At 39.9% G+C, this 70,830-nt stretch overlaps 4 protein-coding genes across 4 annotated transcripts; 1 reads left to right on the forward strand and 3 right to left on the reverse strand.

Moving 5' to 3' along the window:
* Positions 1 to 4,176: 4,176 nt before the first annotated feature.
* Positions 4,177 to 14,217, reverse strand: ZUP1 (zinc finger containing ubiquitin peptidase 1). The gene is made up of 9 exons (XM_076333468.1): positions 13,906 to 14,217; positions 11,682 to 11,798; positions 10,668 to 10,777; positions 9,744 to 9,912; positions 8,084 to 8,272; positions 7,596 to 7,764; positions 6,776 to 6,927; positions 6,212 to 6,432; positions 4,177 to 4,972 (listed from the first exon to the last, which is right to left on the reverse strand). The coding sequence occupies exons 1-9, from the start codon at positions 14,213 to 14,215 to the stop codon at positions 4,925 to 4,927; spliced, it is 1,485 nt and encodes a 494-aa protein (XP_076189583.1). The 5' UTR covers positions 14,216 to 14,217; the 3' UTR covers positions 4,177 to 4,924.
* A 230-nt stretch (positions 14,218 to 14,447) lies between these two features.
* KPNA5 (karyopherin subunit alpha 5) lies at positions 14,448 to 36,081 on the forward strand. The gene is made up of 14 exons (XM_076333469.1): positions 14,448 to 14,521; positions 16,762 to 16,895; positions 19,148 to 19,249; positions 19,337 to 19,436; positions 20,243 to 20,337; positions 21,166 to 21,297; positions 22,216 to 22,304; positions 23,483 to 23,582; positions 25,226 to 25,389; positions 26,490 to 26,568; positions 27,414 to 27,539; positions 28,687 to 28,814; positions 30,484 to 30,662; positions 32,408 to 36,081. The coding sequence occupies exons 1-14, from the start codon at positions 14,518 to 14,520 to the stop codon at positions 32,593 to 32,595; spliced, it is 1,620 nt and encodes a 539-aa protein (XP_076189584.1). The 5' UTR covers positions 14,448 to 14,517; the 3' UTR covers positions 32,596 to 36,081.
* On the reverse strand, positions 36,069 to 41,061 carry FAM162B (family with sequence similarity 162 member B). The gene is made up of 4 exons (XM_076333471.1): positions 40,944 to 41,061; positions 40,361 to 40,472; positions 37,261 to 37,369; positions 36,069 to 37,026 (listed from the first exon to the last, which is right to left on the reverse strand). Exons 1-4 carry the CDS (start codon positions 41,059 to 41,061, stop codon positions 36,928 to 36,930), a joined length of 438 nt encoding a protein of 145 aa, XP_076189586.1. The 3' UTR covers positions 36,069 to 36,927.
* Positions 41,062 to 43,911: 2,850 nt separating this feature from the next.
* Positions 43,912 to 58,629, reverse strand: GPRC6A (G protein-coupled receptor class C group 6 member A). The gene is made up of 6 exons (XM_076333472.1): positions 58,309 to 58,629; positions 55,775 to 56,078; positions 53,072 to 53,899; positions 49,987 to 50,199; positions 48,403 to 48,526; positions 43,912 to 47,024 (listed from the first exon to the last, which is right to left on the reverse strand). Exons 1-6 carry the CDS (start codon positions 58,500 to 58,502, stop codon positions 45,904 to 45,906), a joined length of 2,784 nt encoding a protein of 927 aa, XP_076189587.1. The 5' UTR covers positions 58,503 to 58,629; the 3' UTR covers positions 43,912 to 45,903.
* Between the last annotated feature and the right edge of the window lie 12,201 nt (positions 58,630 to 70,830).

Here is a 70,830-nt window from a genome sequence, read left to right on the forward strand (position 1 = left end):
ATTTCTAGGATTCATTGTCAGTAATGGATGTGCTGCATGAAAAGCAGGAAACGATGTGGGAGTAGTTGCATACTGATGTTTTGTTCCTTCCTCAAGCAAGAGCTTTATGATATTTCCGCTCCTATTTATTTAGGAGAAACTTACTATTTTACACAATAATAACTGCTTTGCTTAAGTGACAGCGGATAAACCCTTATCTTTTCACTCTTCAGGAAATCCTCCAGATTTGATTTCTCTAACCTGACTATGCTTTTGAAGGAATGAATAAAGATGACTAACCTATCCTTAAATTTTCTATAGACATAGATACATAGTCTGCAAGAAAATATTTATTTATTTTTTTTTAAACTCAGGGAAGATATATTACCTCAAAACATTAATTAGATGTGATTTAGAAATAGACACAACTTCTTCATGAGGATGAATCTATCATACAAGATGCTAGAACAGGCAGAGATGAATGCTGACTTTGTGCTGACACTGCAGAATAATGAAACACTGACGTATGACACCCGACAGCTTTTAGGAAATAAATGTTTCCCAACTGGAACATAAGCCCTCTCAGCACTTGCTGCTTAGCAATACATATGGTATGAAGAATACTGTTTTTATAATTAGGGCTCTGTCGTGGTTTAACCTCAGCTGGCAACTGAGCAGCACACAGCTGCTCTCGCTCATTCCCCCCCAGTGGGATGGAGGAGAGAATTGGGAGAGTAAAAGTGAGACAACTTGTGGTTGAGATAAGAACAGTTTAAGAATTGAAATAAAGTAAATTAGTAATAATAATAATAATAATAATAATAGAAGAATATACAAAGCACGTGATGCACGATGCAATCGCTCACCACCCACCAACCGATACTCAGCCAGTCCCCAAGCAGCGGCCCCCCCGGCCAGCTTCCCCCAGTTTATATACTGAGCATGACGTCACACGGTATGGAATGTCCCTTTGGCCAGTTTGGGTCAGCTGTCCTGGCTGCGCCCCCTCCCAGCTTCTTGTGCACCTCCAGCCTTCTCAGTGGGTAGAGCATGGGAAGCTGAAAAGTCCTTGACTAGTGTAAGCACTACTGAGCAACAATTAAAACATCGGTGTGTTATCAACATTATTCTCATGCTAAATCCAAAACACAGCACTGTACCAGCTACTGGGAAGGAAATTAACTCTATCTCAGCCGAAACCAGGACAGGCTCAAATGGGAGTGGTTGCTCATAGTAATGCCCTTCTCTAAACTCTTCATCTCTAGAATCTGACTGCCATTAAAAAAACATAAAAAACCTTTATTTGCTGTGCTTGCATGGAAAACGCAGTGTAATCCATGCAGTGTTGTCTGAACATTCTCTGCATCTCTCTCTCTTTCTAATATGAAAACTGTTATGAAATAACCATGAGATGGAATTAAAACTTATCACATCTCTCCACGCTACAGATGCTTCCTGCCTGACCCCCTACAGGCCACCTGTAGAAAGGAGAGGAACAGCGCTGAAATAACATGCTAGAAAACACCCTGTACAGGTGAGCTCTTGTCTGCACAGAGGAAATCATCACTTTCAGGGCTGGAGGGTGCAATGGAATTCACTGCCATATAGCCCAAGAGAATAATTAGAATGTGTTAAAATTGTTTCTGTGAGAAAAACCTAAGGGTCACCAAAATCCACATTTTTCACTGGAACCTTCAATTAGGAACATTTAATCTAAAAATGCCTATCTATAAAGCAATGTGTATTAGAATTAAATACTAGAATTACTAGAATATTACTAGCATACTAGAATTAGATAACTTCATTTTTTGCTTCAAAATAATGTTCACATTAAAGTCTCTATAAGTTCTTAATATTGTAGTATATAAAAAAGTACTTGGACAAGTCATATATAAGATAAATTGAATATAAATAGACAAAAAAGAATGAAACATTTTGCCCCCAAAATTTTGAATTTATGGAGTTTTGACATTGTTCCCAAGGAGAAATGAACACATTTTTAAAGTCATGGTAAAACAGTTACAGCTTCTGACGAACCCAAGTGGCAATTTTCACGATAATCACCTGAAGCTTTTCTGAGAGTTAGTTTACTCCATGTAAAGAATAAACTGCTTCAGCACTCGATGTATAGCAGACTCAGGAGGCCTTTCGGTAATCAGCTTGTGCTCTGTCTGGTGCAGGTTCACACACTCCTTTGCTGCTTTTTTCAGAAAATACAGTTTGCAGCTGAACACGAGCGGCTAGGACCCCCAGCAATGACAAGTCTCTGTGATTTACTTCTGATTACAAACGTGTACTACTCCTTCCGTTGCCCTGCCGCCTGGGAAGAGAAAAGCGGATCAAAGCCCTTCTTGGAATTTCAGGAACACACCGTCAGTTTCTTCACCCAAGCGGTTAACCAAATATTCAGGGTCTTGTGAACAGATCCAAACAGGATCCTCTTGTTTCTCTGAGACAACTATTTGCAAAGAAGATAAACAGTTCAGCTTCTGTGAACCCAGGGGAGTCTAACGATAAGAGGCAACATCCCTTAAGCAGTTATGTTAGTCAGCATTGAGCCCAAAAGCACTCATTCCCTCTCTCAGGGCAAACTTCTGGTAGCAATTCAGGCTATCGTCCTGGGTCTCATTAGGGTTATTTTAACGTTTTGTTACCCCACTGCTTTCTTTCCAGAGGTGCCCAGCTAATGTTTGAAAGTTACCCCATTACCCTGCCCCAGCTGCAATTCCCTGAAAAGACTATTATTTGTCATACTGTGATTACCTTGGTTGGTCGGACCTTTGCATGGCATTCCCGGAGTCAAGCTGAAACAAATGAGACACCAGGAACTTGACCTTAATAAATCTGTAATTAGGCTTGTGTTGCTCTGACGCTCCCATAGTGCTTGTTAAAAAACCCCCAAAAAACCCCAACAAAACAAAGACAACAAAATTTATTGGGATCTTGGCATAAGGCCATGCTTACACAGGGAATCAAGTATCTGAAGTGGCTGGTCGCTGTCCAGGTGGTGCCAGGAATCGCCATTGCAAGGGCCCTTGCAGAGGCATCTTCAGCTGGATCAAGTGAGACTCCCACTGTTCTGCTCACTTACTATCTAGCCGCCCCATGGTGACTACATAGGAATCAAACAGCACATACAAGCCAGTACAAAGAGATATTTCAAATTTGGCACGTTACAGCATTTCACTGAAACACCAGCTTAGTCCCAATGGCAGTTTGAACACATTAGTGAAGAGCCGGGCCTGAGCTGCAATTCCTGCTTCTTAGACTTACACATCTGGGCACAGTGTTCACACTGGTAAAGAACATACTCGGTCTGGAATTAGTAGAGCCTTAGCGAGGTACAGACTCGGCCCAAGTCACCGGGGAGGTGAGGGAACAGTGCAGAAAAGATTGAAGTGTATCCGTGAGAGGTTAAATGATGGCATGACTGCAAAACCTCACGTGGTGTAAGAACATGTGCCACACAGACCAGGGATAATATGGGAGCTGGTGGTCCCCCAATTCCCAGGAACTCTGTCCCTAGTCTCAGCCCCTCCAGTGTCCTAAATTTTTAACCCTTCCACAGGCTATAGGTCACTTCTACATACCTACTGGAATTAACGTGTTTTCGTAATTAAAATTTTTACTTTTGTGCATGTTTCAGAAAAATTATTGATTCATGGGTTGCAATATTTTTACATGTTCACGCATTTCACTACTTCTAAAGATTACTAGTTCTTATTGCCAGACCTTATTAAACATGAGAGAAACAGACTAATGGTAAAACTCCTATACCTACATCTAGGCGTCAACATGTAAGAGTCTAAATGAAAGGGAAGTATCTAAACTCTAGTTACAGTAAATGGATGCCATGGCACGATTCAGTTGCTTAAAAAGAGGCACCTAGTGCTATTTGCAACACACTTGACCATCCCTCACAGCCTCAAGCTGCCCTGCTGGAGAGGCATGACTCTTACATTCAGCCAGAGCAGCATGTCTTAAGAGACAGTAGGGTGCCTCAAACACCCAAGATACTTCTCTCAGTAGATAGCTCCAGTGTCTTAAATGGCACTAACCCTGCACAATGGAGCCCCTAGTCAACAGTCAGTTCAAATGTGCTTTTGAGATGCCTCCGAAGCCTCGGGGCTATACATTATAAAACATACACAAAAAATAGAAATAAAAAAAAGGATGAAATAAAGATGAAATAAACACTTTATTCATTTTTTTGTTTTCTTTTATTTATTCATGGTACAAAAGAAGTATTTTCTTCCTCTACCCCAATTGCGTAGCCCTTAGAGCACACGCACCCCACTTTGGACACCACTATCTTAGACCTCACAGCCAATGCTAATACTGATCCACTTCATAAGCACACATGGTCACGTTTACAAGTGATACATTGAGAGAAGCCGGCTAACTGAAAAGAAGTTCAGTAGTAAACTAATCCCTAGTGGAACAGACTGTATCACGTGAAATCACTGAACTGTCTCTGTACTTTGCGAATAGTTGCAGGAGAATTTGCTGAGGTGTGATAGATATTTGTTGATCAAATCTGGTAAGAAATAGAGCACTGGCCAGAGTCAGCATAAATGTATTTACAGAGGCACTCCAGTAAACTAGTTCCACAGTATCTCTATCTACTGCTTACTGACGGTTAACTATGCTGCATAGTTTGCTACGGGATGGTAGGTGTTGCTTTGTGATTTAAGCAACTAAGAAAATAGCAAATTTTCTAGTAAAACAAGAACTGTGATACCTCAGAGTTACAGATTCATCAGGAGGGTAGAGTTCTGACTGAAGACCAAAACTGCAGGCTTACTCTAGTATTGTGCTTCTCCAGAGCCCCCAAACATTTATAGAGACATAGTTTTAAGTCTAGAAATTGTTGAGTTAGGGTCACAGTCCAGAAGTTTACTGTTTTGCATCCAGCAGATTCCAAAAGAGGTAATAAAGGCATCCTTTAAGGAATCTTCTCTGATGTTAAGACCTGAGAAGCATGGCAGCAAGCCTAAAAAAAGGTGGGGAGAGGGGAAAGAGAATAGTTTAATGAACGAAAATACCACTTTAAAGAGCATTTTCCAAATTAGTAGTTTAGTAAGCTTAACGAGTATAAGGGGTTATATTTCATCTCAATTAAATGGGAGCTTTCAAGACAAAATTCTAAATAATTGATATTTTTAAATATGAATCAAATCTTTGAAAAGAGGGAAAAAAACCAAAACCAAAGAAAGCACCCCACACAAATCCCATAGAACATTCTTCCTTTTACTATGTCCTGCATTGTAAAGCTTTTGCCAGTAGGAGGAAGAGAGGATGGCTGTGTTTCATTGCTATTTCTGACGTGTTCAGGGCCAGAAAACACTTAAGACAATACTTCATTTCAATATATAGTTGTAAAATACAGTTGAGCAGGTGACTCAGTCACCAGTTATTTCATAGTTTAAATAAAAGTCTGTCCTGATGCTTGAACGTGCTGAACAGTGCTGATAAGACACCGCAGAATCGGAACATGGTTCCTCAGAATCAATTTGTTAGTGTAGGAAAGAGAAAGCTTAAGAAACAAAAAACACATATGACATTCAGCTGAAAACTTCTAAGGTCTTAAAAAGTTACAATGCCCAAAGTGAAACATGTGGATAGGATTTATAAAAATGCCGACAGCTCAAACATGTAAGTTGCTCAGAGCTGTGTTTTGAATATATGAAGTTCTAAGTACTTTCAGAAAGCAGAACGCACTAGTTCTAGTGTCCAAGCTGAGGAGACATTGGATGGTTAGGCCTCAGTATCTGTGCTCCTTGTTCTTCAGCTATCAAAGGCTGATAGACGCCACACAGCTTTACAAAGTCGCAAAAAAAACCCCTGAACATAATTTTGGACTATGAATGCTTTGTAAGTACTTTATAGGCCACAGTAAGTGACTTAGGAAGCTTGCAGCCGTTTGCACACGTAAATTAAGCTTCCCCCCCCCCCCCCCCTTCATTTTCTTACAATATTTTCTCCTAAAAGACTCGGAAGTTGTCAGTTACATCAAGGTAGCATGCATTTACATGCAAAACCTTTTTGGTATTGATATCCTGTGATAATTCAGAGAGTAAGCAGAAAGTAGCAGAGAAGAACAACAAGGAAAGTGAAGAAATGGAAAAAAAAAAAATCGTCAAGCAACCATATATGCATATGCATTTGAGTATTAAAGAAGAGATGCAGATTCTCTTAAATTTTCTTAGAAACTATTTTCCAAAATACTTACAGCTTTTTCTTCCAATGAGAGTACACCGTCTACAGCCACGATCTGGTATTGCTTTTCTTTTAAGCTACCCACAAATTTCCGAAGTAGTTTGAGACTAGTACCATCACTGTTTTGTTTTAGCAGTTTCTGCATTTCTTGGGCAGGACATCCCGGGTCAAACAGTAGCAAACATAAGGTTTTATTCTTCTTCTCTTCTATTCCAACAACAGTACGACTATGACCTAATTTCAAAATAGATTTTCAGTATTTTAAAACCACAGAAATCCCATTTACTTCTTTGTAGCATACTACTTATTTTCAGATCAAGGAAGGTATTTCTTGAAATTTAATAAGGTAATTATAAGTAAAGAGCAGATCAAAAAGTTGAGATCCCAGTCACACCCAGCTCGTCCATCCAATAAAAACACAAACTGTTAACGTTGCTCTTACTACATTAAAAAAGTAACAGGAAATAAAGCCACGCCTTCAATTAAATGAAGAAGGAATGTAAAATGCTGCTCTGAATTGCAGCACGTACAAAGAAAGATAGAGAATAGAAAGAAACCAGCATATTGTGATACTGACCTTGATGTTGCAAGTAGATAGGTGGTTTGGAAGTACACGCTACCTTTGCACCACCTTCATTATCTGTAGAATAGTAACGCAAAACCCACTCAAATAAACGAGGGTGTGTACCCATAGGGCCAGTTGGTTTGTGAAAGTCAATGATTTGACACCTACAGAACATTTAGAATGAAAACAACAATAAAATTTCAAGCAGGTTGTTTGTTAAAAACAACTTTTTCACCTCTCAGTCCCTTCCTCCTGCACCAAGAACATTTTGTAAACACAGCAATTCCAGGCATCAAGTGGCTGTTACCACTTTTTTTTTTTTAAATATGAGAGTAGGGGACACATAATTACAAAGCAATGCAATACATACTGTTCAAAACTGGAAGATTTATTCTGTAACAAAGAAACACTCTACTCTGTTCAGTCTAACAAGAACTTGTGAAGCTTGCAAAAATTAAAATGTTTGATTTTTTGTATGTGATACACTTACACTAGAGAATCCAATTAGCATCTTTCAGAATTACACAAGTGAATAGCTGAAATTCAGATTTTTCTTAAGAAACTTCTAGAGAAATTAAGTTTTTAATCAATGTTTGATTTTATGCTTATGTGGCATAATTCTTCACCAAGCCTCAATGATCTAAGTAGTTACTCAATTTATGTACCTGCATAAGTAGTTACATACCTTTATGCTGCGCTGAATCAGATCTGTTTATAGGTTGATTAAATTTAAAGCCACTAAGGTGGCTTTGTCATCGCACCGTTGGCAATTCTGACCTTTAAAGGTACAGCACTTAAAAATAACAACAACATAAAAAAAAGCAATATTTACTTTATCCTGAGACTGGTTAACAGCGAATAAATTTCACATGCTCCTATCCATGCTTTGGAACCGTGTAATCTGTTGTTGAAGTGAGATGCCCCATGAGGATCAAAGCCTTCTCTCCAGGCATCTTCAATCATGGACTGAATCTTTGGTATACTAGGAATTAGCGTAGTATCTGGAACAGAAAAGCTTTTGAATTGTGGTTACAGTTACTGAAATAGTCCACTAATTAAAAATATTCAGCTTCTTTTATAAGAGGCAGTTAATGTTACAAAGATGCACCAAAAAACCTGAAGCTAAAACTTCAACCACATCATGCCTTGCCAGTATTCACCCCTCTGATTCTTTCCACAGTAAGTTGCAGTGGTGTAACAGGCATTTAATAGGTATCATTGACCTAGTAAGCCTTGCTGTGTAAATGAAAAAGTAAGACATCAGTCAGCAGGTTGTCATCCAAGGTACGTGAAACAAATAGGCAGCGTTTTGTCTAATACCTCTCAAGCAGTCATTATACAAGCTGTTTTGCAACAGTGAGGAAAGGAGCATTTGGAAATTCCTGTAACCGCAACCCCAGCCTCGGTCGCCCAAAGATGAGTGGAAGTGATCTACTCCTGTTGAAAGCCATACATGCCTCACGTCTTTGTTTTCGTCCTGATAGTACTTGCACAATGCTTCAATGACTCCTAAAAGAAGACCAAATATGAAGTTTATCTGTAAAATGAACTATAAAATTTGACAGAAAAAGGTTCTTTCCCCAGCTTGGAACAGACACAGGTTAAGTCAATTTATTTTAAAACTTCTAAGTGATCCTATGTTACATCTAGAACCCAAATCACAAAACCAGTGGACGTTGCACCTATTTCATTTCGATGGTCTTTACTTTGATGAATTTATATACTACAAAGCTTTCAGAATTCAAGCTGTTTTTTCACTGCTGCTACACAATTAATATTTTAAACTAAACAGCTTGGACTACATTATAAACTGTGATATGCACAGGGACTATTACAATGAAACAGGAAAAGTTATGTCACCAATAGAGCATTTCTATGCCACTGCCACCTCCAGTACAACATCCCCTTAAAAACATCGAAATACTTACACATACTATGTAATCCTTTTACTCCCCCCAAATTATTTTTCCTGGAGAAACTAAGACAAGAAAAGGAATGGTACAGAATCTGGGAATTACTGTAAATATTTTAAAAACATCCACTTGCAGGATATTCCAAATCCTCCTTTGTTACATGAAAGAACATGCTTGGGAATGCTCTCTCCAATTTGTATACACACATTCTCAAGGCCCTTTATTGCCACGCTATTGTGAAGACAATCATTCCACAGCCATCACAGCTTATTTTCTGAATTCCTCTCTGAAGTCTAAATCATTAGCAAGAATGAAAACTTTAAATGTATTATTTCCACTCAATACATTTTATAGAAGAGATTTTATTTTATCTGTCAAGAACCAAATGGATATTTTGTAAGCTAGAACCACTAGCAATAAGCTAAAAGACCTTTGAACTGTGGTCTTGGCAAGTAAAGACCAGAAAGCCTTTTGAAAGGGACACAGAAATGCATTGGCACTGTATGCTTGTACCAATTATAAAACATTTCAAAAAAGATGTATCAAGTTGATGTCTACTCCTCCCAGGCCTCTTTTTGGAGTTTGTAATCAGATGAACACTGTGCTTACCTGGGACCAGCTTACATGATACAACTAACTGAAACACAAGATAAAAGGCTACTGTAAATTTTAACAGCTACACTAGGTTAGGAACCAATAAGTGCTAAGTAGTAAACAAGCATACGCTCAAGGACAACCAACTTGTAATAAGACATTTGCATCTTTTGATACATATTGTATTTGGGCCCTTAACCAGACAACTTGGTTCCAAGGTTCCACACAAAAAAAGAAAAAAAAAAAGAAGAAAAAAGTCTTCAGGTTAGAATAAAGATTAGACATATACCAAGCTTTCATTTCCTTATTAGTTTAGGGGTAAAATGGTATAGATTGATCTAGAAAATAAGGATTAGAATTAGGATGTAACCAATATTAAACATCCAATTATATGCTTTGTTAAAGACAGGTTTGGTCACTACAACCTAGGTCTAAAAAGTACAGTCTTAGTTATATAATTTCAGCATTTTTACCTGAGGTCTTCGTTTTCCCATCATCTATACCGAAAGCCAAACATTCCATCATGTCAGCTTTTCTCTTGTGATAGTCAAAAGGCTGCATCCTTCCTCTATCAACTTCCCTTTCCATATTCTTTAGGAATTGCTGCTTGTAGCCTCCAGAATTATCCAAGCCATACTGTCTCTGTTAGGGATGGAATGTGCATGATTTAAATCACATTTTTTAAATTCACCTTTAGTGATTTTCGAGAAGCTGCATGCACAATCAGTAACTTTGAAAAATAGTAAACAGTGACACATAAAAACTTCAGATTTATGATATTTTAGAGCTGAAGGCCAAGCTTCACTCTTGCATAGGAATGTGGGACTAGGAAAGCCACATCTGAAGAGCAGGCAGCCATCGGCACAGAGGCAGTCAATGGCCAGGAGGTAGCGAGAGCGGGAAATGAGCTATCAGGAGGGAGGGAGAGGGAAGCAGGACCTAGCAGGGGAGCGGTCACTGGAGCAGGTGATGGTGTCCAGGAAGAGGATAGCCAGGATGCTCAGGGCCTCAGGCACTCTGCCAGTTAATACGCTCCAGGCTGCGCTGCAAGGCAGAGCACTAGGGCTGGGTGGAGCACAGTATGAGGCAGCAGGCGCGCCAGGGCCCCCAGTGAGGGCAGTACGTCATGCACAGGGAGCACCTGGCCCCATCCTGAGCCAGCACCACTCAAAGCAGTAAAGCCAAGTAGCTCGAGGCAGGCATGCCCAACACCTGTGCCAGGTTGCCAAGAGCTTGTGTTTGCCTGCAACCCACTCCTGCACCACTACCTCAACACAGCCTGTCTGACTGCACAGGTCTGACCTGGTATGTCCATTCCAGGCCATTACAGTTCCAAGATACTCAGCTCCCAATGGCACAACTGTTCAAAATTTTACGATATAGAAATATTACTGTACTTGCAGCTTTTTAAATTCTTCCCTCTCTCGCTTCTCTTCTTCTGATCTCTGCCATTTATCTTCTTCAGTTTGGAGTCGCTGAGCCAGTTCTAGATCTCTTATGTTTCCACCTACCCAGGAATAACATTCCAAAGAAAGAGGACTTGATCAGGAGGTTAACAATGCTTTGATGGATCTAGGCATTAATTTTAGAGGATGCATCCCACACTATTTTGAGCTATTAGCAATGAACACTAAACAGGACTGACTGCATTCAGTCTACCAAGACTCAGACTCTTGACTTGGACAAAGTTTATGCAGAGTTACAGGAGCGAGTACTTGGCAAATAATGCATGTACCTCTACTACTAAGAAAACAGCTTTTGTTTACTATGTTTCACTTCATTGTTAGCAAGAAGTCCCAGTTTCTTGAATACCACACACTTAGTCGCTTCTAGGATCACTGCCAGCAGTCTCATAACAAAGTGAGAAAAACAAATTTAGGATCAGAGAACTGGATAGGGAATCTCTAGGACTTTATTAGCCATGCTAATAAATAAAATTAATTTTGATTCCTTTACTTTATCGCTATGACTAATGAATCCGCACAAGCATTTAGAGAAAAGAATTGAGAAAAAAAATTTAAGTTTTCGTAAGCTATAGATTTTCAGCTCATCACACTGGAATGTGCCACTCTAAATTCCATGTTTGTAAACCTTCTATAGAGCTAGGAAAAAAAAAAATGGCTGTCTTTTAAACATTTTTTGCTCTAAGTTTTAGTTTTGGCTAACATACAGTGCATTTACTTAACGAGCATGCATAGACAAATATTTCTTTTAGCATGTGTAATTAAGTAGGGAACTTGGGCAAGTGATAGGACTTGCTATTAACTATGTTAACTTCATTACACACGTGTCCAGTTCTCTTTTTAAATAAGGAAATACTTAGTTTAAATTTTGTCTGGGATTCTATACTGCAACATGCAAATACTTGTAAATATTTTCAAGTATTATAAAGCCTGTGTCCTTTCATGTACCTTCCGAAAAGTTTTGTTCCTCTAAGTGTAAATCCACATGATCTTCAAGAATCTGAATGTTTGTACAGGTAAGACTGCACATTGGACATTCATATAGCTGTTCACCATTTCCTGTGTCTGAAAAAGAAATGCAGTTTCTTGATTAATGCAATTCCTGTTTTTTGTGGAAATCACCCCCCTAATTGATATAAAGTCTAAGATAAATGCACAGTAGTGAATTTTGTGTTGCCATTGAAATTCCCCAGTGAAAGGCAGCAAATTCTAAACAGCTGTTACTCTCTTAACCAATTAAGAATTTGTATCTAAATACCTGACAATTTTAAGACACATATTCCTTCTTTCTAGTAATCAAGTTTTGCCCCATTTAACTCATAGATCACAATTTGCTGTGATAATATTTGTATTAAGAAATGCTTAGTTTGAAATATCAAACCGTTAATGAAAAGATCTGTCCTGCTAACAGAAGAATACTTGCTTACAAAATTTTTACATTCATGTGATAACACAGCAGCTAGTGGGCAGAAAGAATAAAGTAAAACGTGCTGTCATTCTTACTTTGTTGGTCTTCCTGCATCTCCTCAAATAAATGTTCTTTCTGCAGTTTTAGTATTATTATTGAAGAGTACCATATAGAATAGCTAAAGTTCAAAAGGACTTCCGGAGATCATCTAGTCCCTCAAAGCAGGGTCAAATTAAACAGGTTAAGTTACGTAGGGCCTTTTCCAGTCAGTTTTCGAATAACTTCAAGGATAGACACTGCACAAGCTCCCCAGACAACTTATTCCAGTGTTTGACCACTCTCACAGTGTAAAAAAAAAAAAAAAAAAAAAAAAAAAAAAAAAAAAAAAAAAAAAAAAGAAAAAAGGTGTTCTTGGTGGCACTTCCCGTATTTCAACTTGTGTCCACTGCCTGTTGTCCTCTCACTGGACACCACAGAGAAGAGCCTGACTCCATCTTTACTGCCCTCCTTTTGAATCCCTAGATTTGTACCTTCCTAGGTTCACAAAACACAGGAATTAATATGCTATGTTAGCTGTTTCTGGAAAGCATTTCCCCAAGCTAGAAGCTCATGACTGGCTGGAGGGAAACTTGATGGTATAATAATCTAAATTCACCAGCAACAGTTTGCGTAACACTGCAAACATATAGTTTCCTGAAACACACGATGTGCATACAAAACGAAGACACCCTTAATGCAACTATTTTTAAAATAGAAACTGGCATGCAAGTAAGGTATTTATTCAAGCTCTGCATTATTTGCACCCATAGAAGTAAAGTATTGTTCAATGCTAAGATCTGGATTTTTAAGAAAAACCTAGTTTTAATCACAGAATATGCAGTGTGGTTGATTATACTGCCACATTCTCCAACCTCATCACCATTTGTTTTTCTTGTCAATATACATAGCTTGTTACATCCAGAATGCTAGTATTCTACGAGAATTACCCACTAGCAGAGATGCCATTACTAAGTTTCTGAAATAGCTACCAGCAACTTTGAACAGTTAGAATAAAATTCTGACCACACTTAAAATAAAACACACTATTCAAATAAATAACTGTTTTCCTTACTCCAACTTTATCCCCCAAAATATCCTCGTGGTCTCCAAATCAACGTTTAGTACTTCAGAATCCTTCAGTGCTGGATCTTTCCTGTCTCTACTTCAATCTGAAAACTACCTTTCCCTAACGAGTACTGCAACTGCTCTACAGGATCCTGTCAAAGATGAGACTTCAAGAGGCACGGTCAAACCTTTGTGACCAAACATATGCCAAATAGGTAAAAACCACCTCCCTATCACGCAAAAGCTTTACGATTTGCTTTCACCGATACGGACGGTGTATTTTGGGCATACAAAACACTGCAGGTTCGCCTGTATTAGTGTTTTTAGTTCTGCTCTGGAGCAGGTTTTTCAAGCGACACCCCCATCGCCTTCACTCGCTGCCCCTTTCCAAGTGACTTCCCTCTACCGCCTTCAGCCACCGCCCCGTTTGCGCCCACGAGCGGTCCCGGAGCTCTCCAGCTGCAGGCGCCGGGATGAAAACACAGCGGAAGAGGCACTCCCGCAGCGCCCCCAACACGGCGCAGTCACCCCCGGGCCGTCAGTCCCTGGCACCGGCGGCCGGGCGCCGCAGCGCGGTTCTCCGCTCCCCGCCCGGGCGGCCGCGGCCAGCCCCAACCTCCGCGGGGTCCAGGCGCGACGCCCCCCGCCGCCGCCGCTCACCTGTGCCCGGGGCGCCCAGGAAGTGCCCGTGCCGCGCCCTGACGTGCGCCTCCAGCTCCCGCCCCGCCGCCTCCCCGCAGAAGGGGCACTCGGGCAGCCCCGCGGCGAGATCAGGGCGGCGGGCGCCCGGCGGCCCCGGCTCCGGCTCCGGGTGGGCCGCCTCGATGTGCCGGCGAAGCTCGTCGTAGCCCGGGGCGGCGGCGCCGCAGAGCGGGCAAAGGGGCTGGCGGTCCAGGTGCGTGCGTCGCAGATGCCGCCGCACCGCCGCCTCCGAGGACAGCGCCTGCCCGCAGACGTCGCACACCAGCATGGCGCCGCCAACGACCGCCTCCCCCGGGAAACGAAACTGCCGCCCAACGGCCGCCCCGCGCCGGCAGTCGCTCGTCACGTCCGGCCCGCTGCCGCTGCCTGCTGGGAAGCGTCGTTCCTTTGCCCGGGGCGGGTGCCTGCGCGCGCGGAGCCTGCTGGGAACGGAGGGGCCCGCCCCCCGGCCAGTGCGACGCGCGGCGGGGCGGCGTCCGCCATCTTGGATTGCGATCCGCTGCCCGTGCCGCGCTCCGGAGCGGCGTTTTCTCGCTTGGAGGGCGGCGGGCGCCGTGCGTCTCCGCTTCGATGGGTAAGGGCGGAAGAGCGCTAAGAGCCGGCGGGTAGGGGCAGGAGCAGGAGCAGGAGCAGGAGGGGCTGTGCCCCCCTCCGGGGCGGGGTGCGGTGCGGTGCCCCTTGCTGTAAGGCTGCCCGGCGCGGGCCGGTCTCCTGCGTGCTCGGGGGCGGTTGCAGCAGCGGGCGTTGCCGCGCACGGCAGCTCGGTCCCCGCCAGGCGGGGCGGTCGGTGCTGGGACGGGGTCTTCCCGCGCTGTTCTCCGCTGCTTCCTCAGTCAGAGGGCTGCCTTCCTCCCGCTTCCCTGCCCTGCTGCTGGAGGGGACTTTTACACCCCTTCTTCAAGAGACGCGGGTGAAGAGCCTCGCTAGTCGCTCTTTGTGGCCGGGGTAGGTGTCCTCTCGGCTGGGCAGCCGGCAAGGGGACTTGCGGTGTGACCCGGTCCTGCGCCAGGGTTTTGGCCGGTGCGAAGCCTGCGGGCAGCGTCTGGAAGCCCGTGCGGCCTCCCCTGGCGCTGCCAGTCGGGGAGGGGGCGGTGGTGCAGCAAGGCGCGGTATTTAGGGAGCCTTATGTAGGCAGGGAGGAAAAAAAAGCCTATTACTAGGGTAGGTCTCAGTCTAGGCACAACAAGTGGGTGAGATGCAGGATGTGGTGGGTAGAGGGATTTAGTGTTAAAACGAGCGTAGTTTTGCAGAGCAGAAGCGCAGACTTCCTTGGATCTAGATGGAGAAGTCGTGAAGCCTGAATAGATCAGGGACTGCCAGTCTTTTTGCCCTTATGATGTCTATACCAAAACCCTCGGGGGAATGAAGCTATAAATTTATAAGGTTTTCTTCTTGAAAACAGTTTTGATGAGAGCTTCCTCTCAGTTGTGCTTCTGTAACTCTTTATTGAGCTAGTGGCCTAAACTGGGTTACTCTAATGCATGCTTCTCTTGTTTGGTTCATTGCTTGGCCTGACAGTTTTATTGGTGCAACTAAATTAGCAAGGCATGAGTGATGAAGGAAGTGATGATGTTCTAGGGCTAGTTAAGCCAGTAGTGTTGTTGGGAAAATGATCTTCTTAAATTGTATCTCAAACGTTACATGATGATTACTAGAAAATTGCACACTTAGCACCGTGGTCCAGAGATGGCAGGAGTTTACTGACGCCCTTGTGAAGCAAATGTGTTTGGGTGAAACAGGCTGCTGAGTCCTCGGAGTGTCTTGTTGATGTCAGCCTACGTCTGTGGACTGTTTTCCTCTCATAGCTTGTGTTTATTGCTCAGCAGTCCTTGGGACTTTATGCTGATATAAAAAAAATAAAGTCCCAGCATGGAAGTCGATCGAGAACTGCGTGCAGCTCAAGAGTTGGAGTTCAGATATTCTTATGTATGTTTTCTTGTTGTAGAAGAATTTCAGACAAGTGAGAGTTCGTGTAGAGTCTTAAATCATATTTTTGACAGTTATTTCTCAGATGAAGGCTACAGTTTTAGCTTTAAAAACTAGCACCATGCTATTAACAACCTTTTTCAGTCAGTTTGATCATTTCAGTGACAGAATCATGTTTTATCACTTTTATCTTTTCACAACTGATGTGCCTGAAATGACAGACAGATTCTAATCCTTTAACATCAAAAGAGCTGTTAATTAGAATGGGTCAATCATTTTGTTAGTTTAAAATGGAAAAGAGTATGCCTATCTGGGTGCTACTGACCCTTACTTTGTTTTTCTGCAGAGTTTTTTCTCCATACAGTTTAGAAGGAAATGCAGCATAACCTTTAGATCCTGCGTTATGTTTGCGAGACAGGCATCTTTTTAAAAAAAAAAAAAGAAAAGAAACAATGCAGTAAGATATTAAATGAAGCAGTAATTACTGCAGGTTTTCTTCTTGGATTTGTCCTTATTTTTTAATACATTTAATGTCTCCTTTATGAGAGGAGGAAGCAAATTCCTTTACTTGCTGACAGAATCAAAATTTTGCTTTTTGTTTCTCAGTTTGCTCATAAGACCTATAACTTCTTTTTACAGTAGCTTATGCCCTGTAATGAATTATCTCGTCGCTGAGATGATCTGTAGTTTAATCTGCAGTTTAGAAATGCCTATCTAGGCAAAGATTTTTCTCTGATTTCTACCTTAGAGATTGTTGTTAATGAACTGGGTATTGCAAGCAGCTATAGGAATATATAGCTGCTGCTGCAGATACTTTTGTAGTACAAGAGATGGCATGTTTGCCTCACAAGGTTTGGCCTTTTGGAGTAACTTTTCTTTTTTTAATAGACAACATGGCAAGCCCAGGTAAAGATAACTTCAGAATGAAAAGCTACAAGAATAACGCACTTAATCCCCAAGAAATGCGCAGACGAAGAGAGGAAGAAGGAATCCAGCTTCGGAAACAGAAGAGGGAAGAACAGGTAAGTATCTTGGTGAGCTGTTAACTGTTAAATGCTTGTGAAGCTAAATTCAGGTATGTGAAAGGACTTGAGCAGACTCCTCCTGTGGAGCAGAATCCAGAGCGCCAGGTTGAATGTCTGTTTTCTGTGCAATCTTGGGGAGCACCAGGCACTTCTCAACAGGATCATAAAACAAAAAAGTGAACAGAAGCCCTCTTAAGTCACTAGGGCACGCAGAGGAGAGACCTGTGTTTTAAGTTTAATCCTTAGTTTTACTGTTAGAAGGGAGAGGATTATTTTCATCTTTGAAGCCATACTTCAAATTGCCCAAGAGTTTTTCTACAGCAATTTGGTAAAGTGGCTACCAATTAGTGATCCCTGAACTATTACATATAACATTTGCAGTTGTCCTAATTGAATTTTTAGTGATCAGAGTACATGGAGCGTTGTATAATTTAATGGTTTGTAGTAGTTCCTTTTTCCAAAATGTTTAATAGTTTCTTGCCAGGAAAGTAAGGAATGTAGTTTGTTTTTCTGCTTGGTCTAAAGTGACTGAATTTGTCTCCCACAACCTAGACAGTGTCCCAGGCACTGATCTACAGTCTTCTCTGAGGTGGGAATGCTTACCATTCTCCTGGGGAAGTGGTGCTACTGCATGGAAAAAGAATTTAAATTAGTTGGGCCAGAGAGGTAAGAGTAAGAAGTAGTATGATACTGGAGCATTTACCTGTGAATGGGTAACTCTGTTGCAGTTCCTGCTGAAAGTTTTGGTTTTGTCTTTTGTAGTAAATACTCCCTAGATAAATTATGAAAATACTGGGTGTTTCCTCTCCCATGCTGACTGTCGTAATAATGAGAATACAGTTATGTTCTCCTTGATCTTAATTTGTTGGACTGGTGCTTCTCAGTTCTTCCTGAAGCGGGGAGAACAAGTTTATGCAGGGAGATGAGACTGCTTTTGCTCCAAAAGAAATTATAACTGGTAGATAGACCGTGATCCTAAACAAAAACAGTTTATACATTTCAACCAAATGCTTCTGTGTCCTTGTTGAATGCTAGAAAGAATGGCTGGTCTTCCAAAAGAAGAATGTTTCTTCTTCCTTTGTGGGTTTAAATGGAGTTAAACTTTGCTTATGTCCATGGTTCTGCAGTTGTTTCGTGTCCAGGATTGTGCCCAGTACAGAAGTGTGTTGAACAAGGGAGAGAATGCTTTGTTTTAGGTTCCTGTTTGAAATATGGGTAGATGTAAACATGGAATTGCTTCTGCAGTTTGGGGCATGTACAATAGCAGAAGTCTAGGTGTCTATAGACACCTCTAGGTCCTAGAGGACAAAAACTTTCAGGATTTAGTGGGAGGTTTCATTATTATGCTTACAGGTGAAATCTTACTCAATGGACTGAGATTCTAACATTTATTTTTAAAGATACCAACATAATATTCTTAGAATTGTTAATTACAGTAGTTGTAAGTGTAGCACAGGATTAAAGATAAAAATTTAGGTTTGGTTTCTAGAAGAAAACAGGCTAATGCAAATGTTTTGCTTGTATGCCAGAAAATGAAGAGGCATTCATTAAGCACTACGGTGCAGGTATGTATTTTGAGTGTAGGCAGTGCATGCAGCCAATGTTAAAGCGATTTTTGGACGTAGAGAATGTTTAATGTTACATAATTTGAAAGTTCACCTTGAAGCTACACCATTTTTTCTCCAACTATATTAAAATAATGTTTCTGTTTTAATCTTTCTGCAACTGTATATTAAATATAGATGCTGTTTAATTGGCATGCAAAGAAAGTACATAGATCTTTAGACCTTCTGCTGAAGGGAGGTACGGGATGTGCTGAAACACAAACATTGACTCTGTGCTGATGACTTTAGCCTATAAACGAAAAAAGTCGAAAGTAGCTTGTAGACTACTGTTTCCTGCTTAAAAATAAATGCTAATTATGAGTGGTGAGAGTAAAAAAAGATCTGTATCTTCTTTTTCTTACATGTGGAAAAATTTACGGATCTTTGCTAATTAAAAAGAACTTCAGTTTTTAAATGTCTGTCTCAAGTGTTGCGTGGAGCTTATCAAGATACAGATATAGTAGTGTTTTTCTCCTTTATGTTCTTTAAACTTTCATGTAGAATTCCATTTGCATGGGTGAGTAGGAAGGTGAGTAGTTGAAATACTTTGATTAGTATTGGTGAAAGCATTTCTTCAAGTGTATGTCATCAATACCCACTCGATGGTAAGCTCTAATGTCTCCCAAAAATTTCTTCTTCGTTTAGCTGTTTAAACGCCGAAACGTTTCTCTCCCAGGAAATGAAGAATCTATGGTAGAAAGTCCAATTCAGGATCCTGATGTGAGCTCTACTGTACCTATTCCAGAGGTAATTACTTTAGAGTGTGTTTAGAATGTTATCTGTTAATGTGCATGGTACGTTCTTAGACGTAAGAAATCCTCCTTTCATTTTTAGGAAGAAGTTATTACAGTAGATATGGTGCAGATGATTTTCTCGGATGATCCTGATCAGCAACTCACAGCAACGCAGAAGTTCAGAAAATTGCTATCTAAAGGTACGTAAACGTTGCCTGACTTTTTTTTTTTGTTGTTCCTTCTGTGGTGGTGTTACGAATTTTTGTCATAGAGAGTCAGTTAACCTTTAGTTTTGTTTTACTTTAAAATAGAGCTTGCTGAAACTTCTAGTTCTGTTTATAGAGAAACTGTGCCAAATCTATTCCGACCTAATGGCTAAATACAGAAAGCTTCATTATTCTAATGTTAAGTCTTTCAGACAAAGTAACAAAAGCAAGGATATTTTGATTGAAGTGTCCAGGGCAGTAACTAACTGCACACTACCATTACTTACAGTACTTGTTGCAGTGATTCAATTTCTGATTCTCGTTCTGTATTTGAGGGGAGAAAAATTATATGGCTGCCAAAGAACAGTTGTAACTTTTTTCTGTTGAGACTGTAAGACATGCAGTCTTAAATTAATGCTGGTATTTGTATAGCATGATAGGTGAAGGTATGCTTGGTCATTTAAAATAGTATCCAATAATAATTGCTCTTCCACTGACCTGAGCTACTGATTGAGGGAACAGTGTTTTGTGATGAGTTACTAACATGCCAGTGAATATTAGTATGTGTTACTATTACTATACATAATAGGGTGTTTGCTAAATTATAGCACTTTATGGAGATGATCCTGCAGTCTTCTAAAGTCAAAAGTTTAGCTCCTTCATTTGAGATTAAAATGATTGAATGCTAAAAATTATGATAAGAACTGAGAATCATATTCATGTTTTGTGTCATACTGAAAAAGTAATTTATTTGGTCTTTTTGTTAGACTTACACAAATACGTTTGTTTTTATTCCCTAGAGCCTAATCCACCGATAGATGAAGTCATACAAAAACCAGGAGTAGTACAGAGATTTGTGAAATTTCTAGAGAGGAATGAGAATTACACTCTGCAAGTGAGTTTGGCTGGTGCTGATTTGGGGTTTGGAATGGGATTAGAAACTCCCCCCAACACAGCTTTGGAAAGCATGTGATTATTATTTTTTTTTTTTTAATAACCAAATTTAATTATTTTTAATCACTGAAACTGTAAATTTTAGTTGTCTAAAATGTCAGTTATTGCCACTGAAACTGTGACTTGATTCTTGTGAATTTCATAGTAGTCTTTAGGGTTGTGTATTCAGCTGGTCACATACATGGGTGTTGAAAGCAGAATGTGTTCAAGAGAGTTTCCAGAGTAGTACGTTAAGATCATCAACGTTGAAGTGCGAGCAGAATGTGTTTTGTTTGTATTGAGTATATTGTAGTACTTTTCAGTTGAAATCTTAGAAAAGAAGAAAAAATTCAGGAAACTGAAAGGCTTGTAGAAAAATCTTTGAAAAATATATAACTAACAGTAGGAGTAACTAGTTCTGTCTACTTGTGGTAGCCCATGGAATGGCACTTAGGCCTTGTGTACCTTCATACTAGAAGAATTAACTTAATATAGAGTAAACAGAAGGGATTTGTATGGGTTAATAGAGATTTGAAATTTCCTTACAGTTAGTGCTGCAAGCCAAAACCTAAAAATAATTTAGACACTGAAGGTGCTTATTAAGTAGAGATTTTGTCAATGCCAATTATTTTATTGTATAGAAAGTACAATAATAGTAATAATTGCATTTCAGTAGAAAGGAAAAAAGTTGGAAAATTAACCTCTGCAACTCTCATGTCAAACTGTTTTTCATTAATCTAAGTTTTACTGCTGAGGGGTTTAACGTGGTCTTCTTTGTGCTCCTCAACAGTTTGAAGCGGCATGGGCTTTGACAAACATAGCATCTGGAACTTTTCTACACACCAAAGTTGTAATTGAAACTGGAGCTGTTCCAATTTTTATTAAGTTGCTTAGTTCAGAACATGAAGATGTACAGGAGCAGGTAACTGTTTTCTTAGGGTATTTTATAACTACTAAAAATTCATTTATGAATGTCTTTTTTGGGTTGTGTGTGGTTAGAGAGGTCTTGAGCCCCATTTGCCTACTAGCCCATTGATCTGGCTCCAGGAAGATAAGGATTTACCTTCAGTGTATTTTTTCCCTCATGTTTTTTTCCTCTGATTCTTTCATGTTTCTTTGAACCTGTTTTTTATTTCACGTCACTGAGTAATTGGAAGAAAGCACCTGATTTCTATTGTGGAATTTACAGGTGGACAGGATCTAAAACACCATAATAGAAAGAATATAGTAGAAAACAACGTGGATTTTTTTTCCTAAGTTATCTTGCAGCTTTATTTTTTATATACTTCTGCTCTTCTATCTTATTATGTTACAGTCTTCATTAATATTTTCCTGAACTTCGGTTTTGTGGGTTTGGTTTTTTTGTTGTTGTTATTTTGGTTTGGTGGGGGTTTTTTGTTTTGTTTAAGAGAGTCTGTAATTTACTGGCTTTTATTTAGCATGTTTGAAAGTTTGTATAGTGAAAGTTCATGATTTAACTTTTTTATTCCTCATACATTGTTTGCAACTTTGAGCCAGTTTTATTGAATCTATTACACATAGTGAGCAAATGTAACTATTGAAAAGAGTGTGTGTATCCTTTTTATTGAAAAGCACATGAATCAACATATTTTCATAACAGAAGACTTTCCTTGAAAGAATGACTTCAAGGGTAGGTAATTGACTTTGTGTGAGTTCACAAAAAACGGAATATAGAAACCGGTAGTCTTCTGAAATTTTATATTTGGAATGATACTGCTTTTTTGCTTCTATAATATTTGCTGTAAAAAAATACATAGATGATCTGTGAAAGTTGATTTGCAAGCATGTATAAATTCACTTGGATGCTTTGCTTTTTAAGGCAGTGTGGGCTCTTGGTAACATTGCTGGTGATAATGCAGAATGCAGAGACTTTGTTTTAAACTGTGGAATATTACCACCTCTCTTGGAGTAAGTATTGTAGATTAATACTACTACTGTAGTGTACAGGTATAGATAACTGTAAACTTCAACTTAAAATTTATTTGAAAAGAATGTAAGCTTTTTGCTAAATTGAGAATGTTTCTTTTTTATTATACTGCTATGACCCTAATGTTTTGGATTGCCTGAGCTTCATGCATATTTTTAATTAGTCCATCACTGGAAGCTTTCCAGTCTTTGCAAAAGGAGAGAAGTATAATTTCACAGGTATGAAATTTCTGTGTTGTGCAGAACTCTGTGCTGCCAGAGTTCTGGGTATATAGGGTGGGAGAGATGATTTAATTCACACTTGCATTTCTGTGACTACAATTGGCTGGGCAATAGGCTAGTTTCACCACCTTTGTTGAGTAGCTCCAAGCTCCGGTCTTGCTATCTGTCCATTTGCTTGTTGAGATGAGCTGGCAGAGTAGTTGTTACGTGACCTGTGTTCCACCAGAAGATTTCTCTTCACTAGGAATATCATTTCAGCATTTACTGTATGCTTACAATAGGATGTAAGGTAGCTTCATCACAGGGAAAAAATGTATACGACACAAATGTTGTTCAATTTATTACTGCTTAAAATAATAAAATGCTTTGAAACATTTGTAAAATAGCTTAAAATAATAGAGGAGAATGTGATTACCTTCCTCGAGGATTTAAAGATTAACAGTTTTAGACATTTTGGTATGTATCTGAAAGTGAACCTGACTTTTCAGGTGTTGAATCTTTCGCATTCTATTCAGCAAAAACAGTAAAGTGTTAATTTTTTTAGAAGATCTGTTAAGTTCTAACTTTTTATGGAACTATTTTTATTATTATTAATTGCATTCTGTGAATGAAAACATCGAAGTTAATTCAAGGGAGGGTTGCATCTGCTAGCCCCAGAAAAGATTAGTTGAATGATTTTTCATATGAGCAGTGGTTTACTTTATATGCATATACTTGATTTGGGAATGAGATGTCCATGCAAAATAATCTACAGATTCAGTTGATTGTAAGAAAATATTTGCAGCATGTAAGCTATGAAGAGAAAGAAATTGAAACTAGTGCCCAATAATAGGATTTCTTTTCCTGATTTGAGGTACTGTTGTTAATAATAGACATAAAAAGACTTAACTTTTCAATAAGAAACGATTTTTATTATTGTTGTTGTCTCTCTTTGACAGACTGTTAACAAATTCAAATCGTCTTACAACAACTAGAAATGCGGTCTGGGCTCTCTCAAATCTCTGTAGAGGAAAGAACCCTCCTCCAGACTTCAGTAAGGTATAATAAAGTATTCATTTTGAGAAGTCAGAAAGCTGAAGAAGACTTACGTTTGTAATATGTTATAACACGCAGAATCTTTGAATCTGGAGATAGACTCAGTTTTATCTTTTTAATGTAATCACACAGTCTTGTCCATCTGTTGTATCTACAAAAAATCCTCTACTTTGACGCCTATCCCCAATAAAATTAAATTACTTAAAAACTTGAGATTGTAGTTAGTCAGATGCAAATAGTCATTCACTGGTATGAAATGATGGACAAATAATACATTCAGCACTAAACCCCTTGGGGCTGTATTTTCTCCAGATCTGTTTTAGAGGATGTGAGATACGATTGACGTTTTTTAAATTTTTTTTATTTATTTTTTTATTTTATGATTGTGAGTGCATACTGCAGGAATAAAATTTTGAGTTTTCTGCTCTGTCAGATGCAGTTAAATCAGACTATGATGACAGAGGTGATTTGCCTGTATGCTCTCCCCATCGCTTCCTCCTCTCTCCAGTATGTGGTTATAAAGACAGTAAGGCTGTAGAGGCTAGTAGGAGTATTAGCTCCTTATTTTCAGTATGAAATTAATTTCTGGTAAGGTTAATGACATTAAAAGATTAGAAGAATGGAACATTGGATCTTCTGGTAGAAGAGACTGAGGTTAAATGATCATTAAAGATAACCTGGAGAGAATTTACATGTCTTGAAGCTTACCTCATGAGGTAGTAATTACTGTCAATTGCTACTTAATAATTCTTGGAGAGATACTAACAAAAAGGGGGGATTTCTGACGTTAATTGACGACCTCACAATTGCTCTGCCCAAGTTATATCCTTCAGTAGTGTTTTGTTCTGGTAGTAAAAAGGCAGGAAGATTTCTTGCTGCTTAAACACAACTTCAGTGGAAAAGGATGCACTGTAGGCAGCTGCTAATAGGAATAGCTCTTTTGCTTTTTGCCCTTTGCAGTAGCACCAGTTGGACACATAAAGGAGGCTTAATTGCGTAACTGATGTAAGATAAAGAATTAAGTTCTACAAAGAATATGAGATTCCCAAGCTGTACAGCTGAAACCTGTCAGGTTCCAAGTGGTGTTAAGATGGTCTAGTTCATTTGGCTCTGTCTGTGTGGAACTTGTAGGAGATCAAGGCCGGAGACTACAGTTGCAGTGAGAACTGAAGTCAGCCATTGCTCGTTTGGTTCAGTGAATGTTGAGTCCTCTGTGAATTACTCTGAGTTTCTTTGTGGTAAAGCAATTGTAAATTGGTTATTACGAACAACCTCCAGTACTCCTACAAAGACAGCAATGTCAAAAAATGTTACTGCTTTGAAATTCTGTTCCCTGGGTGATTCAAAAAAGCATCAGTAATTCCTGGTTACCTGTAAAAGCAGATGGTTTTTGTTTAAGCTGAACAATTATATACCTAATATAGTATCTCTAATTAAATAGGCTGTGAATCAGAATTTATCAAATTTGCCAGTTTGAATTGGATATCTAGTTTAATCAGGAAGTATTCCACCTAGGTCCTGACTCATTAAGGAGCTCGTGTGCTTTGGCAGTAAATAGTTTTGCACCTTAATGCCTTTGCAGAATGTCTCTGAAACTTGAAAAATATGAAACACCTAATTTTATGTAATATTTTTCTTTAACCTAGGTTGCTCCTTGCTTAAATGTTTTATCAAGACTGTTGTTTAGCAGTGACCCGGATGTATTAGCAGATGCTTGCTGGGCCCTCTCTTACCTTTCAGATGGTCCCAATGATAAAATTCAAGCTGTTATTGATTCTGGAGTGTGTCGAAGATTGGTAGAGTTGCTTATGTAAGTCTTCTCTTCACCAAGTAAATGTCTTGCAGTACTGTTAATATTAATGAATTCAAATTGAGTTGTTTTTTCTCACCTCAAGTCTGAATTTATTTTGTGAGAAGTGACGAACATGAATTCAATCTGAAACCTTAAGTTGCTTGCTAGGTTGCTTGGCTCCTGGGATTTTTCCTGAGATCGACAGTGAAAAAAAGTTTTCTCGGAAGTATTCCTTTATATTCTTTAAAATTTCATGCAGGATTTGATTTACATGGAGGAATAGAAAGGTGAAGACTGAAGACCAAGCTTGAATTGTAAATTAATTTCTCAGCTTATGTTTTTTTAATTTCACTCTTATATTTTGTTTTCTTACCTTTATAGGAGATGTAGGTTCAATACAGACAGTTCTTGGACTCACGAAGTCCAGAGGCAGGCTTGTGCCACTTCTGAACTGTTCCAGTATATTTGGTTTATGGTTCATTATTTTCCTAGAAAGGGAGACTAAATCCCTGTGTTCACGTGGGGACTGCAGAGTAGGTCAGGGTTAGTAGTTCCCAGCACTGACAGCTCAGCACAGTTCCCTGTGAAAAGCTCATTTGTATAGCTGTCGGGAGAGGGTGAGGTTGCTTTCTCTTCTGTAGAAGCTTTAGGACAACTGAGTAGATTTCCTTCCCCTACACCTCAGACAGTTGAATATGGGCTTCATGTACTGGCTTTTAGGGTTATTGACTTACAAAAGGGGGAAGTTCCCTTACAAAGGAGGGCTGTTAAGTTTTAGTATACAGCTAATAACAACACCCCTTTTGTTTCTGTGGTTATTGAATGATGCAGGTTCCAGCGTTGTATTCAATGATACTTGAGCTGGGTGAAATGAATCTGCTGGACAGATAGATTGCTCTAAGTTGTGTTGTTCCATAGAGGTGCCCTTTCCTTGAATCAGCAATTCAGTTGTGGGCTTGCAGTTGTCAAATTTGGCTAAATAGGGGGAAAGTGTAAGAAGTAATGCAATGTTTTCTATAGCTAAAAATTTAGCACCTGAAGTAAACCACTGTTCACTGAAAATGCAAAATTATACTTTAACACTTGGTAATATCAAGCAATTTAATATTTGTCTCCAGGCATAATGACTACAAGGTGGTATCCCCTGCATTAAGAGCAGTTGGAAATATTGTTACTGGGGATGATATCCAAACACAGGTAAGACTAGTTGATTTAAGAAAAATGAATTGGCAGGACAGAATTTTGCAAAAATTGTGACAAAATACATGTCTAGTACAAGTATCTGCGTATGTCAGTGAAAGAGGCTTTGTACAAATCTATATTGTTAATTTCACAGTTTAGGCTGCTATTTTAAACATTAGATTACTGCAAGAATGAACATGTTCTTAGAGCACTGTATGTAGTGGATTGCTTCATTCCTGTATGGTACTTTTGGCTGTTGCTTCCCATTCACAATGAAAGTAACTCCTCCCCCCCCCCCCCTTTATTCTCCTTAGTGGGGGTTCAGTTATTTATTATTGTTCCCTTTTTTAAGTCTTCAAATGCAGTCACTTGTAAGCAACAGTCATACTTGATTTGTCCTGAACTAGTGTAAAGGGAAAATAAGGAAATAAGTTATTACATAATTTGTTGTGAGCTCTATAGGAGAGGATTTTGCTAAGGTATTAAATAGAAAACATCTGTCTCTCAAAAAACAAATGAACAAATAACGATACGAATTAGATTTACACTTCTCAGTTATTCATATTCTAGCCTTAAGCAGCCTTATTTAGTCTTGCTGTTGTCAGTCTTCTGGTCTGAACTTAACTGAGGGCAGATTCTTTCAAATTGCTGGATCATCTATTCACCCACTACAGCATTGAACACTTTAATTTTGCAGGATGTTATCTATGATACTTTGTATAATATAACTGTGTTGCAAAATGTTCTTTTGAAGTCATCTGTAAAGTGCTTTTATGTATATGTATGTTTACTGCACAAGCCAATATATATGCCAATATGTATATTGTACAACCCAGTTTTCAATTCTCAAATTATTTTAGGTGATTCTAAACTGCTCTGCATTACCCTGTCTCTTGCACTTGCTCAGTAGTCCCAAGGAATCTATTAGAAAAGAAGCGTGCTGGACTGTTTCTAATATTACTGCAGGAAACAGAGCTCAGATTCAGGTAAAGCCTGTGTATTTGTTACTTGGTTGGTTTTGTTTTGATTTTGCTAGTTCACTTGATTTTCCTTCACAAGGAGAAATAAGTAGATACAACATTGACTCTTCATTATTTGTTTTAGTCCTAACTGTCTATAATTTTACCTAACTTAAATGTTTTCTTCTAAATTTTGAAAGATTATCATAAATAACTTCATAAAATGATAGTTTAAAAATAGCTGTCATGATTTGTACTAGAGAAACTGATTAATTTCTCTCAAAGGGATTTGGCTGATGCTTATAAAACAAATGAAAAGATACTTAAAATATTCTCTTAGATCTGATATCAACAGTTATTTTTCCCTGTGGGAGGATCATCTACTGGTATATTCTCTTTAATTTTGTTATGCATTGTAATATACTTGTTAAAGTATTTAAAGCTGTTTTTCTTTTTTAAAAGTTGAAACAAAACATCTTGCACAAACTAGTCCAGTGAAAAGTGCCAATTTATCAATTCTACCTATCTGGAAATGTTGAATGTTTTGCTTGGATAAAAGACCTGCATGATGTCATCAATACTGAGTTGTATTCTTGTGGAAACTACTAAACCCCGACTATTGCTCCAGGTGTCTGGAGTTACCTGAAAAAAGGTTCTGTTTGACAAAAATGAGAATTCTGAATCAGAGTACATGTTTCAATATGATTTTTTTTTTCCCCTCTGCTTCAGTCAGGGATGAAAATGTTGCTTCTTAATGTAATTTAAAATCTATAATACAGTCTCCAATTACAGACATAGTCTTTCTGTGGAGACCGCAAACCTGAATAAAATGGACAAAGTGAAGTTTTGTTCTGAGGCTTGATCTCCAGTTCAAAAATTCAGGTTTAGTGCTTATGTCATATGATTTTTAAATGGGCCTATCCAGTAAGCAGTATTCTGTCCACCAGAGACGGAGAAATCAACGAAGAAGATATTCTCATGGCTGCTGTAGTGCAATGTTGGAATAGTTTCGGACTTCAGTTTAGCGTTTCTAGTTAGTGTGGTGCCTTCTAACAAAACATTGTTTGCTTTGATATCAGCAGGTATCACTGGCTTTTGTAGTGAAGGGTATTAATGTTCTTTGTATACTAAATCTTTATTAATTATTATAAGATATTATAATTTCATCTCTTAGGCTGTTATAGATGCAAATATTTTTCCAATATTGATCGAAATTCTTCAAAAAGCTGAATTTCGCACCAGAAAAGAAGCAGCATGGGCCATAACTAATGCAACATCAGGAGGAACCCCTGAACAGATTAGGTAAGTTTGTGTATGTTACTATTTTCTATGCCTAAGTATCTTTTCTAAGGCATTTCTATTTCTGCAATTGAATCCTGACAAACATAGGAGCAAAATCCTAAACCTTAATTCCTTGTAACTGTGTCGACACAGGGACTAAACACGTAGAAGCTCAGAAAAATGAGTGAAATATATGCAGTGGACTTAATAACAAATTGACCGATACTGCTTTGTTTCAGTGATACTACACCTAAAGCTTTCACAGGGTTCTCTTCCAGAGTTGATATTACATTGTCAAACGCAATTGGAATAGTTAATGAAGAGTTTCAGTGTTTGAAAATGGAAAAATTTGTGAGAGTTCTTTAGAAAACTTGTGCAGCGGGATTGTATCTCTTTGTGAAGAGACATCAGGAATTTTAGTGGGTTTTTCATGTATTTTAAACTTGCTATCAGTATTATTTTAAAGCAGATATCTAAACTCCTTTTTCAGAATTGAGTTTGATTAAAATTTTACTGTCAGCAGCTATTTATGCGCTGCAAAGATTGGACTTCTTGAATGACTAGAATAAAATATTCTCTGGTTTCTCTGAATACTATCAGCATAGCGATCAGTTTGAGTCAGTAGTTGATAAATAGATTTAAAAATGACAGTGTACTATTTGGAAGCCAGAACTGACAGTGATGTGATAACTCTTCCAGCACGTTTGGGAGATCTGTTGCAGTAAGTGCATGCTGATTTATTTAAAATGTAAACAATCCTGGTTTTCTTATAACCACTAAGTGTTCTCAGAGGTAAGGAAAGTTTGTTGGTGTGTTTTTGCTATTATTTTGATTGCTTGCATAACGTAACATCTTAAAATTTAGCATATTTTAAGTAAATTTTAATTCAGGATCTTCAAATAGTAAATATGCATGTAATACCATAAAAGTAGCTTCTTGTCACAAAATACAGGTATTATCCATGTCATGAAATTTTAGCTCTTTTAACGTTCTCAAGGTACTACTGTCTGACTGCAGGATAATGTAAAACCACTAAATAAACTATATTTAAGCAACCTTTTGATGCCGGCAAACATTAGTGTCTTCATTTTACTTGCACACTAGAAACAAGGACACAGGTTCTGACTTCCAAAGTTCCTACACAATTTTGTGCAAAATTGGAAAAAGCAATAGGATACTCAGAATCCCAATATCTTTTTTTGTATTTACAGTTATGTCCTTCCTTTTACAGTAGGTAATGCTAATATCTTAATGGGCTGCTAGTGTGGACTACGTTAGTACAGAGCAGCGTCCAATGTTACTATCTGTCTCTAACGTGTTTATTTGATGTTTTTGCCACTACAAAATTTCAAATGCCTGAGAAAATAACTTACTGGTGAAATGAACTTTTTCCCTTCTATTCAGTTAAACCCACCTGAAGATCATAAGCGAAAAGGAGTTGAAAAGCCTACAAATTCCAAACTCTAGTTAGGAATATGCACATTAAATTTTCTCATTAGGATGAATTAGAATATTTATTCAATTTCAAACTGAGATTATCTTTGTGTTGTGTTTTAGAAGTCTTTTGTTTCAGCCACTTCTAGCAAAAATAAGGACCGATAGCGATAGCCAGGCATGTCAGAATAAATGTGCTGGATTATCAGTCCTCCTTTTTCCCCCCATCCCCCTCTGTTTTTCTGCTGTTATAAAGGTATTTGGTAGCACTAGGTTGTACCAAGCCTCTGTGTGACCTCCTGACTGTGATGGATTCAAAAATAGTACAGGTGGCTTTAAATGGACTTGAAAACATTCTGCGTCTTGGAGAACAAGAGTCTAAGCAAAATGGAATGGGCATTAATCCTTATTGTGCCCTTATAGAGGAAGCATATGGTAAGAAATGACTTCTTGTAAAACTACATACCTGAATTTCCTTATTTCTGGCTGTAAAAACAAAACCTTTGTGAACCATTTGTAGGTAAGTTTAATATTAGACTTTTTACTTCAAGCATAAGTGAACATGAAAGCATCATAAATTAAGTTATGTAACATGATGGGAAAAGCGGTTAAATGCAGAAAACCCGTGGATGTTTGTCCGGTCAGTTTATGAAATGTGCCTCTCGGGAAACATTCTCAGAAATACTTAACACACAGGTGTCCTAGTCTATTGGAGCCATGGTTTGCGTAAGTTTATCAGCCAATCCTAAATATAGTTTTATTACTTTAATATATAGTCCTGTCTGGTACAGTTTCATTACCAACAGGGATGCGAGATCAGAGTTTGTTTTACTTATTCCCACAGTCGGATCACTTTTTAGCATAGTAAATATCAGTAATAGCAAAATCAACTTCAGATCACAAAAATAAGTTTGTACTTAATTTGTGAAAGTATTTTGTTCTTTTTCTTCTTTAAGAGTTGTTGAATTAAACCACGCTTCAAAGGCAGAGTATCAAAACTAAAATGACACTTGTGGAATTTCATGACTAGATGCTTTTGATTTAACAAAATTAATGTTAAACCTGGCTTACAATGAATCTGGCATTATTTATGGAGGGTTATCTTTTTGTAGCTCTGACAAAACAAAATTGGCAGACATTTGTGTTTCAGAAACTGCTAATAACAGTCCTAGTTGACCACATTATATCTGATTAGATGGTACTAACTTTTCTGTAAAGCAGCCTTTTAAATCTGAATTGCCTGTTACAGAGTTTCATTTCTAAAATCAAGTGCATACTTGGAGAACTTACTTTGCAATCTAACATGTAAGAGGAATAAGTACTGAATACTTTAATGGAATTTATTCTGTTCCAGATTTTGAGTCCGTTTATAATTTCAAATATTGAATGTGTCCAGGTTCTTTTTTTTTTTTTTTTCCTTTACCAGTTAAGCATGGGCTGCTGAAGCTGTAGAGTATAAGTTCAAGTAGGGGAAGCAGCTAATTACATCACCCTCGTTGCTTTGGCCTCTGTAGTCACCAGAAGGGTTCGTGCGAGCTTTTCCTAATCCAGCTTAAGTGAAAAATGAATTATCTTAAATAGCTAAAAAGGAGTTTTGAATAAACTTAACTGACCGCCAAGCACTCTGCCAGCAGAGGAGAGGTTATGTCCTCTAGCTGGCAAATGATAAGCCTTTGGAAAGATAGTCTCTTCAAATCTTAAAATTAAATTTGAAAAAAGATACCAGACTGTGCCCAGTGACGACTCCGTAATAGGGGATAGAATTTAGAGTTGGGGAAGACTGAAAGAGTAAAAGAAAAGAAATGGGGATATTGGAAATTGCTACAGCAAACAGTTTTATGCTATCCTAATTCTACACAGATTCACTTTCTTTGTAGGCATGGCATATTTCTTTGTAGGTACTACAGCCTCCTCCTCCTCTTCAGTTTAATTGATACTCTTCTAGCATTGTTTTAAAATTGCTTGGACAGCTGAAAATGCTGCAGAAAATGAAGACTAGAAATACATGGGGTTAGGAAATTAAGAATCGATGATATCGAATGAATTGAGATGATTTGGGATTGCATTTTTTTAATCTAAGAAGTACCACTATACTATAAGCTGTATTATAAGCTGTTTCCTTTTGAATTCATCATTAATTTAAGCAACTAGATTTTGAAAATGTTTTGTTTTGAATTTAGGACTTGATAAAATTGAGTTTCTTCAGAGGCATGAAAACCAAGAGATATACCAAAAGGCTTTTGAACTCATAGAACATTACTTTGGTGTCGAAGAAGAGGACTCCAGTATTGCACCTCAGGTGGATGAAAGTCAGCAGCAGTTTGTGTTTCAACAGCAGGAGGCTCCAATGGAGGGGTTTCAGCTGTAAACTATTGAAGCGAAGACAAGCATAAAATGTAAACACTTGTAGGGTTTTGGTTTTTTTTTCCCCCAGAGGTCTTTCCTTTACGGCCAAAGTTAGAGGAAAAGTTGAATATGTTTTGCAGAAATAGATGAAGCAGCTCATGCACTTTTATATATTGTGATAGATACAACTGTTCTTTGTTTTGTATTTGTGTTTTTCATTATCTCTTGTGTACAGAAAACAACTGTGAGTAATCATGTCTAAAGTAAAGCATTAAATGTGATTTAACAAGAACTGTTAAGCTAAGACTTGGTAGGATTTTTAGGTAGTGGTTCTGAATTTTTCATGTAGTCTCAAACTGCATATCAGCAATACAGTTACTGACAGTTGCATTTTTGGCAGTAGGCTTGACTTGCCCAGTCTCTATCAATCTACCTCTTGTATTGAAGCAAAAACATTGCTTCGGAACTAAAGGCATGAAATAAAGACAAGCTTGTAAGAAGCTGAATTGGAATGTGAAAAATATTTATTTAAATTGTGAAACTTTTATGCATTACTTACTTTACAACACACTGTTGGAATTTATTTATAAAATGTATTTAATAGATATATAATGCTAATTACCTAATATAATATTGAATATATGAAAAAGCTTTTTCTGAATTATGTGGGAAGAGGACTGTTTCAGAGGTTTTCAAATTGGAATCGGCAGAGAGCTTGCTGGTCATTTGGTGTTGGCTCTGTAATGAAAGCTGCTAAATGGCGTTAAAAGTCAGCCACAAATACAGTACTTTGCAGTGGAAGCAGTTGCTGTAGTTACCAGAAGAATGCTGCGATTATGAATGACAGAGATGGTGATTTGCAGAAGTCGCCAAGCAGATGGTTTACAGCTGTCTCCTGTCAAAATGTGGTAACACCACTTCAGTTTGAGAAACATTGCAATGTTTGCCTTTCTAGTACAGTAGCTTCTTAAAAGTTTAGACAGTAGATGTTATTTTTTTGACCAAATACGCTGCCGCCACTTGAATTGTTCTTTAAGTTAACTGACTTTGGTTTTCTTTTGGTAAGACGATAGAAATACTGCAGTGAAGAATGAATAGTAAATCGCTCCTTTCCAGTTGAAGGAAAAGTTTGTTGTACTGTAAATAGCATTAAGTATGTGGACACCAAAACTAACTAGAAGTTACTGTCATCTAAATATTTAGGCTCTACAATATACAGTGTTTGCTGTTAAACACTAAAAGAAATAGAACTCTAATATTTGCATTAACAATTTTGAATACAGAAAAATGTATACTCTGCTTCGACTTGCATATAAGTAGTGTTTCTGGTGTATTAGTAGTATATCTCATTTGGAGAAATTAATACTTTGGGTTAACTCTGAAGTATTATTTTTTATTACCTGTAATTAATGTATTAACATCAAACTCCTGGGTTAAGTGAAATCCTTGACGTATGAGAGCATTTCGTGCTTCATAAAAAGCTGCAATTTAAACTTCAAATTACTTGCCCCACGGCACTGTGCTTGTCACTAAACAATATTTTAATGCACTGAAAAATACAGGTTAAAGGTGGTATCATTTACAGTACCGTTTTATATTTAGAATTTTTTTTACATGCAAGTTAAGATTCTAAGATGTTTCACTTTGATGTTACAGCAATATATACTGTATTGTAATTGAATGTGGGACTTGAAGTGGATTTTCTAAGATTAACGGTCAGTTTTGACTAAGATGTAACTGGGAGGGAAGAAACCTCTTTTTGAAGTCTTTTTAGTGGAAGATAGAAGTGTAAGAAGTGTATATAGGAGTGCTGTTACTTTATGAACTCTGAATAATGAGATATTTTAGCAAATGACACTTTAAACCTAGATTTGTACAGCATACAACAGTTTTGAATAGCGTGGTAATACTGAGTACAGCTGCCAAATTTTCATATAATGTTAGATGATTGTATTTGTGCCCTTTTTACTCTCATGGTTTCAGGTTTTCATATACTGACCTTCCTCCCCCCCCCGCCCCATCTGTTCAAAGTACAGGGTAACAATCAAGGAAATCTAGGAAATGCTGAATTTCAGTGTTCTTCTAGTGTAAGAAAATTATTCAGGTAACAGGGTATTCCATTGTTTCTAACAACCTTGTTTTGATAACATAACCAGCTGTGCCTGCTTTTTATTTGGAAAACCCTGGAAAAACTGCATTTATAAGCCTCTCTAATTTAAACCAAATCTGAACTATAAAAATACTGATTAAAAGACTTGAAAATGAAGAAAAGAGGGGACATTTAAAGTATTATATTTGTTTTGAAAGAATGTCTTCAGTTTTGTGGATATATTATTCTGTATGTGTGCACTTTACGCATTTAGATAAACTATATTTCATGCCTCATACGTTTAAATGTAACAGTTTAAAAGGGAACTAAAATTGACGGACTTTGACTAATGAAAATCATTACTTAAACTCAACATTTGGTCTACCCTAAAATTGTTAAAAAATCATAATGAAAATTCTTCTTTAAAGGATAAATGTACAAGATGGCCTCTCCTATTTTATCGCTGGGTTTACATCACACTTTGTTAAAAGCACATAAACGAACAATGTAAAACCGGAGATGATGACTTAAGGTCCGCTCTGGTGGAGTCATTTGCAGGTAGGGGCGTGAATATGATGATGTTCCCTAAACAGATGAAACAAGTGTGGAGGAAAAACAAAAAAACAACTGAGAGAAGAAAATCTCTTTAAGTTTGGTATTTTATATGGAATCTGAAGTGCCCCATCAGTTACAAAGTCTGTTTAAAAATACAGGGGTTTGGTTTTTGTCGTTTTGGTTTCAATTAAAAGGGTACCATTTGTTCTGCTTAAATGTGAATACTAACTAGTTAATCTATGCAACTATGCAAAGCATAAGATTTTTTTTTTTTTAGTTCCCTACTCTTGATACACTGAATCGTATCTAATTTTTTCATCGTTGCACTTTTGTCTGAGGACTGGTTCATACAGCTTTTTAATTTTCTAGTACTTGCTTTAAACACTGTTGCTAGCAGCAATCAGAAAATAGTAATAATGTTGGCACAGAAATAAGTTAGCTGTAGAACAAGTTTGCAACTGGAAAATATTTACTGTCGGGTCTGTCTTTAAAAAAAAAAAAAAAAAAAAAAATAAGATGCACTATTGTCTTTCCTCCACGGTTAGTTCTCAGTTGGTTTAAATTTATTAAATTGTGCAACTGAGGATTTTTGTAGTAGGTCTGCCGATTGATCCATAAAGTTTAACTGTGACCTCAAGAGTTCACTGAAATCTGGAATGAGAAATTTCAGTTACTTATGGCACAATATCTCCGTATAATGTGTGGAAACTAAACACCTATACTAACTTCAGATAGTAATAGTGCATCTTTAAATCCAGGCCAAAGGCCCATTACTGTAACAGAACACATATGAGTAGTATGCAATATTATGGAATGTTAAATCTCCAAATACCATACAGAAACCAATAAAACCTATTTTACAGACGTTTATTGTATTTATTTAGTGTTTCGGTAAGTGTGGCTTCTTAAACTAGAGAACACAAATGCCATTTTGAATACAGCATTGAGGCAAACGAATTCAAACTGGGTGACGGGTGCACTGTAAGACTAGGCGCTGTCACCAGAAAACTTGTTTTGTAAACATCTCACCAAACATACACGTGGACGGTAATCACAGTCCCGTCTCTGCCTGCAGAACCGACCGCTTCTTTGGGAATTCCCATGAAGTTTGTAAGGACGGGAGAACTGGTGGAATTACCGGGCCACTTCCCCTCCCCTCGCTTCTCCAAACCTTCTCTTCTCAGTGTGCAAGACTTGTAATATTCTGGCTGATTACAGTTTGTTCTTTATTTAGAATTGCAAAAGTGAATTGCATAAGCCTCCTTATTTTTGCAGTTTTCGTACCTTCACTTCACTACTGCTTGGTCTTTGCTGCATTCAACCTTTCGTTGAAAAACACGGCTAGTTTTTCTGTATGGAACTCTTACCTGTGTAACGGCTCAAGATAAGCCTGAGAGAGTTTTCAAGACAGATTGTGGAAACTTGGCTCCCCCCATACCTGACGTTCTTAGGAAACTACCTCATCTCCTTTGAAATTAATTACTGCTTTTAATCATGTGCAAAACATTCTAATTTTAATAATTTGCAACAAGTGCATCGAGTAGCGCTCTAATAAAAGAGACCCTCCATTTCCTTTTTGTGATCCTGTAGCTACCCTTGTTGGCTCCAGCGTGTGCAATACTACAGTTTTCCGTTTATTGGTGAAATTCGCTAATCGCTCAGCAACAGTTAACTTTGCTCCTACAAGGACTTTTGGCATTTCATACTAGGTTACTTTGTCTTCGACTCCGCTGCTAGCGCGGCCTCTTTCCGCCACTTGGCCTTCTTTGCCAGGTTCCAGCTGGTTAAGGACTCGTGACGTGCAGCAGCCTGTGGAAGTAAAACGCCTACTTCAGAGGAGTGTAGTAGGAGTCACGACGCACCTCGGGGAAAGCTTCCCAATCTCGGGAGCAGCCAGCAACTGCTTACACGTCAGGGGTGACCGGAACGTAGGTTAGCTAAAACTAGGGTAGGTGTAAGCTGCAGCTGTTCGTTGGTCTGCTTTTCACAGAACTCCATCATTTTTAAGTATGCTACATGATAACTAGCTAGCGCTGCACTCACCTTTTTAGCTGAGGCAATCACTGCAAAACAGGCAACAATTGAGAGTCCAATCATGATGTAACAAGCTTTAACTCGAGCTTTGTTTCTTGCCCTGTCTAGCATCTCTGGCCTGCAATTAAAGTTATTGAATTGAATCATTACAAAACTGTGAAGTCTCTCTTCTTCAAAGCATTGCAGACATAACATCACCACTGAAAAATAAAAATAGTGTTCGCTTCTGAAACAAGCATCTTCGGCTTGCTATGTCTGGTTATGTACCACCCAAGAACTGTGCATTTTCTGACCCTAATCCATTTCCAGTGAAAAAGCAACATTTAATGGATTTAAATGGATTTTTTTTTTTTTTTAAGCTGGAAAAAAAAATGGTCATGCCATAAATATTTGCGTTTAAGTACTTGGGGTAAATAAACCAGAAATCATACCTTAAGCTCTATTTAAACATAGTGAAAATTAAGGGTTTTATCTATTTTAAACAGATGGAGAAGTATCTGCGGTGTCAACCAGGTGTGGTGAAGACAAGTTCCTTTTATTCAAAATTAACTTTAGCAATTAATTGCTGTCATATCTAACCTGTTTAGATGGCGTCCTGTATACTGTAGGCTAGGGACTTTACACACTTGGGTAGGTGATTACAACTGAGTTTGTACTGCTGCGAGTTAAGAGTTTAGTTCTTTAGAAAAGCAGCGGCTTTATTTAAAGTGGGCAGCTGATGTCAGTCCTCTCACCGTTACAGGAACGGACACCTAAACAAGAACAATCTACATGATTATTTTTGCTGGTCATCAAAGGCAGAAGGAATGAAAACTTCTGCCCTGCGTTTGGCGGTAGTTGCTGCAGGAGAGGCATTGTACGGCCCAGCAAGCTGTGCTGGTACAGCTCCCGTTTCCACCCTCCTGCGTTGTCAGCAGGCTGCATACCCCTGAGAACCAGCGGCACAGGAAATCTCCGTATCACTAAAATTGCCTCAAAACTTTCAGCCAAGTCTTACTCTGAGACATTACACTTGGGAGTACGGATTTTAAGATGTTCATTATAATACTGGCTGTGCACTATTTTCCTTTCATAAATCACATGGGAATACTTTATATAAAGATATTTATAAGACAGAATATAAAAAGCGCATAATATATAGTTATGGTTTTATACATATATATGTAAAAAGGATAGTTGCATAAAGAATTGATTTTATGTTGTGAGTAAAGATCTTGTAACGATCTCTTTCCCCCCAAGCACCTCTGGCTTTACTTTAAAGAGGATGAGTGGTGGGACATGGCAGAGCCAGAGTTTTTATAGTGGAAGTTCTGCCCATGGAAGCGCGTGCCGAGGCTGAGGGCTGCCGTGCTTCCCTCGAAGGCTTTAATGCCACAGAAGAGGGCAAGTCTGACGAGCGGCTGTGCCATGGTGCCCCCTTCCCTGCCAACGCACACACATGCTCATGTTGTACGTGCCACGTTTCTTGCAGATGGCTGACAATGCCTGCAGTTCTAAGTAACTGCTTTTGTTTCGTACCCATCATCTTTAAAACAAACCGCACATCAGACTAGCACATAAAATCATTAATCCACTAATCCATTTGTGGCAACAAAAGCAAAACCATAAGTGTTATTAGTCTGGCTTATTAGCCTAATCATATTTCACAATGCACTAATTGAAACTCTTCTGAAGCAGATTTTCACTTTCTCCCTGCTTTCTGCCTCTGCTTTAAGAAAAACAGACCCGATTATGTTCTCCCCTAATTGCGCATTAGGGCCTTTGCTGCTCAATTCTCCATCAAGACTCTGGTTAAACCTCTGCTGAAGTCAGTAACAGCTGTTTTATAAAACAACAACCAACCTTGAACAAGGACTGCAGCTTTGACCCTTAGTAGAAACTATCTTCAGCAGCTAGATTATGTTCACAGGTAACAGTATTTTGCAATTCTTTTATTTTTTTAATCGTTAAAGCAGTGACACAATTCAGCTTCGATGTCTCACAATTAACTTCTTTTAGTATATTACTATTTATGATCTTACAGTTCTAAAAAGACTTTGCTCTCCCAGAAGGCACAAAGTGGTGACACGCACTTGGCAGGCCAACTACTGCACAGAAACGAGCAATTTGTGTGCGTGTATGTGTATGGACTGGCAAACGTGTGTGTCTTTATAAACACCTCCCGATGACTTGAATAGCTTTTAGAGCTTCTGAGACCTGTCTGAACCTTTCTCTAGGGGAAAGATGGTGGGACTAACACAGCGCAAGAGAGGTGGGACAATGGAAAGCTACTGTCCGGCTCAGGAAACATCAGTGAAACTGTCAGGAACCAAGAGGAACAGGCAGAGGATGTACCTGTAGCTTGACACAGCTCTTGCACACTGCTTACACTCAACATACCACCCAAGACAGGGACAGACTGCGATGATAAAAAGTAGTGTCCTGGAGAGAGACGTCTAACACGCTATCAAACATCCTAAGAAAAAGGCAGCAATTGGCATTAGAGGGGTATTGTGTTCAGCAACTGACTCCCTTGGGGGATGCTAACTTTCAGCAAGTCAGAGAACCACAGAATCAGCATGGTTTGGGTGGGAAGGGACCTTCAAAGGTCATCTAGTCCAGTGGGTCAACATGAATGGGAGGCTAAGCCTACGTAAAGTACTCGGTCTTCCTTGCTGGGGGATGTTTCTCTCATAACCTCTTTCTCTATTTTTCCTCAAACTCTATAATAAATCATAATTTGTTGGATGTAATCATTCAGCGACAGTCAGCTGCCTTAGAACTGTTTACAGGAGCTATAAACAGAAAACATTGTTTACCAACAACATCCTTCTCTGATTGCATATTAGGAATAAGCAAAATAAACAAGCCAGTACATAAATTTAACCGAAGCTATCTACTCAGATGTATCCAGTTCTTAATCGCAGGCTCTGGGGACCCCAGTACGGAACATTTTTTCATCTTAACCTCTAACCAGGACAGGAAATTCTTTTGCCCTCTGATTTGTTTCCAAGTTTTCAGTATTGAAGAACTGACTGGTTCAAACACTGTGGAAAAGCTTTAGAACAGGATCACGCCACCGCTTTCCCTTCAGCTCCATGTTCCCCTTGGACAAGAACAGAACACTTACGGGATCCTCAGAGGAATCTCTTCCTCTGTCTTGAACCGTCCAGTCCAGAGGAGGATCTTTTTGTCAAACTTCGAAGGTTTGTAACTTGCAACCACCTTGTGAGCCTGCTCAGCTTAAAGATGAGGAAAAAAACGCTTCGTCAAACCATGCACTAAGAGAGAATGATGGGTGGTAGTAGCGGCGGAAGGGGAAAACCCCTGCCCGTCCTGCTCGTTGCAAGAGTAACTCGGGGATTAAACTTCCATGTCTCCGCTACGCAGAGTTACCTCCACGCCGTCACTTGAATGCCCCCGCATGCAACCAGAGTCTCCGCGGCTCTCGTTCGACCTCCCCGCAGCCTGCGGGTGCGGGTGCCCAAGCCGGCGGGCGAACGCCTGGGGCCACCCGAGCTGCCGTGCCACCCGCGGGCGACGGTGCGGACCCGGCCGCCGGGGAGCCCCAGCCCCGCTCCGCCGCGGCCCCGAGCCGCCCGCCCGCCCGCCGCCAAACCTCCCCGACAGCCCCGAGGCGCTGCCGGCGCCGCGGAGCCAACACCCCCCCCCCCCCAGCCCCGCTCCCCGGCGCGGCGGGCAGCGCCCCTTACCGCGGGTGGTGCCCGGGCTCCGGGCGTCCTTCCCGCCGGCGGCGGCTCCCCGCGGCGCGGGCAGGCGGAGCGGCGCGGCGGACAGGAGCCGCCTCGGGCGGAGGCGCGCCGGCAGCATGGCGAGGAGCGGCGGGACACTCTGCTTCGGCGGGAGCGGCTCCGGCCACCCCCGCCCCGTCCCGCCGACCCCCTCCAGCAGCGCCCGGAGGCGAGGCGGGGCGGGGCGGCCGCCGGCGGGGGGGGGCCGGTCCTCCCGAGAAGCCGTCCTGCTCACCTACGGCGCTGATGTGCTCCATCTCTGCCCTCGAAACTTCAACGTTAAAGGCAAAACTCGGTTAAAGAAACACCCGAGGTGGTTCAGCTTCACGACTCAGCGCAAGGTGGGCTCAAGTCCCGTACCGCAGACCTGCGCGCACCCGTGCTTCTGTCATTTTACCACTTCCAGGAGCTTCAAACCTACCGATTCTCATCGCGCGCTTTTCTGTTTATTTCAGTTGGAAACATTTTTGGTTTCCTTTCATGTCCTGGACAGAGTAAACCTTTATTTAAAAAAAAAAAAATAATCAGTACAAACATATCCTTGAAAAAAATAATTCGGAAAAGTCAGCACAGAATACTCATTTAGTAAGCAACAGCCCGTGCCAGCACGATGCCGGTGCCAGTGTAACACAGTGCCTCAACAGAAGCATGTCTAATGCGCCAAATGGGAAGACTTTACATCCGCCAACCAGCGCCAGAATGCCTGCGGATGAACGGAGGAAGCCCCGCTCCCCAGGGATGGATCACTGCCCGGCAGCAGCTAAAGCCCTGTGCTCAGCGTGACGGCACGAATGAGGAGTCTTGAACCGTTTGTAGCCAAGGCCTCCAGTTATCTCTTTTCAGGAGCAGAGCCAGAGGTAAGCAGCTCTTCCTGAAGACAAATTGTTGAGTAGAGGAAATCAGAAATTTGTTACCATAAGTGAGTTCTAGCATCCTCGATATTAAAAGTTTTTTTAAAATGCTGTTTGGACAACATTTCATTCTGGAAAGATATTCAAAAAAGCACTTTCTATTCAGTAAGTAGTCCCATGTTGATGTTTTCTTATTCACACATGTACAGTTCCCATTCCAAAATCATTAAAGTAACGAAATGTCCTTATTATTGGTAAAACATCAAAGCCATTCCAATCCATTTAACTCATACCAACTTAAAAAAAAAAAGAAATCAATCTTCCCACATTCTCTTTCAGAACAGAATTTCTGTTTGCAAATGAGCCATTCTCTAAACAGAAGAACACAGCTCCCTGAATCAAAGCTCCACACTGGCTTTCCCATGTGCTTCTAAAAATAACAAAAAGGAAGGGTATGTACCTCTTTGCACACACACACACGCCTCCCACCCCCACCCCCCACCCCAAGCAGCTCTGCCCTATTTCAGAACATTGTTGGGGAGATGAAGACACATCAATAGGAATGACCGAGAGCGAGATACAGGGGTTATAGTCTGCCCGTAGCCCCTTTGCCTTTGCCTTCTCCCTGCTCGAAGAGAGCGGCGTAGTATCAAGCAGTGCTCCTTGTCTCTGGAGACACAGCTGGGAAGGGTAGGAAGAGTCAGCGCAGCTGGGCTGGGCTACTCAGCATCGTACCTTACGAGCAGCATCCCAAACACTGCTATTAGTTGCTAGTCGTGCTGGTAACCCACACATTTACAGTCATTGTAGTTCCAACGGCCATCAGCAGAGCTGCTGGGAGGAAGCCTGGAGCTCACATGAATAGTTCCCAGCACTCACCAAAGAACTGCTTTAAAGATTATGGGCAGCTGAAAGGCATCTGCACAGCTAGAGCTACTGAAATCTTGAAGGGAATTATGCCCTGGAGAAGAGGACTTGAAAAACTTTGTGGCCTTCATAGTCTTCATTCTCTCTAAAGATATTGTGCACTGTGTGATAGTGGCTTCAGAATGCATCATTTAGCATTATTAACAATGAATGACATAAAACCCCAAAAGGTTAAATAGCGGTTACATCCAGAGCAGCCCCCCGCTGACCTCAACAAATGGCATTTTCACACTTGACTTCTCTGTGGACAGCACTGTATTTGGGGACATTTGTCCTCTCTGTTGCTCTCGGAGATGGAAAACCTGCAGGTGGGCACATACGGATGTTAGCATTTTGAGAAGTGGTGTTGGGATCTTTTCAAAGCAAGCGAGCAGAACGTGCTCTGAGACGGAAAGAAGAGCTGACCCCTTCGGCCCCGCACGGTCTGACCTACGGGCCATGGCTCCGGAGGGGCTGTGCTGAGACTTCGCTATGACTTGGGAATGTGATTCCTGTTCTGTGCTCTGGGGAGGAAAACCTGTTTCAGGCTTATTTAATGTCCCTGTGCCTGGTAACAGGAATGGTTAGATTGCTGGAGTACTTACTGTTCTGGACAGAGGAATGCATGCAAATGCTCCCTTTAGTATCGGGAACCCCTATTTTCAGGTTTTTTTATCCTCTGTATAGGATAGCACAACCACCTTATGTTCTGCCTATAAGTGATCACTTGCTTCTTGCAGACAAGACATTTAAAGACATATGTAACACAGCCTGGTACAGTGTCTCTTTTTTCTCCCAAGTCTAGCTAGCAAACCTGTTAAATCCTCCCAGCTCCACCCTTGACTGTGCTTTATGCAGACGACCTGAGTAGCTGGAGAGGCAGATGTAGCATGTAGGACTCCTTTGAAATACTGCCATGTGTGATGTCTTCCCTTAAAGATACCTCCGCAGAGACCCTCACATGGCTGTCACCACGCCCTGTTCCTCAAGACACTTTCCTCATTGTCCTGTAGGGGGAATGCCCTACCATACTTAGCTTTCAACCTAGAGGACGTTTGTAAGAAGCAGACTGGGTGGAAACGCTGCACAGGTGCGTGTATTGCTGCTGTTCAAGGCCAAACCGAAGTTCATGGGGAGAGGCGAGGGAATTAAGTAAGCAAACTCAATTTTAAATAACAATATGGCTTTAATCTTCCCCTTTGCTTATATCTTCAGGACATGACATGCTCAACACTTTTGAAATCAATACATACAGGTACAACGTTCGAGCCAAACTAACTTTTCTAACCAGCTTAGTGCTGACAGTCATTGTGCAATGTGAGCTTTGCTTCTCTCTTTTGGGGAGAGACTTCTTGCTGCATTGGCAGCCAAATTGCAGGAATTTTAAGCCTCTCATACATAATTTCATATTCAGAACAGTGTTTGCAACAACTGATGTATGAACAGCGTTCATCTTATCAATACATGTGCATAAACCTTCATTCTTCCAATCAGCTACAGAGCTTACCTAACTGCTCAAATATGTATGTAAATTGCACCCTTGCCATTCAAATTACTTTAAAAATGTCTTCACAGATACGTATTACATATGTAGTCTACATGTCACAGTAATTTCATTGCCTGCGTCCACTGTTGAAAAGCGATTTATAGCTCTTTTTGACAAAATATGAGTAGAAAAAATCATTTAGATATGAGTTACAACATATAAATAGAAATAATAGAAAAATAGATACATTGTACACAACAATAATACAATATGTCTGCGTAACACCAAATCTACTGAAATTTATTTTGGCCTGCCACAAGATCCAGTTATTCCAGATCTAAACAGAAGCTTGGACAAAACTCAAGGAATTAGTATTATTTCACAGTAATACGGCACAGAAGTTAAAATAGCAAAGTTTCTACGGTCCAGGCCACGGCTTTAGGAACACAGTAAAGTATTCTTCACAGTCCTGGACTAGAGACACAGCTCTGCTGTTTAGCGTTTGAAAAAGCTCTGTGGTACCGTTGCCCCGACAGAAAAATTCCTCCTTCTCTGACTGTGCCTTTTGCCTCTCGTACAGAAGGCACGGCATAGCTATGTTCACGGAGCTACAGAGCAGAGACTCATCCAGTGCAGCTCATATTAGTTCATTCTTGTGCTATTTCTACGTATCGGAATGGTGCATTGTCATTTTCTTGTTGAAAATCAGATTTTTTAAATACATATCAGAAAAGCTAAAATTCCCAGGATGCGCTCATGCTGATCCCGGTCATTACATTATATATGCTAATGAGAGGAATCAATTAGTGTTTATAAGTTTTGACATTACACATTGACATTACATCCTCAACTAAGAGGACACTTGGGGACAAACATAGCGGGTCCTCTCTCCTCATGCATCAGAGGAGGAGCATGAGGTGAATCAGTGTATTTCCTCTGAGTATGAGGGAAAAAAGTAGATGAACATACGTATAACTACAGAGCTCCAGAGAAATTCTTTAATTTTTATACAAAGCTGTCTCTATTTCATTATCATCCTGGTAAATACAAGGCACTTTAAAAGTTACTGCAGCACTCACCTGGAATAAGGTGTGCAATTTGGGGCCGGGGGGGAGGGAAGGAATCACTGATACCAGGTGAAAAGGGTTACTTTTGGATGTTCAGGAGAATGGAAAACCTGTCTTAAAAGTGGAGACTGAAGGACTGGGCTTGTTTATCCTAGCAAACAAAGGCTGGGAGAGGGTTCTGTTTGATCTGTAAAACAGAGCCAAGTGAGAAGAAGAGCTCCTTAAACAACTGGGCATCAAAGACGCAAAAAAAGTTGGGTGAACCCATATGTTCCCACCTACGTGTCTGTGAGAAATAATAATTTCCTGATGCTTCTGCCTCACTCGGGGAAGTGAGATTGCAGAATAGGTTCCCGCAGGTCTACGTGAGCGGCCGGGGAAGGAAGGGAGCTGCTGAAGGGGGCTGCACCTCATGGTGCCCGCAGGAGCAGGGGCTGGACTCTGAGCGAGGAAAGCCTTGCAAATCTGGTAATGGGTAACTGCTTAAGTACCAGAGGAGAAGGCGTTTCGTGTGGCCTGCTCTCTTTGGGGATGCCAAAAGGAAAGAGACCTGAAAGAGAAATGGCTCCCTAAGATGGCTTTTCATCTTCTAGTACTTTAACGCTGCCCAGTCATATGCTGGAGAGTCTTTTCCTGGCCACAGTCCTAGCAGTATTTTTAGGAAGAACTTCCCCTTTTATTAGCCTCTGCCCAGGCACTTGGAAATGGCAGTTTCCATTCACAGAGTTTTTCTCAGATTTACATGAGTCTGAGATAGTAGCTCGGGAGCTGGAAGACTTTGAATCCAAAGAAATCTGACTAACAGCAACGCTGCCTGCGCTCTTGGAGGAATACGTGTAAATCGTTTTGAGAAAGGCAGATTTTGTGTTTGTTTCTTGCTTGTAAATGATGATATAGCACTTTGGAAGAAAAGTGCAGCAGAGGATTCCATAATTGGATATTAAAACAACGATGATTTCCACTGCCGGCAGGTATTTGCCAAATGTAGTTGCATAGACAGGGATAAATACAATCCACGCTATAAAGTAAATTAGCATGCCAAAGGTGATGAATTTAGCTTCATTGTAGTTCTCTGGTAACTTCCTACCTTTAAAGGCAAATATGAAGCAAATGAAGGCTAGGGCAGCGATGTAGCCCAACATAATCCCAAAAGCCACAATAGAGCCCTCATTGCACTCCAGAATTATTGCTCTTGGGATTGAGAAATTTTGCTTTACAAAAGGTGTCCTGAATATTAGCCAGAAGGTGCAAATGATAACTTGAATTCCAGTGCAGGTGACCACGGTGGGAACAGGTTTATATAAGCATTTCAGGAAATTCTGCAGCTTGGGATCAAAGCTGAAGGCTAGTAAAATTTTTAGTGACTTTATTAAAATACATGAAATGCAGAGTGCAAAACTTATGCCGAAGAGGGCTTGCCTAGTTTTACACTTGAATTCTGTGGGTTCATCTACGAAGAAGACGGTGCTTAAAAAAATTAAGAAGTGGCTGAAGAGAATAATGTAGCAGACGGTTAGACCTCCAGATGCCTTCACAACCGGTGTGTTCAAGTTTCTAGTAAATATGACACTAATTGACAAAACCAACACAACCCCAAAAGCGGAGAGGAGGAGGAGGAAAATAGCAAACCAGTCAGTCCAGGCGAGGAAATGGATTGTCTTTCTGTAGCACGTGGTACTGTTGGCGGGAGCCCAGTAGGTTTTGTTGTTACATCGGTAGCAGTAATCCATATCTGAAAGCAGAAAAAGGAAGATAACTTAGAAGCCCGAAGTAAATAAACTGCGAAGTGGATTATCGAGGCTTGAGATACAGGAGGAATGTGGGAAGGGATGATGGGGGGAGTAGAGAGGGCTGATTTCTCCGACTATTGCTGTCGCCCTCCAGGCGGAGGAGCTGCAGGGCTGCCGTGGCGGCAGCGGCGGCAGCGGCGGCAGGAGCAAAGGACGAACGCCTGCCCGCTCGGGAGCAGGGGCGGCCTGCGGCCAGCGGCGGGGAGGGGACGGGGAGAATGAGCAGGGTCCTAAAACTGCCCTGGTCATCGCTGACTGGCGACACGTAACCTGGCCGGAGCTCCGGACAGGCAAACTTTAACTGAAACCTGAACAATGACTTGAGAGTAAATCAATTGTCTGGCAGAAATTGGAACTATGTTTCTTTCGTTTTGACAAGGAAAAAAACAACTTTCTCTCTACAGACAGCTTTTGAAATACAGCTGCAAGAATCAGCATTGCTTTAGATTATGCTTTGAAAGGTTACATTTGCTTTAAAATTACTATCCTCTGAGATGGAGAAATTTCACAATTATTTGAGTTAAGAAGATAAAATTTAATTTCCTTCTGCTCTCAGGATATTAAAAGCACATTGTACCGCAACTTTCTTAATTCCGTCTCTCTCCTCCATATTTAAGTTTCCCCTTCAAAAATTTTTGCTCAAACCTATAAATGAACCAGTGGTAAAGTACACCTCAGATTTGATACTAGAAAATACTACTGTACATTAATATCAAACTTCACAGTACTCCTTGGTAAGACAAAAAATACGCTGGTAAGCAAAATACATAACCCTTAAACTTTGTAGACTCATAGAATGGTATGGGCTGGAAGGGACCTTCAAAGATTGTCTAGTCCAACCCCCTGCCGTGGGCAGGGACATCTTTCACTACATCAGGTTGCTCAAAGTCCCATCCAACCTGGCCTTGAACCCTTCCAGGGACGGGGCATCCACAACTTCTCCGGGCAACCTGTTCCAGTGCCTCACCACCCTCAGCGTAAAAAATTTCTTCCTTATTGGACTGGGTGTACTGCAGAAAGACAGGGAAGCAAGGCTCTGTTTAAATGAGAGTCAGTCTAACTGAGAAATCAGCCAGACTTTCCATCCTAACAAAGGATAATCCTAGTCAACTGGAAAATCTAATTGCTTTACGTTTGGTCCTCTAAAAAGCATTTAAAAGAAGTTTATAGGCTGAACACTCCTATTTGGGAAACTGAGCATAAACAAATATTTTAATCCCATTCCAAAGTTATACCCAAGGTTGCCAAGGCACATTATACCCAAACAAAACAATTGTATTGATGTCTAAATAAACCTTTATTTGGATCACAATTCCTTACCTGTTTGATTGCTGTAATGGTTTTCTGGGCAGTAAACACACTCATAGCAGCATGTGTGTGGACTTTCTGTAACCTTTTTCATCTGTCCTGGCCTGCAGTGCTGGGAGCATGTTGACTGAACCTTCTGCAGTGTGCAGAGAACAAAAAAAATCAGCTCAGGCCCAACTAATTACTAAGAACCATTAAAATAAACCTCCAGCAATTCTGCAATTTGCACTCTCTTTTCGTATCTAACGTATTTTAAGGGAATCTGAAAATGATGCTGAAAAAAGGCATTGTAGGCTCCATGTTTCTTGTATTTTCTCCACACCGTCAACAAGTGACAGGATGGGGCATTATCTACCTCATAATTTTATTTTTTTGGCCCTGAATGCCAATCAGTGGAACTGTCTGTACCCTTAAAATCCAGATCAAAGTGTCTCATCCAGCTTTGCACCCAGGGTTGAGACTGCTGAGGATCAGCTCCAAAGAAAGCCCAGAAGTATCTGATGGGGGATTCGAGTGGACTGCTTCACAAGTGACATCCTGAAACTCTGCTTGGCTGCTCTCAGCCCAGTGGAGACATGTCAACCCGCGGGAGACACCTCAGCTCAGGGGAGACACCTCGGCGGGTGCTCTGCACTGCAGCTCCGATGTTCCTGACCCTCAGCAGCTCATCCTCGAGTCGTGAAGCACCACTCTGGGGGGGGTGATCAGGGCCTTCTCTCGAGGTCTGAGTTCAGGTCCTCCTTCCAAAGACAGTTTTTTGTAAAATGGAGCAGCAGTCCTGAGGGACACTAATATTTCCTCTCCCTCGAGCATGGTGCTCACAAGGAGGTGGAGACATCTCCTTGCCATCCTGGGCAGTGCCACAAAGAGGGACAAGATTTGAGGTTTTCTTCTGTCCTCAGCCTTTTCTATCAGCTGAGACTCGAATTCAGCCCACCTAGTAAGCAGCCTCTCCCCATCCCGTTAGTGGTGAATGCTTTGCAGCACAGAGCTGTACAATAAAGCAAGACCTCCACCCATGCACAGATGACAGATTATCCAGCTGGAACTGGCCGGGGCCACCCACTAGTCCTGTCTACACCAGTGCCGGGGCTCCAGGTGGTGTCACCTACCTCAGACTTCTGTAGTTGTGCTGACCCCAGCTCTAATAGGAGCAAATAATCAACAAAACCTTCTTTTTCTTTTTTTTTTTTTTAAACAGTAAAGTCAACAGATATAAGTCTTCATGTACAAAATAAATGGCGGTGTTAAGGTAAGAGAGGGAGCTTTTATACACAGTCATTTTTTATTTTAAAACCCGTTTTCAAGATTCTGGAATAGCATCCTTAGGACAGACATAACTTCTATCGCTTATCTTAGTAGACCTCTTAGAAGCATTCTGGAGAAATAACTCAATTGCCTGCTCACAGGCTAACATGGTTCTCAGGGTGCATGAAGGTGGTCGAGTAAACCCAGAGGGGATTCTTTGCTCTAAAAGGAGAACATGAAACCACAAGAGGGATTTCTGGCTGACACACACTTCAGTTGCAAATACTGGAGGGAGAAGAAAACACATGAAGCAAATTTCACATGTTATGTCAACAAATTAAAAGTTACCTTTAAATCCAGAAATTCTTTTTTTTTCTCCTCATCCTCAAAGATGAAGTCACCTTTCTCTGGGTCATATTCTGCCATAGTGGTGATTTCCACGTGGCCATCAATTTCTTTCCAAAGAAGTACATCATAACTGGTGCTCATATCTCCATTGGAGTCAAACTTGATTTCTTTATCATCATCAATGACTGTAACTTTTTTAAGTTCTTCAAGGAGCTGAACATAAGTATAAGGAACGATAACATACATCAGTATCATGTCAGTATGATAAACTCAATAGTTTAACATCTGTGTGATAATATCAAGCTAAAAAGAAATGTTGCTTTTTAGGAGTAAAAGAAATCTTAAAGTTAAAAGGCATCTTTATGACTGTTTAATTTGACGTCCTACGCAGAATTATGTTATTCAGACAATCCTGTTGACTTTAAAAATCTATCAATAAAAAAATCATCATTTCTTAACTCTATGCAATGTGTGCAAACACTCATGTTAGTATTTTTTTCTAGCCTTGGAAATTTTGGTACGACGATGGGAAAGAAAAGATTTTTGCTTGCAGGAACTAATGGCCTTTTGGAACTCCCCTTCTTGTAAAGAATGACTGTGGATGATGCTCCTGTTGTTACTTTACTGTCACCAGAGTTGATCCGGGCAAGATTTGCTTCCACAGTAACCTCCCCCAGCATGTCTGGAAATATCTAACATTGTTTTCAGCTGTGACTCTGACTGATATTGTGCATTGCAAGGTGAGACTCAGAATTGTTAAATAAACAATACATGCCAGTTTGCACAGATGAAGTGATCAATGGCACGATGGCAATAAACAGCTGGGACGTATTTGATAGATCGTAGGAAATATCAGAACAAGCATGCTTTGATAAGCAACTGTCCAGCTTCACATTGCAACCTAATCTGTTCAGCAGGGGGAAATTTCTGTCTCCCTTATCACAAACAGCCAGATTAAAAAGTTCTGTGTGAATCTAGAAAAGGATAGGTTAGGGCACATATAACCCACTCCCAATTCATGGGGAGACCGTAGAAGGACTTCCATTAGCTACCGTGGTTCTTAATTGGAGCAAAGGCTTTATCCCTTTGCAGGCCTAATGATTTTTGGCAACAGGGATTAATTAGCAAGAAAAAAAAACCAAGGTTTTTGTGAAAGGCTCAATTTAACTGCCCTTTGAAAAGCATGCTCTCACATGGATCCATTTGTGATATTTGTAGCATTTAACGAACGCACTGACAAGTATATTACTTCTATAGGTTTTGGCAAATATATGCATATAACACATCTGGTGTATATACCATGTCATTTTTTCATGTATAACATGATTTTTTTGAGAGTTCATATACTCTCACTGCATCTCTACCAATTTATGAAGAACCAAAGCATGCTTCTAACCGATGTTGTGTTTGAGTTGGATGTTGCATAGTTGTGTGGGACTGAATAGGAATTTTTTTATTGTATATACTCAGGCTAGTCATTTAATCTTTCTCTTCTCCACTTTTCCAGTTTCTCTAACAATGTGGGAACAACAGAGCTTTTTGAATACAACTTGAGCTTCAGACAGAAGGGGCTAATAATTAGCAACATTTTGATTTAACTGATGGTTATTTTTGCAAAGTCTGTAACACCAATGACTGTCATTTCTCTGTATGTGGAGATGTGTGATATGGATTAGTAGCATCCTAAGCTTTATATATAATGCATCCACATTTCTAGAGGGTTTAAATTTAGTGTAGAGGAAATGTATTATGAAAAGAGCATGGGGGAATAACTCTCTCTTTCAGTTTTCTTCCTGAGTTCTTAGCCTCTTAACAGGACTTTTAATTTGGGTGGTTTGGGATTTAATTCAGCAATGATGTAAATGCAGCTCCATAAATTTGCATCTCCTGTAGAGCAGTCCTGAATTTGTCTCATTTGCATTTACAAATTCAGGTAAGAGTCTGATTGTTACTGGTTTGTTGGGTTTTTTTTTTCCAAATCCCCTATCTTGGTTTGACCTGCCCTGACCTAGGATAAGAGGTCAGAGCAAGTCAGAGCGCTTCAGTGGTTGTTTGACTTTTAAATGAACTTTTGTTTAATCCTCTGAGTAAAAGTGTGTAAAAGTGAATACTCCTGAGCAGGTTCTTGGGTAAAAGGTCAGGTCAGGTTTACTCGTCTGATTTTCCTCTTCTTTTCCCACCCAATAGCATTTGATAACAAGTACCTCACCCATCTTAAAGATTGTGCCTAATTTTCTGACCAGTCACTCCAGTGTAAATCAAGATCAGACAGAGGAATAGACTGTTGCATTTTCACTTTTAAGAAAAGATTCATTATAGAGGAAAATACCTGAATTTAGACAAAACAGAGACAATGGTGAGAGAGAGAGAGAGAGGAAAATTGAAACTCTTTGGTGAATGCTCCTATCCTGCAATATCCCCATCTCTCAAGAGCACTCATTGCTGTGTATTACAGTGGTTTGCAGCAACAGGACCAACCACTAGAAGATGAATAGCTGATAAGTCAACTGCAGATTGACTATACATTTTATTCTATCCCACATGAGTAGCTAGCAAGACGTTACAGCAAGGAGCCTACAGGCTGGAGCCTTCCTCCAAGCTGGTGCCGACTCTGTGTGCTCTTTGAAGGTGATGGGGGAAGTGTCAGGGTAGCTAATGAAGCCCAGCACCTAAAGATCCCTTCTGCACCTGTGGAGTCACGTGTTTACAGCCATTGCTATTGTACCCATGAAGGAGGAGATGGTGGGTATGCAGCTACTCATGATCAGTCAGCTACCTGTATGTGAAATGCAGTAATGATTCTCTACCTACAGCAGAACACAGCCATGGCTTAGCACCAGGAGCTTCTGTGTCTACATGGGGCAAAAAAAGGGAGGCAAAACTGGATTCTAGTTCTCAGCACTGCAGCAGTTAGATACTGCTGCTCTAGCACATAGTCTGTGATTTCAGCTGGTGAAGAAAGGCAGGAACAGGAATAAAAAGTCATTTAGTAAAAGGACCAAGCTAGTAAATCTAGGAATGTGGGAGCAAAAATGAGATGAAAGTTTTGCAGAGAGAAAGAGGCCTGAAAGAATTAACAGCATACCTCCCAGGGAGTAAAGGCAGAGGGATCCTTGCAGTTTCTGTCTTTGCATTGCCCCTTAATGGCGTGAGCAATGGCATAGACTGCAAGTATAGTACTATGGATAAATCCTGGTTCAATGTTAGCATTCAAAAAACCATCTCTCCAGATCTGATGTTTATTTTCAACATTTTGCAATAGATCATCCTGGGACTGGTTTGAAATGCACATTTGAAAATCGTGGTATTCCAGGTGTGCACAGACTGACAAAAGCATAATATATTCATGTAAAAACTTGTTGTTGTCAGTGGGCTTTTCATGAAGGTTTCTCAGAAAGTCTTGGAATGTGGAGATGTCTCCGCTTTTAAATCCAAATCCCACAATGGTCCCCAGCTGTCTGATATTGGGAATTGTACTGATTTTGACTGCAGCTGACCAATTATCACTTGCAATCCAGATTTTATTTACATTCCTCTCAACTGCCTTCTTAAATAGTTTGAGCACGTGGAACTGTCTCATAAAGACAACAATAACATTTACTCTGGTTTCCTTGACAATCTTCTCAATTGCGTGATCAACTTTGGTTTGAAAGGTGTTGTCAGAGAGATAGGCAGGCAGCATTTCTTTAAAAGCTATGCAAACGTTGTTTGCCATGGCCTGGACCCCAAAGCTCTCCAGAGCAAAGCGCCCGTTGTCATCATCAGTGGCTATTACTCCAATCCAATTCCACCCAGACTCACAGATCAAATGGGCCATTGCTCTTGTCTGATGGAAATCACTGGGGATAGTCCTGAAGAAAGAAGGAAACCGGATTTTGTCACTGAGGATTTCAGCTGATGATGCAGGACTGACCTAGGAAGAGTGAACAACTCAGTTACGGACGAGGTCTCCCGCAAAGGATGCCAAGAGATCCAAAACTGCCACGATTGCTCTTTCATCCAGCCTGACCCAGGGCTCCCTCCTCCTGTGACTGAACATCAGCAAGGTGCAGCCGAATGGGGCAGGTTCCCTCACCCTGCTACTCGGATGCAGACTCATGCCCAGTACCGCTTCCACCATTTTCATCCTCATGCACATAATTACTTACTTCCGTAAAGGCAGAGAATAAAACCTTTCAAAATGGATATGACAGTTATGCTGGTATAAGGATTTTGTTTTACTCTGTTCAGATACCATCAGTGTGCTGTTCAAAACAATATTTAAAACATTGGAAGCATTAAGTGTGTTTGAGTTATTATTCAAATTGCTAATACCCTTATATTTTGCAGTACTTTCCTATCACTGAGTATGTTAGTATGGTTCACCCACATATATATTTTCTCTCCAAGATTTAATTACTATATTTTAAAAGGATCATCAAGTCTGTTAGAAGAACCTCCCAGAAAAACAAACAGTAACCAATACTACAGAATGCTATGATTCTTTCATATAAAAGATTTATTACCTTTTCCTTGTGAATGTAGCTAGAAAAAGGTAAATGGGACATTGTTATTTAAATCGCTTTAGTTTTATTCCTTTTCTATTTGTTTGTGGGAGTGTTTTTTCCTACAGTTACATTTCATTCATTGCTTGACAGTTCTTAAAAAATAAATCTAAGCTTTCCAAAATGAGAGTCACCTGTCTGGAGGGGATACCAAATCTTACTATTGTCAGAAGATTACAGAAGCTATCGATGAGAAAAATCTGCTGGGTCACCTTTTCCATCTCTATGTCCCAATGCAGATTTGTTTCATCACTTGCATTTTGCTTATATTCAAGTGTGGCATTTTAATTTTCATACTTACTATTGTTCCCGTGGTAGAGCTGGAGGTCATAATTACCTCCTACCATTGCAGAGGAAAAGATGCAGTTGGAAGTTACGTTTAGTTCAGATTTTGTGTCTTTTGCACATGTTTGGTTACTATGTCGCTACTTTGCAGTAAGGTAATTTAAGTCAAATTGCCCAACCCAATGTGCAACACAGGATGGTGTGGAAGTGGATCTCCTTTTTCCTTGTTGGTCCTGGCCTCTTTTACAATGGTGAAAGTAGAAATGTAAGCACCAGCCTAAGTGCAAGTGTGGGACTGTACTAGTCCTAGAGAGGTCAGAAATAGAGAAAGATGTTTTGGGAAGGACCAGTGTGGATCTAGAGAGTTGTATTCCTTCTTTTCTATAGCTGCTTGAAGAGTAACAGGAGTAAAACTGTGTTTTAGAGCAATATTCCTCACTTCCCTGTCCATAGTTAAAACAGACTCCAAAACCCAACCTATCTCAGGCGGGAGAGAATTTCCAAATTTCTGGCCAAATTTGATTTTTTTTTTTTTCCAGCTTGAGATTGGGTATTGTCATATTTACCACCAGCCAGACTAGACACGGCGGGTGTAACTTGGTTGCCTGAACAAAGTCCTTGAGTGGCATCTGAGGTATGCTAGAGTAACTGGCACAGCCACGTGGGACTGACTAATGGTGCTGCCAGGCTGACAAGAGCCCAGCATCATCCTGAAATAGCACTCGGAGGCCTGTGCCTTGGGTGTATAAAATAGCCCTTACTGCCTTTGTTTAGGCAAGTGAATCAAGCTCTCCATTTGGAGTTGAGTCTCACCCCTCCTGATGTCCTTAGGTTGAGTCAAATCCTGCCCTGTAGCAAACATGTGGCTTTTGCAGTCCCTATGATTAAAGCCGCACCTTTGTTCTAAGCATGGTAAATTTGACCCTCTGTCCAAAATGAAATAGCTCCCTCAAACCTACCTGTGGGATTAGTTGCAAAGCCAGCAGCCTTGAAACTGCCATTGACACCTCCGAGTAGCTGGCTCCAGTGACTGCTTTAATTCTCGGGACGTAGTCTGAGTAGTTACACTTGAACTCTACAACGTCCTTCGAAGAATTGAATTTAGCCAGGAACCTCAGAGCAGAAGCCATGGCTTTTGTAACTTCTGCACATGTGTCATAGATTTCGTAGCCCAGAGTAACTCCAGATAAGAGTGTTGAATTGTTGATCGTTTCAATAGCATGTATCATTGCAAGTGTCTGAAGAAAAATTTGAATTTCGAAGCTGTCAGGAAACACAGAAGTTTTTTTTTAGAAAAACATTGCTGGGAACAAAGCTGAAGCAAAGTCCGTTTTGAGCATATCCCTTAGAATTTGACAACTACTGAAAAGAAGTGATGGATAGTATGTTTTGTGTGATTTGCTTGGGTTTTATTGTACAAAAGATTAGAAACTGTATATTTTTGTCTCATCTAAATGGGAGATTAAGCAAAATAAACACAAAACTTAAGATATACCTTAAAAAAGTGGTTTTTTTCTGAAAAAAACAGGTACTAAAAATTAACTTCCATGTTACACGAAAATTTGCAAGTCATATCTTCAGGAAGCATCTGTCAAAGTCAGTGAAGCCATTCCAATTTACTTCATGTGCCCAGTAAGCTTTTTTAAAAATGTATTTACTTTCACCAAAAGAATGAAACAAAGAAAAGAAAGGACTAAATATTTCAGAATAGAAGAAAAAATTTCAGAGGTTGAGGTCTTCTAGTGGTTGCATTGATGTTCCTAAAATCCTAAAATCCTCTCTAAACCTGATGAAGTTTGGCCTGTATCAGAAATAGTGTGGCCAGCAGGAGTAGGAAAGTGATCATGCCCCTGTACTCGGCCCTGGTGAGGCCGCACCTCAAATACTGTGTTCAGTTTTGGGCCCCTCACTACAAGAAGGACGTTGAGGTGTTAGAGCGTGTCCAGAGAAGGGCAACGAGGCTGGTGAAGGGTCTGGAGAACAAGTCTTGTGAGGAGTGGCTGAGGGAACTGGGGTTGTTTAGCCTGGAGAAGAGGAGGCTGAGGGGAGACCTCATCGCTCTCTACAACTCCCTGAAAGGAGGTTGTAGCGAGGTGGGTGTCGGTCTCTTCTCCCAAGTAACAAGCGATAGGACGAGAGGAAATGGCCTCAAGTTGTGCCAGGGGAGGTTTAGATTGGATGTGAGGAAAAACGTCTTTACTGAAAGAGTGGTGAAACATTGGAACAGGCTGCCCAGGGAAGTGGTTGAGCCACCATCCCTGGAGGTATTTAAAAGACGTGTAGATGAGGCGCTTAGGGACATGGTTTAGTGGGCATGGCGGTGTTGGGTCAATGGTTGGACTCGATGACTTAGAGGTCTTTTCCAACCTTAATGATTCTATGATTCTATGATTCTAATTTAGTACAGCTATTCCCCTTACCTCCAGTCGATATTATAACAGAGGCTTAATCAGAACTGTGCTAGCTCAAAATGTCTGTAATTCAACCAACCCTCCTCTCAGGCAAGCTTCTCTAAAGTTTACAAATCTTCCAAACTAAATTAAATTTCAAATGGACCTGGACAATTTATGACTCCATAGAAAAATAATGGAAGACTGACAAAATTATCAACTTTGTCATCATTTTGCAATAAATCCAGATGGATGCCTGCATGTCCAGCTGATTATTAGATTCAGATGTGGGATTAAGTTGCATGTAAAATTCAAATAAAATTTGAGGATTTGCACCTGTATTAAAATTAAAGAAAATGCATATTTGGAATTCCTGGGCTTAGGAAACTTTATTATATACTTAAAACGAAGTTCTTCACCAGGTTTCCTTTGCATTCTTTCCAGAAAAATGGATGTTTCAAGTATAGTAGGATTTGGAGCCAACAAAATAAATATTCTGATGCACAGTGTGAACCTGAAGGCAGACATGACATGGTGTTTATATATAGTCTATCCTATGACATAATGCCACAATTATAATACAAAGTGTAATAATTACAGTAATTATAACAATAATTACAATCTAGTCAGCAAGGTGCTATCATAAATTACAACTAAGCTGCCCTGTGAGGTGGGGGACATGCTTTAATATGGGCTTAGGTAAAATGGAACAGTCTGCCTGTGTTCGAATCATGTAGGTGCAACTTCATAACAAATAATGAACAACTGCACAGCAGAGTACTTCAGACATATAGCAACAAATTAGCATTTACATGGACATTAAATGATTGTTCAGCACAAACCTGCAGGGTTATTTGATTATATATGAAGATCGAAATAGGATCAAATGCTCATTCCCTTCCTCAGGCAGCCACAGTATTTTTTACTGTAACTTTGCCATACTTTGTCATCCTGTATTAATTTACGTGCAAATTATGTGATGTCCAAGGTCTTTTTAAAGACTAAGAAATGCAAGAGAACCAGATTTTGTTGATCTTAATATAAGAATGCCCAATGTCAGTGATCTCCTCTTTGCTATATATGCAATTTCCACTATTACTCACCCAGCGCAATTCTGAATTACTGGCTTGATGGGATATTCTTCTGGATGCAGCATTTCGCTATGAACTGCAAACAAGCCTCCAATAACAATGTCCCCCGGAGAACTGGCGCCCACGAAGTCATCAGTATTCTGGCAAGAGAAAGCGATATCAGTGCCGATCACAAAGCAGGGGATCAAAAAGCTAGCAAATGCCATGTTTCTGTTTCACTCGCTCACTACCAGCTTTAGGTCAATTAAGCGAGCTGCAGGGCCAACAAGGGCTGCTATGTCATCTATAAACAGCAGCAAAGGAAAAGGGCTGCACTCAGAAGTTAGTCACACCTCATAAGGTGCTTGTGTTTGCTTCACTGGCTGAGGCTATTTTATTGAAGGTACTAAAGCAACGCTGTCACATAAAATGTGAGGGTGCAGGGGTATGACGGTGAAGAGGGAGGGAGAAAGATAAATGCGTTTAAAAGGAAATGTTGGACATAAAATCTGTTCTGCTGTGTTCAAAGTTTATCATACCTTATCTGAAACACATGACAAATATTTTGGTATAAATTCGGGCTTGTCTTGAATACCTTCCAACTGAGTGCAGGGTGCGAAGAAGCAATCGTAATACAGTAGTGATATTGCTGCGACCATATTTTAAGGATCTGGACCAAGGAGTACTGAAAAGACCCCCTTGCCACAGTGTGCTTTAGGTCAGACTCTGGTCCAACCCCCCCCCCCAAAACTATCAAAAGACTGCTTTTCTCTCAACCCTTTTCTTATAACTTTTCAAATCTTTTTTATAAAAATGGTTTGGATAAGCTAATATTCATGGTTCTGACGCACACACAGCTCCTAGTGACGTCAGTGGGCTTTGGATCAGGTTCTGTATTTACAAGCCAGGCCATGTCTGCTGCTGGTTAATCTGATAAACACAGAACAGTGGGAAAACATAATACTAGTCCTAGTTTTTTGACAGGAGGGAAGCACGCACTCTTCCCCCTCTGACGGAGGACACCAGCACACGAGCAGCAGCTCCTGTGCTGCGGGAGGACCGGGAAGTAGTTCTCAGTGCCACCGTTCCCCTCAGATTCGCAGGAATTGGGTGTTGTGCCAGAAGGGAACCGGGAGAAAAGAGAAGCAGAGGCCAGACTCTCAGCTTTCGTAAACTCCAACCATAAACAGCAAAGTGAACCTCTGTAGGACAGAAGCATGACTGATGCTACTGAACAATACCGATTTACGTAAGAGACACAGATTTGACAATAAACCCCTTCTGTTCTTGACATTGGCTTATTTCTCTATTTTCCTGTAATGGCTTCTTCAGATTTTGCTTCTTTTGGTGGTATGCCAAAACACTCTCAGAAGAATGGGGTCAGTCATAGTGTTTATTGTCTATGACTGTACTATTAAAAAAGCTGGGTTTTACACAGAAAATTTGCATCAAGGATTGTTTTCTGGCAAGCAAAAAAGAGAAATGGGATGTCTGTTACATGTTCTTTCTGATAAGCATAATGCATACCATATAAATTATTTGCATTATTATACTTTTTTCCCTCACTAGTCTCTTCATAGTTAGAGGATCCATTTACAACAGAGATATTTCTTGCAAATGCAAATGCAACAGACATAATACTTGCAAATGCAAATGTTAAACCCCAGTTAAGTCACTGTTCAGCCTCTTCTTTGTTATAATATAACAGCTTGTGTTTCTTTCATCTGCCTTCTTTCTTTCCATGTGGTTTTCTCACTGCTGGGTCAGGGCATATAGTAAACAGCTGCCTGCATTTTCTTTAATGTATCTGATCACATGCATTTATGGGCAAATGATGACATCAGTTTATTCTGCTTCTGCACCGACTTGCAAAAATTCCAGTTATTCCAAAGGTTTTCCTCTTGACTTACAGCAACACAAGGGTAGTCAGACTCTAGGCCTGAGTTATGAGACATCACTTGCAAATATTCATGCACCCATTCCTTTCCATCCAGGTAATGCACGTTAAAGCCTGGCTCCATGGACTCTGGTGTTTCCTTTTCCTTGACTTTGCATATAACTTTGCATATAAACCTCCTTCCAAATGATACTTTATGTTGTTAAAGCATAAGACTGGAGCTAGTCATTTCCTTAAGCAAGCCACAAGAATATTCAGCCATATGCTTCTAGTATAAAATGTAACGTTTAAGGACCTATCACTAAGTATCGCATTAGAGATTCAATGGAAATACAGTACTGATAATTTGAAACTGTAAATTTGTTATAATTTATGATTAGAAGCAGAAAAGAAACTCTACTCTGGCCAGTCTCTAAAAAGTTATTAATTTCTATAGAAGAGGATTTTACCTACAGACAAAAATCCTTACTTGGTCACTTTGGAAAGTGGAAGTTGACAAAATAAACATCACACGTAATTGGTGCATAATTTCATGTTATTTATAAAAACACCACGAAATGAGGTGTGCTTCAAATTCAACTACATTGCGTTTACATCACAGTGTAGAGTATTTTCACAGGGAAGGGTTTTTATTGTTATTGTTTGTTTTTGAGGCCTATATCTCATAATTACTGCTAGTGATGAGAAGTACTTGGAAGCGTTACTGAGATAGCTCAGCCTAATCTAGTACTGCATAATTAACTGGAAGTGTTTGCAAATACCCTTTTTCATTGACACTTAAGTACCAATAGAAATAACTGTGTAGTACAAAATGTTCTTTGCTTAAAATTTAGTGACGTATTATTGTAACATCGCTAGACTTTCACAGTTGTCTGCATAGGAGTATTTCCTGGCAGGTAGAATCAAGCATAAGATCCAGGGGAAGTCCTGAAGTACCATCATCTCTAGAAAGCAGCCTTTAATGGACTGTGCAAAGGCAGAAAGCAGGACCTACCAAACCTGGAGCTACTCTGAGAGCCACAGATGAATTGTAAGAGGCTTTGGAGGACCTGGTGGGAGACAGAGATACTCTGGTAGTATCTCTGTATACCCCTAAGTTACATGCTGCTGTGCCAAAATGGCTACTTCTTCTGCCTGGGCTTCAGCTTCCCCTGGAGAAGGACCGGAATAGGTAGGGTTTGGAAGATGGCCCTGTCACGCTCAGCACTAATCCTGCAGGTGATTTCTTGTAAATTTGCAGTTAATAAATGTTTGGCAACAGTGCCGCACCTATTGAAAGGCTCCACAATCCAAAATGTGTGAAAGAAGCCAAGGGAACTTTGGATATTCTCCCTGTTATTCAAAAGAGTGGGATAACCCCTCCTCTTTCAGGATAGGACCTACCCTGGCAAAAAGGAGATAGCCCTGTTTGGAGAACCCAGCAGTGTTCAAATAAAATCCCGTCATTTGTAGGGAAGCTGACGCTTGTGTAAGTTAAGAATGACCATTCCTTCTTGAATTGTTCCTGGGGAAGACACGAGCCACAAAGAGAGGAAGATGAGCCATAATTTTAAAGCCCTGAACTGAGTGGTTTGTTCCCAGTTCTAGCACTGACTTCTTGTGCCTGATCTGCACAGACTTCTGCCGTGACTTCCCAACCCTCGTCAGTTGTTCACAGTCAGGTTTCTGAAAGGCTCCTTCTCTCTCTCAAATGAAGTAGTGCCAAAATGCCTTGAAACTCTAGACATAACCTTCTTCTGATTCATATAATATCTGCAAAATAGAGAATAATATTGCATTTCCATCCAGACCATAAACTCTTTAGAATAACTACTGTCCTTCACTCATGGTGAGCCCCCAGATTGTATAGGGTATTTTGGTACAAGTAACAAAAAACATAACAACAACAAGGCAGAAGAAAACATGGTAAACTAAGCCAAGTCCCAGTATAAATCACTGCTGCAATAGAGGAACATGCCTTATTCATGTTTTACTGTAAAGAAGCTGTGTGTTTTCCCATCAGCCTTCACGTTTTGCCTCGTATGAGGCGTCTATTTTAAAAAGTATTATTTTTCACATAACAGCCTGGTAGTACTGCAAAATGCTGTGGTTGCAGAAGCCTTAACCCACCGGGGAGCTGTTCAGCAGAAATGCCCGTCTGCTGCCATCTCCCTTCTATTCAAGAGCAGATAGGGTATCCCATTGCTTTGGCCAGCAAGCCACCTCCCGGTTTGCCTTTGTTTTGGGGCAGTAACCAGCATGCTTGAAAGGCTCCCAGGTAGCCCAGCTGCTGTCTCATGGTCTTCCTGAAGTCCATGGAAGCTGCTGTGCCTCACAACCAAGGCTGAAAGGCCAGCTGAAGGCTAATCTACTGAAAAGAAAACCAGAGTCAAAGTGTGAAGCTCAGTATATATTGACTATGAGCAGAGTTTGGGAACACCTGAAATACCAGAAATACCAAGGAAACACGTGTGGAACTGCTCTCTAAGATCACCACTAAAAAATGCTGTGCAATTGGAAGCAACCATTGTTTCCAGCAGGGAAGCCATTACAAATGAGTACACTAACATCTTCCGGGCCAGTAAGAAGGAATTGTCCCATGTGAAATCATTTTATTTTCCATGCAATCAGTTTATGGAGCCATTTCCTTTCAGTAAGATAGACTGCATCTATACTAATAAAGACAGTAGATAGTGCTGAGGTCAAAACCTCAAGAAGAGTAAATACTGGTTAGGAATGCCAGCTTTCTAGACCAATAGAACCACTGTATTTAACCCAATGATTTTGGATTACTCAGTTTCTTTTAAGGAAGTTTAAACAATGGAGTAAAAAAAAAAGAAGCAGGTTTTGCATTACTTAGTTTTAATTATCTTTTTAAAAATTCTTCTATTTACTGGGACCGTACCTAGCTTGATATTAAATACTAAAATTAAAGAATGGGAAGGAGAATATCCATTATTTTGTTTTGTGGTCTGTTAGGAAAAAAAAAAACCTTAAAAATTAAAAACACATCAACAATGAAATGGAATTTGGATGAAAGCCAAGTGGTCACATTAATTCCTCAGAAACAAACTAACTCAATTTTCAAGTTCATTGGGTTTGTCCTCTAGAGCCTGTCAGCTGAGCTGCATGATGGGGAGGACGAGTACTGTTTTTCTCTGTGAAGTCACGATATTATAAAGTCTCCTGATGTGCTCTGAAAGTTGAATTTTCCCCTGATGCAGATGGCCCTGTTGGAGTACTTCTGGTAGAAAACTGAGATGCTGGAACGTCTGCCTAGAGGAGGGCTGTGACAGTGCCTTCAGCCTCCTGCCCGGACTGCCAGGGCAGTCCTGGGCAGCCTCACAGTAATTTGTTTTTCAGAAAGTGTTTTAGTCGATAGTCAGTGTTTTGCATGTTCAGTGCACCCTTGCTGTTTATGCTCAATAGAGCTATAAGAAATTAAAGCAGAGTTGTGAAGGGAGGAGTACAACTAATTTCTTTTTTTTTTTTTTAGTTCAGAGCAGAGGTTTTTGTCTCATTTATCTTCTCTAATATTTTAATACACTTAAATTAAACTTCAAGTTAAATATAATTTTGACATGAAAGATCAAATGGATTTGACTTTTGTGATGTGGAGGACAAGTATTTTTAGCCATTCCAAAATTTAATTTCTCTATAAATGAACTCTTTGGGGTTTTTTTTCCAAATAATCTAGCAAGGCTGCTCCTATCCCACCCAGCCAAGAAGATAGTCAGCTATCAGGATAGAGTCAGGATGGATGCAGGACAGTTTTTCATAAAAGCCAGCATGGCAGGCATGACCCAGTTGATCAAAATGCTATTTTCAGAATTCTTCATCAGGTTTTATTTCTCTCCTTTGTTCCATCTCCTCTTCTCTTAATTGGAAAACAAGTGAGCAAAAATGTCATTCATCTCTTGACTATGCAAACACTTGGGCCTAACCTGTAGTAAAAGGGCCACCCAGAGGGAAAGAAAACCTCTAGCCTACATATTTGGGCTTTCTCCTGAGGGGCTGGAGGTGGGGGGTCCAGCCCTTCTGCTAATGACTGCTCACGATCCTGTAGTGAGACCTTTGCTACATAAAGGAGGGGACTAAAGTCTTTCTGCTCTCAGTGCCCTCTCCTCATTGGAATGTCATTGACTATTTGAGAAAGCCCTTCTAGACTGAGCATTAGGAACCCTCCTCAGAGAGTCAGTATATTCAGAAACTGCTGGGGGTGTATTGTCTTGTATATTTGGCACGTTCTGGAAATGCCTATCTGCAAGAAAGTCAGGCTGGAGATCATCTCACATGAAAATATTGATGGCAAGCAGGTATGAAGTTGATGCCAAACCTCTCATCATTATTAATACTGAACACACCTTGATTAGGCCTACAGGGATTTTGAGTTTAAAAATATACATGGTTACAGTTTTTAGACATCTCCAATTGACTGTGGGGGATCTAAGGGTCTTAGTTTTGGATATAAACAAAGGGATTTTATTTGGATATAAAAAGGGACAGCTAGCTACCTAAATCCAAATAGCCATCTTGGTGACCTTGTGCTTATTCTCGTTGAATCATTTTTGTAAATAGTACTTAGTGATTTTTAAACTCCTATAGTACTTGTCCAACATAAGCTCCTTTAAAAATATGAGCACTTTGCTTCAGTCATTTTGGAGCTGAAACAGAAATGATAATATTAAACAGTAAATAGAATAAAAGAAATGAAAAAAGGTTCAGTTTTGGGAGCAGGGACTGAAAGTCAGGTGGACCCTACTTTTAAGGGAATGCCTTCATCACTAAAAGATATCATGGAAATACTTCCTTTCTCTCTGGCCCAAGCCTTCAGTTACTCTGTGCAAATATCAGCATAGGAAAGAATGAGAACTCGTTTACTTCCCTTCCTCAGCATACTTTATCAAGAACACTTTTGGAAAAGATGGGTCTAAACCTCTTCAGATAGAAGAGAAAATGGAATCCATGTCTCCCAAATGTGCTGGCTGACAGGATCTAGAATGGGACACCAGGGAAAGGGCTGGTTTTCACTTGCCCTGATTTCATACGAGTCCCCTCCCGTCTTGTCACTGTCTTGAAACCACATATCTGAGCAAGTACATATGTGTTTACCTTCTCCCTGAACACTGAGTTATTGGACACAGATAAAGATAATTTGGGGTTGGATTAGATGCTCTCCAGAGGTCCCCTCCAACCTCAACTATTGTGTGATTCTGTGATAATGCTACTTCCAGAGGCGTTTTGTGGGAAGGGCGGGTGTCCATAGGTGCCAAACTGTAGAAGATCTGAATGCCAGCTGGTCTTGGGGGGACCCTGTTTTTGGGAACCTAAACCTCCTTCAGTTCATACAGGAGGTAAGCTGTTAGGAGCTCCTTGCTCAGCTCTAAGGTCCTCTGCAGGCAAGGGCCAAGATTCCTGAAGGTAGATAGGTTTTATGCCTTAGTTAACTCAGTTCAGGTTTGATGCTTAAATACATTTAACATAGACTCTAAAACTTTTTCAACACTAGGACTCCAGCTCTCAACTTATTTTGTAGGTTTTTTTGAGAATTGATTCAGGGTTGACATTGTCACCCTTATTCTGGACTTTTTTTATTTATTTTTGTTTTCTTTTGAGATCTTAAAAGATCTCAGCTCACCTTACAAGGTTTAACTGATTGTGTTATAAAAGTAAACATACATCTGCAAAGAGAGTACAGGCAGAACAGGTGACACTCATAAAAATTCCTTTCAGATAAGGAAAAGAACCCCAAACAGCAAATCTGCAGGAGTCACTCTGGAGACTGACTTCAATCTTCAGAGTTAAAGACTGAGGAAAAAAAAAAGTTTCACAAATTAAAACCATTTGGAACGGTTCCTCCTAAAAAGTTCACGCTTAAAATCTTGTAGAATAGCATATCACTCTACACACCTCCTACAGAATATTGTGCACTGTTGGTTAAGGAGAGCTTACATACACAAAATGCTGCACTTTGGCTAATGAGAAAATAGGAAGCAAGACTTTGCTTTAAGTCATTTGTGCTCCCTGACAAGAAATTGTCTTTGAAGACATACCGCAAGAATGGATAAAAATCGTTAATCTGCAGCTACATCCCCAAGCATTCTGCTTATCCACATCTTTTAGAAATAAAATACAAAGTAGTTAACAGTACATAAAACCATGATAGATCTTAAGTTTGGTATTAAATCTCTTTGCAATCACCCAGCCTTTAAAGCTGAGGGTGGTAGAACAACTATCATTACCTTCATTAACTGGAAGAAGAAACAAATTATGCCAGCAGCTATCCAAAAGACAGTGAGAATTGCCTAGAATCAACCAAGGACAGAAAGAAAAAGGCATTAGCTACGTGCATTTTTCAGCTTTTTATTTTACATCTCTCCAGGGTAGGTTTTCAGGCATTCAATTTCCTGCAATTTTCAGGTACTCCCATTGTGACCTATGTTGATGAAATGGTTATTGCCACACTGCAAGACAGAAATTGCGTGATTTCATAGAAAAGCAATGATGTTTTATTTGAAAACGAAAAAAAAAAGTTAGCATTTTCCTAGAGGTATATTTAAATATCTGTATTTTTAAAAGGTTACTTCCTTTACCAGTGTTTTCTGTTAGACGGACCCACTTTAAAATCTGAAAGGATAAGCATAAAACCTTGTACTATGAGTTGCTCTAAAGATTTCCCTTGCTTCAACAGCAAAAGGCTTTTATATCAGCTTTATAATCCAGAGGAGCAGAGAGAAAAAAGAGCTTCAGGAGTTTGAGGCTAGCGCGTATAGTGTTTTCCCATCTGTTTGTTTTTTTTTTTTTTTAAATCAATATGATTTCCTTCTTTTCACACATCAACATGTTTACGTAGATTTCCATCACTCACCTGTTTTCACTTTATTCCTAGTGATAAGAAAAATCATATTTGTGAGGCACCTCAGAAAACCAAAACATAAACTTAAAAAAAGTCTCGATTTAAAGGAAACTACAGCTGTGATTTCATAACTAATGTCTGCCAAAGTTGTACTATGAACTAATAATAACTTTAATATCCAAACTCATTAAAATCCTTCATCTACCTCAAATACATTGAAATGCAGATATTATCTTCTCTAAAACTATAGAATAAATGTTCTTGTTTACATGGATGCAGAATCCTTTAACACATATTTGTCTAAGAAGTTGTATGTGGGCAGCAGATTCTTAGACTCATAGAATGGTTTGGGCTCGAAGGGACCGTCAAAGAACATCTAGCCCAGCCCCCCTGCCATGGGCAGGGACATCTCCCAGTACATCAAGTTGCTCAAGGCCCCATCCAACCTGACCTTGAACACTTCCAGGGATGGGACATCCACAACTTCTCCAGGCAACCTGTTCCAGTGTCTCACCACCCTCAGCGTAAAAAATTTCTTCCATATATCCAATCTAAATCTACCCTCTTTCAATTTAAAACCATTGCCCCTTGTCTTGTCACTACAGGCCTTGGTAAAAAGTCTTTCTCCATCTATCTTTCTTGTAAGCCCCCTTTATATATTGAAAGGCCACAAAAATGTTCTCATTGTTCTTGAGACAATGTTTTGTTTTTAAGAGGTAATGTCATTATTTCCATATACAAGAATTCATAAATCATCAACCAGGCACAATAAAAACATGATGATGATGATGATGATGATGATGATGATGATGATGATGATGATGGTGGTGGTGGTGGTGGTGGTGGTGCTGGTGGTAGGTAACATTTCCATTAGTTCTCATTAGAGTCTGTGAATATATCTATAGGTTAATGAAAGATGATTCATAATTACATGATTCCAAGAAGTGAGGCAGTAAGAAAGGTCTCTGCACAGGTACCACATGTAGTCCTATCTCATGAGTGAGAAATTAGGAAACAGAAAACTAAATTCTTTTGTGAATTACACCAGAGTAATTCACATCTGAATCCTGCAGAGGTGTTTTGGCTACACTAGACTGATCTGTACTCTTCAGGACTGAACCATGACAGATTTCCAGATTAACTGTGAGACTATCACATTTAGGAATACACCAACATACCTTCAAATTGAAAACACAATGCAATCTGTTGACTACCGAGGTCTTTGAAGACCATATTTTTAATATATGGCAATGTAACATATGCAGTATTAAGATATAAATGTTAATGGGAGAACGAAAGAAAAGAAATGGAAATATCTCATCTGCAAGAAATACTAGCTTTGTATATGTATCCAAGTAGCAAGCCAAAGCAAGGAGCTAGAACAAGGAAAACAATTACAGAATTATTTTGTCATGAATATGACTGTTTATTATATTACAGTATTCCTGACACATCATTCAGTATATGTACGTCAAACAGTTCCTTACCCGTCCCATCCTCTGTCCTTGCACAGATCATGCATTTTGATCACAGACTAATGTTCAATGCTCGCTGGTGGACTGATTTAAAACATAAAGTAGTAGAGCAGTAGACAATGAGATGTCAAGTTTGAATGCCAGTGAAAGACTACCTTGTTGTGTTTAAAGATTCCAAGACTACGATGGCACCATTATTGTTTCTCAGGCAAAAAAACCCCAAACCCAGAACAACAAAAAAATTCAACTATAATCGCAAGTGAATCTTCTTAGTAGTAATAATTATACAGCCTTCTTTTTGATACCTAAATGACTAGCCCACTGTTAAACGACAGGCAAAACAAATGCCCTTCCCTACCAGTACTGACAAGAAGTGCTTTAAGAATTAAATGGACTTGTTAATAACAGAACTCTTCTAAATAGTGCAGTCTCTGAAGGACGGCAGAATGAAGAGATGGATGAACATGTGAACTTCATCTAATTTTTTCCTAGTTGCCCAACATGACACTAGATACCACTGAGCCAGACAATGATTGTTGTATCACCTATCCTACCTCTTATCAACAACAGCAAAACTCCTTCATAATAGGATAAGAAAAAGGAGCACTTATCTTAGGCCTGTTCATCTCTAGACAGTGATCTACGCTAAGAAGAGTGAAACTCTCTATAACAGTTTTGCACAGAAAATCCCAAACTCTGGCCCCCAGCGGCTGACCATAGTTATGCTTCTCTAGGCTTGGAGTCATCCTGCATTTTCTGGCATAGTAACCACACAGTAATCAGAAAGTACAGATTGGAGAGACGTTCAAAATTAAAGGGGATCTATTCAAACAAATATTCACTTTAAAACCAATTTTATTCTGTGAGATAAGTAAAGAGGATAAAAGGAAAACATCTCTGGTTCGTGTTCACTAATTGGAAAATTGTGTTTCAGAAGATTTGACACAGATGCACTGTCACTGGCAATCTCTCTCCTAACCCCTTTTGCACATAAGTACACAGCTTCCTCTATGCTCACATTACAGGTAGTATCCTTGTTTGAAGACTAACTTAGGCACAGAAATTTTAAAAGTACTTCTTCAAACTGCCTTTCCAGTTTGAAACTGGGAAGTTATTAACTACCTTAACAGAGGATTTGAGGAAGTTGCTGCTGTTTCAGTAGCCAGTAATGTGCCTGTTGTGAACTATATAAAATACCAGAGAAAAAAATCATTCTTAAATGCATATGTAGGTGTTCAACAAAAGTTTCATATGTGAATTTTAGCATCATAATTGTTTAATCCCATCAATCCAACACAAAATGTTTTGAAGAAACATGATCTCCAGAGTTTCTCATCATGAATTTCATTCCCATGAGAGCTCTCCTGTTCTCAGCAGGTCTAGCCCTTATTCCTGTTTTATTTATGTTATTTCCCATTTGCAAACAGTGCATGTCCAAGTGCCTTGTTTTTAATGAAGTGTAGCAGTAGCATTTGATTGGAATTTAGATAAACGAGAATATAAATCCATGTCTGTTTTCTGCAAGTTTATATGCATATATATGAAAAGTTAAAAATGTAGCTAGATAAATACCAAAGGCTGGTCCTTGTTACCACATCTTAACAGTTTTCACCCCAAAATAGAAAGTATTATGGGACCAGCAAAGTTCTTTATGGGATTCCCCTTACTGTTGAAATAAAAGTATTATGAGATAATCTTTTGTGGAGTCCTTATAAAGAATAGTAGGAGTGCTGCATGGAAAAGTCAGAAAAAAACATGCCTATAAAAAATTAAGAACTCCTTTGTCCTGTGCAAGATAATTGTAATGGCCCTTTTCATAAATATTCAGCATATACTATTACTTGTAATATTTCAGTAGTTTGAGACTGTAAGCATATATAGCATACTAGGCACTACGCATAATAAGAAACAGTTCTTCCCCAAAAAGATTTACAAGCAAACTGAACCCAAGGAACCATTTTAACTTTTTACAGGTAGAGTCGGTGACTTTTCCAAGGGCAAATCAGACATGCTGGAAGCAAGCAATAAGACCTGTCTCTTATAGCACCCTTTACCGAGTACCATCATCATAACCCACCCATCACTCCGGTACGCCATTAACTCGAGCACACATTAGTTCAGACTGCAGTGGGATGTACTGCTAAATCCTGCACAAATGTTCTGTTCACTTATTCTGTTGATAAGAGACACAGCAAAGACCTTTCTGATGTTTTCAAAACATGTAGCAGGTTGAACAGGTGGTGCTGAAGGTGTTCTGGGTGAAGGAAAGGACTAGCTGAGGCTGGCTGGGGCTGAGGAGATACTCAACCTCCTTTGGCTTGGTGTGTTAAACTGAGAAGGAAATAAGC

The sequence above is a fragment of the Aptenodytes patagonicus genome, chromosome 3 (genome assembly GCF_965638725.1).
Source record: "Aptenodytes patagonicus chromosome 3, bAptPat1.pri.cur, whole genome shotgun sequence".
NCBI lineage: Eukaryota > Metazoa > Chordata > Aves > Sphenisciformes > Spheniscidae > Aptenodytes > Aptenodytes patagonicus.

What these genes read in the sequence shown, in the direction of transcription:
- ZUP1 (XM_076333468.1), bottom strand. Translation starts at nt 14,215, where the DNA reads ATGCTGGTGTGCGACGTCTGCGGGCAGGCGCTGTCCTCGGAGGCGGCG. An exon ending in TTAACCAGTCTCAGGATAAA is followed by an intron (nt 6,928 to 7,595) that starts GTAAATATTGCT and finishes AATGTTCTGTAG; the next exon opens with GTGTCAAATCATTGACTTTC. An exon ending in TATCTACTTGCAACATCAAG is followed by an intron (nt 6,433 to 6,775) that starts GTCAGTATCACA and finishes TTTTGAAATTAG; the next exon opens with GTCATAGTCGTACTGTTGTT.
- KPNA5 (XM_076333469.1), top strand. An exon ending in CTCCTCCAGACTTCAGTAAG is followed by an intron (nt 23,583 to 25,225) that starts GTATAATAAAGT and finishes TCTTTAACCTAG; the next exon opens with GTTGCTCCTTGCTTAAATGT. An exon ending in GAAACAGAGCTCAGATTCAG is followed by an intron (nt 27,540 to 28,686) that starts GTAAAGCCTGTG and finishes TTCATCTCTTAG; the next exon opens with GCTGTTATAGATGCAAATAT.
- FAM162B (XM_076333471.1), bottom strand. Translation starts at nt 41,061, where the DNA reads ATGCTGCCGGCGCGCCTCCGCCCGAGGCGGCTCCTGTCCGCCGCGCCG. An exon ending in GAGCCCGGGCACCACCCGCG is followed by an intron (nt 40,473 to 40,943) that starts GTAAGGGGCGCT and finishes CTCATCTTTAAG; the next exon opens with CTGAGCAGGCTCACAAGGTG. An exon ending in TGATTGCCTCAGCTAAAAAG is followed by an intron (nt 37,027 to 37,260) that starts GTGAGTGCAGCG and finishes TTACTTCCACAG; the next exon opens with GCTGCTGCACGTCACGAGTC.
- GPRC6A (XM_076333472.1), bottom strand. Translation starts at nt 58,502, where the DNA reads ATGGCATTTGCTAGCTTTTTGATCCCCTGCTTTGTGATCGGCACTGAT. An exon ending in GTAATTCAGAATTGCGCTGG is followed by an intron (nt 56,079 to 58,308) that starts GTGAGTAATAGT and finishes GTTTCCTGACAG; the next exon opens with CTTCGAAATTCAAATTTTTC. An exon ending in CCATTACAGCAATCAAACAG is followed by an intron (nt 47,025 to 48,402) that starts GTAAGGAATTGT and finishes TTCTGCTTTCAG; the next exon opens with ATATGGATTACTGCTACCGA.